The 72,089-nt window shown below is 45.3% G+C and overlaps 1 protein-coding gene and 1 long non-coding RNA gene across 2 annotated transcripts; one reads left to right on the top strand and one right to left on the bottom strand.

Annotated features, from left to right (window-relative positions):
• The first annotated feature begins 49,759 nt into the window (after window positions 1-49,759).
• On the top strand, window positions 49,760-52,825 carry LOC119185168 (endothelin-converting enzyme 1). The gene is made up of 2 exons (XM_075888131.1): window positions 49,760-51,441; window positions 52,432-52,825. Exons 1-2 carry the CDS (start codon window positions 49,760-49,762, stop codon window positions 52,823-52,825), a joined length of 2,076 nt encoding a protein of 691 aa, XP_075744246.1.
• Window positions 52,826-60,864: 8,039 nt separating this feature from the next.
• LOC119159907 (uncharacterized) lies at window positions 60,865-71,211 on the bottom strand. Its single transcript, XR_012894100.1, has 3 exons — window positions 71,059-71,211; window positions 68,332-68,396; window positions 60,865-61,181 (listed from the first exon to the last, which is right to left on the bottom strand). It is a non-coding gene; the product is annotated as an uncharacterized LOC119159907 (long non-coding RNA).
• Window positions 71,212-72,089: the final 878 nt, after the last annotated feature.

Below are 72,089 nucleotides of genomic sequence, written 5' to 3'. Positions count from 1 at the left end.
GTGTTGGGCCCATCTTTTTCGCATGTCGATATTATACACCCTCAGACAAGCATTTTTATTTCCGAAGCTTTCCCAGTACTGGCAGCAGCAGAACACAATAAAGAATCAGAAATAAGGAATGCAGTCATATACACGGATTCATTAGGCGTCGTAAAAACTTAAAAACCATCAGAAAGTACAAAAATCCTGTCATTGTTTCGGAGAATCTATCCTCTTTGCCATTTACACATCGAAACAGTATGTAGTAGTATGCTAGGTGCCAGGCAAGACACCGTGAAATTGAGCGAAACGTACTAGCGGATAAGCTTGCAACATCATTCCATGCGAACACTCTGCAGTCATCTGTAGTTGTCCCCGTAATGTACTTGAAACCATTTTTGAGAAAAAAAGCCGAGAGATTAATGGCAGCGTACGTGGGACGGACAAGTACACAATAAACTACATTTATTCAAGCCTTATCTTGGTGACTGGTCACCAGCATCACAAAGACGCCGTACAGAAGTAACACTCTATCGGTTACGTATCGGACACACATATAGTACGCACTCACACATTCTCTACGGTGGTGATCCCCAATGTGTGAGAAATGTGGCGAACCCCTTAGTGTCCTAATATTTTTATACACTGCAGCGAATTAGATTCTATTCGGAAAAAGCACTTTCCAACAACATACCGAGAACGAATGCCTCTTCACCCAGCGATGTTTCTCGGTAGAGGTCCACTTTTCAAACATCATTCATTATTCGCAATTTGAAAACATGTTCGCAACTAGTCCACCAGATCTACCCTGGTAATTTGTAGAATATACGATCACAAGAGGTTGTTGCGGCCGCACGTACATTACAAAGCACATGTTTTGTGGCCTTTGGAGACAAGGACACCGAAGAGACATTCGTGCTCTATAGTCTCTCCATAGCTTTATCATCAGAAGCATTTACCACTAGTTCTCACTCTACACACTTCATGTCACTCTCATAATTTTATTCCCGATATGTTTACGCGCCTTTAGAGTGAGAAATATTAGGCCCCTTTACAGCCCCTCATCAAACCCATAGCCCAAATAATTTGTCGTGTGTACTGGCACTCTTCGGCCATCACGTGGCCCTTGTGCCAAGAAACACAATTTATCATCATCATGCTCTCCGGAGTTCACGCCAGATGCTGTTGTACGGACGGGCACGAATTGAAGCTGCGGTTTAAATGGGCGAAAATAGGATAGCTGTGGTGGAAACACAGAAGACAAGTGATGTTAGTGGTCATGCTAACACCACGGACTGCTCGCGCCGCTTCCTGCTCCTTTCTTCAGGAGGGTGAGGAGTAATGTTTGTTGCACTCTTGGAGTGAAGGTCTGTTCAACCGTAAGTGCTGATGCAAATCACTCAAGGCCGCTTGCCAGGACGCTTCTTCTTCTTCTTTTTTTCTAGTCCTAGCTCGTAGCTTCAAGAGATTGTGGTTAGCATAACGTCAGTGTACTGCGCAAAAGGTTTAGCACAGTATTTCTGCGTGCGTAACACGAATAAAACACCGCAAAGTTTTGAAAAAATAAACTCAGTTATCGCAAAAACAGAGGTCCTAAAAGTAGACTTTGTCTTCCTGTAGATTTACTTCTTATCATCCTTCTCTCTCCTTCCTTCACCACAAAACATGAGACCAGATCTTCAATCACAAAGTTTGCATGCGAATTAGTTGCATTTCCGATCGGTAAACTACGTAGTCAATTGAAGATTGCTAATCGAAAACTTGAAAATCAACAAAATAATGAATAAAGTTCATTTAAAGTAAAGCAGTTTTGTAGGGCAAGACGGGAAAAAAGTTATCCCTGCCCTCCCCACCCTCCGAAAAATTTTCTTTCTTTGGTTTAATAATTCAGGCAATAAATGTTTAACATCCAAATTTTGAAGCCGAGATGTTTGTGGCACGTGATCCAGCTGTATCTGTTGCAAGAAGGCTGTTTAAAAGTTCACAGGCCACGTTTCCATGTAATCATACAGCATCATGGCCTTGGAACTTTGGTTCACCGCTGTACTTCTTACCGAGGTGAAGCTGTGATCATTTCCATGAATTTATTAAGGCGAGAGCCTGAGATGCCCAATGAAACAGTAAGAGTGACCGCTGTCAGTGAAAACAAGAATGGTACGAAAGATCGAATGTCGTTACATGAGTATCCGAGACTGATGAATTGTATGAGATGCGAAAATCAGACGTCGCCGTTAAGTCACATGTCACCAGAATCGGCGACATCATCGTGATACTTGCCCCGCCGCGGTGGTCTAGTGGCTATAAGGTACTCGGCTGCTTACCCGCAGGTCACGGGTTCGAATCCCAGCTGCGGCGGCTGCATTTACGATGAAGGCGGAAATGTTGTAGGCCCGTGAGCTTAGATTTGGGTGCACCTTAAAGAACCCCAAGTGGTCAAAATTTCCGGAGCCCTCTACTACGGCGTCTCTAATATACATATGGTGGTTTTGGGACGTTAACCCCAACATATCAATCAATCAATCAATCAAACAATCAATCAATCATCGTGATGTTTGACGACGTATTCTCATAACGCCGTCGCTAACTCAGAGCTAGGCTAACCCCGGAGTAGAGCTGTGCTCCGCCGCGCCGCGCCGCCACCGCCTCCAAATCGCACACGCCGTTCGCGCCGCCGCCGCCGTCACACTATATTTGGCGGCGCGCCGCCGTTTGGGTTACTTTTATTCGAGCATGGAATCTGGGCATAAAATACATCAATTCACCTGCTTTTCTGCTGCTTTAAAATTTCTGAGAGTAGCATTAGAAAAGTAATGACTGCTATTTTGTTTCCTTGTTTGAATGTGCTGGCTATCTAGAGTCCTTAAACAGCTTGTGAACATACACAGCCAAGCATGTTATTCTATCTTGGCGTTTTTTGTTCTTTTAGTGCCATTTGTAACGCCAGAACAGTTATTCACGTAGCATAATTAGGGCACCTATTTTAGGATGATCCACACACGATAATTGTGAGTTGTAAATTGTTGTTTACCCTGCTTCGCCTTGCATTTGTCACCCGCTACCCCCGTTTTTTCTCGCGTCTCGCAGGGTTTTCATGTGCGATGAAGTTGTGAGTTCGCTGTATTTTGCGAGTTTTCGATGGCGCAAGTAGAAATAAAAGGAGTGTAGCTGACAAGTTCTAAATCCTGACAGGCTGAGCGCTAAGCGCTCAAAACGCACACATTCTTTATGAAGACACAAATGTCGAATAGCCTGTAAGGATTGTATAGTAAAGAGAGGGTCGTCCAGGGTAATCGAGAACGAAACGAACGAAAAAGGTTCCCAACTTTTTCATTCTCACAGCGGATGAATGCTTCAGAGCGAAAACAACGCAGCTCTCTATAACAAGGGAAGTCCGCTTCGATGGTTTTTGCATATTTTTTATTGCGAGAAGAACTATATGAACACTGTCTACAGGCTTTTATTATCTCCTTGATGTTCCGTATGAAGTCCAAATAAATTACTTGTGTACGCACACCGCATGCTGTTCCCGCGGATCAAATCTCACGAGCGCTTTAGTGAGGAACACTGCTGAAGCCTAGATATTACAAGCTGCTCATCTCCATCACACGGAGGGCGCGTGCGATAACACCACACCACGTTGGATGCCTACCGTCGATTGCTCTGCGGCTGCAAAGGAAGCCCTGTCTGTCTTTTGCTGGACGAAGGAGTATGAAGGGATACTCATGCAGGCAGGAAGCTGTCTGGCTCGATGCGCATCTGTGAACTTCGAAAATAAGGGCGTGGTGGCCAGTGCTAGTCCACGCTAGCACGTTTGCTATTTCAACAGGCATCATTTAAACAGCTGGTTTTCTCTTCTGCAAGCGATGATATCACTGCGCGAATTCTGCTTATTTTCTCGGGAGCAGTTGTCTTTTCATACACTAGCGTTTTACAGTATCGCGATATCCGATGAAAAAAAGTTAGCTGCAGCCTAAATTTATTATGGGAGGTCGAGGTTCTTTCGCAAGGTGTAAAATCTGAATTCGTAGATGGGTGTTTTGGCCATAATACTGTTTGTGTTGTCTCCAGCTTAGCGTGTTCTCCTAAAAAACCTGAGACGAAAACCTGTTTTCAACTTTCTTAAACTTGATGACACTTACGTACTGGACACTCTAGCCTTATGTTGTGAAGGATTTGAATGTGCCAGCAAATTTCGCATTGTATATGCACTCCTTCTTGAGTTTTGTTATAATGTCTTTCGAAGCCACGGGAATATATTTAATAAAAACCAATTCACCTATGCTATCTGAAACATATAATCCATCTTGCTAGTCGCACAAAGCTCTTACGTTAGAATCGCAGGGCGCGGGTTCAAATCCCGGCTGCGGTGGCTGCATTTCCGATGGAGGCAGAAATGTTGTAGGCCCGTGTGCTCAGATTTGGGTGCACGTTAAAGAACCCCAGGTGGTCTAAATTTCCGGAGCCCTCCACTACGGCGTCTCTCATAATCATATAGTGGTTTTGGGACGTTAAACCCCACATATCAATCAATCTTACGTTAGAATCGTCATCCTAAGTTTAATGATGATGCTTCATGAGGTAATGCATTGAAAAGAAAATAGAACCTAACATCAAGAGGCTAAAAACTACTACTTTAGCAATGTCTTCGCTACACTTGCGAAAAAAAAATCACTCAGGTGCTAGAGCTCGATTAGTCCTGCATAATCTATGCCCTCAATGTTCATTCTTGATCGTCAATTCTCATAAAATTCGGAAGCTATAGCAAATGCTTTCAACAAATGCTTCAAATCCGTTTCTTTTTCTACCGATAACGGCATCACTCCTTGAAATTCCGCGTGCAGCAAATTACGTGCTCTTTCTAATCTTTAATTGAGCTCCACTGAAGGGCATAACCTATTAATAATAATTTTGAAGTTACGATACACTCTGGTCCAGACAATATGCCAAATATATTTATAAAGTGGTAATCAGTATGGCATGCTTTTCACTGTAATATTTAAAAAAGGTCAATCTCTGCAACAGTTCTCCAGCTGCGGAAGTTAGCAAACGTTGTTTCTTTAAGTCTAGAAACAAAACAATAGCAAATTATTGACCAATATCTTTGCTTTTCACACCAGCTTCACGTGTTTGGAGCATATAATCAACAAATACTATGCAGAGTACCTAAACACAGACAACCTAATCTCCCGATGGCTGCAGAGTTGCTTGAATTTACGCACGACATTGTTGTTTTCTTTAACAACCGAAGACAGATATGTGCCATATTTGGTGACTATTCTGAGGATTTTCACATTGTTTGCTATACCAAACTTTAGGCTAGCTCTTCTATCTGCACTTACCGCAGCTTCGAAGAAACCATCGCTCACCTTCCATGTGAGTGTACACATTTCAACGAGCTAAGACAAGAACTTACTGAAGCTTTGGATAGACTAGATGATCGGCCTTTGTCGGAACAAGAATTCATGGTCATTGGCTGAGTCCATACTCAGCCCAGAAGGCTCTGAAAGCTTTGTTACGCTTTTTGCGGACAACTGGCCTCAAAGACAGACTTTAGAGTCTTATTCTTTTTCATTTTGGGGTTCCTCTAACGCATTTTTTCGTTTTCTCTCTTTCTCTCTCTCTCTTTGAAACAATTTTCTTCTATCATATTTTATTCCCCTCACCCCTTTCCCAGCACCGGGTAGACAACCGGTCTAAAAACTGGCTAACCACACTGTCTTTCCGCTTAGTCTTTCCTACTCCTCCTAGCTTTTTCACAAACTTGGAGACAACAAGCCGGTTGATTGGATAGCAAATCACTTTTCGATCGCGCTCAAAATACGTCACGTTTCAGTTTCAGTTTATTTACTTTCATGCGAAACATACATGCTTGCATAAGTATACAGATGGAGGTCCCAGAGCTTTTGGCTGAAAGGGGACTTCCTGTCAGAAATTATGTTGAATTGAACAAGTAAAATGCAATTCTGTCAACGACGTCGAATAAGTTAAATGAATAAATGTAATACAGACTAAAAATAGTCCAAATTTAACGATAATCGGTACAACAAAAGCACTGTTTAAACATTTATAAAAAAGATAAAAACACAAAAATATTGACTAAATGTACAAAGGAATGAAAAAAGCAAGAAAAAATTGAGTAGCTGCGGCACAATTAGGAGTACATAAATATTAACAGGTGCAGATAAATTACACATCGTAGAATTTTAAGGTATTCAGGATAAATGTGAATAATATGTTTATACAAAGAGCTAATGATGAACACTGCTTAACGTTAAGAGGAAGACTGTTTCAGGTCGATAATGTCGTGAAACAACCAGAGTGTTTTTTATCATTAGTACGGACTTATGGCAATAATACATAGTTGTTAGCTGCGAATCTTGTTCGGTTGGTATTGACTAGAGCAGCTTCTGGAAACATGTTAACTGCAAGAGGGTTCATCATTATTTAAATAAAACTAAGCGTAAATTGTATTTCACAAGGCTCTCTAGTGAGATGATTCTGTTATTACGAAGTATGCGAACACATAGCAGCTGAATGAGCTGAACGTTTGTATACGGATGGCCTGATTTAGTAAATGTTGTAGCGGCACTACATGTGTTGGATATGTGGTAGCTAACGACGGGATGCAGTAGTTCAGGCGCTTGTAGATGAAACAATATTGCAAAGCTAGTAGTGTAGGTTTGCTGAAATGGCGCCTGGCTTTTATTAAAATTCTAATACCAGGAGCAATATTGTGCTTCAGATGGACATGATGTAACTTTTCAATAATTACCAGGCCACTGCGGTATCATCGATAACGAGCAGGCCGACGACGCGGCAAAGAATGCTCACAAAATGGCATCATGGATCCCATTTCACTATCAAGAAGCGACGCAGCAGGAAGGATTAATACGCTCACGCAGGATGTCGTCAGGTCTCTGTGGAACACGTCCGAAGTTCTAAACATCCGTATTAACCGTCTGGATCAATACCTTTGACTTTCGATTTCATTTGGGTTATCCACATCTGAGACAACCGTTCCCTGCCGTATGTGGCTTGGGCTGTCTTTCACGAATGATTTTGCTTTCCGCATCGGATGGGCAGACAGTGCTGCGTGTGACCATTGCGGCGTTGACGAAACCATTGAACATATTTTGTGTCAGTGCCCTTAGTGCAACGGTCAGAGGCAGTTCATGTGAGCAGTGCTTGCACGCATCGACGACCAGCCGCTTTCCGGAAAGTAATTTTGGAATGCCAGAAAGATTGACCTTCACGCCTAAAAGCGACGAAGACCCTACTGTGACATTCTAGTGTGTGTGTGTTTTTTCGCTGTTCTTCCACTCTATTTCTCTCATTCTCTTTTCCTTATTTTTCTGTCTCCCACTCCCCCTTCCCCAGTGCAGGGTAGAAAACTGCTTCCTTTCCGTTTAACTATCGTGTCTTTTTTCATACCATATATCTTTCTAAACAAACACCAATAAACGAACAATAATCAATTGCACTAATGGCATGAGAATCAAAATTGACAGAGGGAAGGATCCACGCAAAGTCATCTGACGTTTATACACGCCACAAAGAGGCCACAAGGCTCGTTGCTTTATCCTCTTTTGTTTGTTATTCATATAAATTACGTAGCCGAGATTATAAGTAACACCAAAATGAAACCTAAAATATATGCAGACGACTTCGTTATCTGTAAAACCATGTTTAATACTGAAGATGTGGATGCACTGATTACTGTTTTTTTTCGTCGTTTTGGAACAGGAGTGAATTTTGGCAATTGTCTAATAACTGCGAAAATACTGTATTCACGACCTTTTGATATAGAAATGGCCTCTTCGTTTTAATTATACTAATGATGGTGTAAGTATATTGTGTGTCACTGAGCTTAAATTGTTTTGTGTAACTCTCCAATCAAATTTATTCTGGCCCGATATTTTGCAACAGTACATCTTCAAAAACACTGCTATTTTTGATACACCCTAAAGAACTAGAAAAAAGAATGTGAACTGAAAGCGCATAACTTTTTAACCGGACTCAAATAAGCGTTGGTTGTTACATGACCTGACCGCAAACAAGATGTAGCTATAGCAAAATATTTCACAGCGCAACAGGTTAGAGACGGACAGTGCTGTGTCCCTTCTCTGTCCGTCTCTAACCCGTTAGGCTGTAAACTATTGTTCGATGAACATTCACTAACTTGCCCAACTCGTGATTCTGCTTCAGCATGATGTAGCTATGAGAAAGTTTAAAAAAGCAGTAAGGTTTATATTTTGTGGCTATGACCAGCGTTTTATAGTATACACTTCGAATGTACTTGTTTTATCGCTGCAGCCCCTCACGAACATCGGTGCACTTGCAATCCTGTTATCCTCCTGCGTAAATAGGTTGGTTTGCATTGGTTCCACTGTTTTAGCATGCCTATCATTCGTTTCAATTTCTGCACACCGTATCTGGTGATTTGATTCTACTGATATCATGCCCGTTACATCAGTTAGGAATTGTTTGTTTGATCACCTGCGGAACGTGGATTTTAGGATTCAGCTTGATGGTTACCTGCACAGAGTCTGTTTAGAAGTATAAAAAAATACTTGCGTGAATATGTATTTTCTTAACTTGTATTTTTGAAGGCGCTGAACATTTTTGTTTTCACGTGCTATATCTCGATAACTGAAAGACCCGTATTTGTAAATAAATAGCATTAAGACATGCTGATGTTACTTCAACTGCATGGCCCTTTTGAGAAAACAGGTTTCTTTTTAAGGTTCAAGGAACAAGTTGCTATCCCCACCAACTCTTTAATCCTTTCTTGAATCGTAATCCTTCCTTGAAGCCTGTAGGGTAAGGAAGAATGCCCAAACGGTGAAAAAAATAACACTAGATGTTCTATAAATAAACAGATTTGCTGTGAATATGCTTCTTAGCCACAATACTGCACCTTGCAAAGTAAGTGGCAGTTCTACTGAGCGCTATATCATAGAGGGCTGGACTTCTAAAAGCGTACCTGATAGATATAGCACGCATTTTTTCCATACATTTAAGCCAGAGACCAGCATCAGTTAAGTATGCTTCTGCTATCTTATGCATTTTGAGCAGAAGAAATAATCGAGCCATTCAAGTCGTTGCAGAATATGCTCATTTGAAAGGGGTTGCCACGAAAAGACTAATAGTGAATGGAAAGATATTGCTTCCCTACCTACTGTATACTCTACCGAAAGCTGGCTCCCGAACAAACCACGCCTGCACAACTTTATCCCAAATAATATCTGCGATTTTATGTGCCAAAACCAAGATCCGATTATGAAGCACGCAATCGTGGAGGGCTGCGGAAGTTTTCTCAATCTGGTGTTTCTTCACGTGCAGTAAGATCGCACAGCACAAGGTCCCTAGTACGTCCACTCCGCAGAAACGTGGATGTCGCGGCCGGCATTGAAACTGTTGCCTTTGCGAGAGGAGCGCCCCGCCACGGTGGTCAAGTGGCTAAGGTACTCGGCTGCTGACCCGCAGGGCGCGGGTTCGAATCCCGGCTGCGGCGGCTGCATTTCGGATGGAGGCGGAAATGTTGTAGGCCCGTGTGCTCAGATTAGGGTGCACGTTAAAGAACCCCAGGTGGTCTAAATTTCCGGAGCCCTCCACTACGGCGTCTCTCATATTCATATAGTGGTTTTGGGACGTTAAACCCCACATATCAATCAATTGGGAGAGGAGCCGAGCAGCGTAATATATATACCAACGAGGCAGCCTCGTATCAAATTACATGGTGGAGCAGCCAGCCAACCAGCCAACAAACAAAGAAGCGTCATCTGTGCGTACCGACCAGGAGGTGTATAAACTGGACACAAAGAAAAGATGTTTATTCTCATGAGTCGTGGTCTACATCAGTCCGGCAGCGGTGAGGACGTGAGGGAGGTTGGCGGTGCACTCTGGGAAGGCCTGCGCACACCCGGCGAGGCCGCGCGATCGGCCAGTCTTTGCGGCAGCGACGAACACGGAGACAGCTTTGGTTCCCACGCCCGCGTTGGTGTCGAAGAAGTACTTTGTCGCGGTACCGACTTTACCCAGGCGTAAGGCATCGGCGGCACTCTCACAAACCATGCGGGAGACACATCCTCGGTCGTCGATTTCCTCTAGGAAGGCAAAGAGCAAGTCTATCTGGAGCTTCTGCTCCTCATTCACGCTGCAAGTGTAGAAATGAAAGTAAATATGGCTTCCCGTAGCTTGAAAGCGACACAGCGGCAGGCTACGAAAACGGAACGGTCGGAAACACTGCTGGGGTTTTACGGGGCAAAATGATGATACCGTTGTGGCGCTCCATAGTGGGGACACAAGATTAAGTATGGCCTCCTTGTTTTATTGATGTGAGCGGTTATCGGAGCTAGTTTCCAGGTCCAGAAACCACGCGCCGGAGCTGGGAAGATACCACATCGTGCGGAAAGTGCAGCGTGTTGTTTAAAGAAAGCAAATAATTCAATTTCTATAGCTCTAAACGTTTTGTTAGTGTCTAGCAACTATAGGTTTAGATATTGCAAAGTGATCACAGAATGCTTCACACTCACCCGTAGTTCCAGAAATTGTGGTACGGGATGCGAGAAAGTTAAGTACCAAGTATACCATGATCTTATACGCACCAAGAAATTAGCATCCTCTCCGCAGTCGTAAGCTTCGGGTCGTATGGGTGGTACAATTTTAGCACACTCGAATATCTGTATATTTTATGCATGCCAGGTGATCGAATGCGCTGTACTATCGAATATGAAGCGCCCGAACAGACTCATGTGGCGCGCAGTGTCAGCCTCACATTAGGCGCTCCCACACCAGGACGTAACCCACGTCGTGAACTCGAGAATGAAAAGCAAAAAGCCTAATGCCTTAAGTGCATGCGCGCACGCTTGCCGTCTAATGTTCGCGTCCCCCCATCAGCATCACGGATTTTTGAGCATGAGCGATCAAGTAATCCAAGTGGTAGACAGCTTTAGTTTATTTGAAAAGTGGATTGCCTTTGCCATTACCGGAGGCACAAATGTGACTACTGAGCAGAACGGTGTGAAACAAAGATTCATTGCAAAAACAATGCAGTAGTGTGCTTCTGGCGTGAATTATGTGCAAGCATCGGCTTGTTTATGGACACAAGGCCTTTAATTGTATATATGTCTGAGTAAATAAAGCTCTTACTAAACGCACCCACACACACATATACCATACTAGTGTTGTCAGAAGAAACCGTGAAAAATGTGGCTATTCAGGTGAACAAACTTCCACCGGCGCCTTTTCTGATACAGATACGATAGATATTCCAAAAATATCTTCACGGTATTGCCGTTTCCACAGCAAGACTGAGCTCTTACTTGAGTACGTTTTGCAGCGCCGATATAGGAACCTTAATTTCCGTCTTCTCGGTGGTTGTTGTCGTCGTCACGTCATGGCCAGGAAGACCACGACGTCCTTCGAGCTTTTCGAATGGAGATTCCGAGAAGTCAGTGCCGGCCCTGAGGTTGAACGTACCAGTGAATCTTTGGCTCAGCATGGACAACAAGGAACCAGCCATAGAGATCTTGTAACCCAGAATGCCGCTCGCCGTGGATGCGATTCCACCGAATGGCAGAAACAGACCGCCCACACACACGCTGTTCACAACCAGAAGTGCTGCGATAAACAAGAAAGAGGCAGTGGAAAGCCCCATGACTGCAAGATTAGAGGGACAGCTTGCAGTAACAGGACGCTTGTGCGCGGCGCTTTCTTATATATTGCCACACTCCTTTCTCAAATTTTGTTATCAGCACGTGTAAGTGCTGCCTTGCTCAAATACTGCAGAATGACTAAGACATATTGAGGAAATATTAGAAGCTTTTTAAGCAATAACGCACACAACGCAAACATTAAAGTTACATTCGGAATTTACGCGGTCGCTATCGGTAACGCTGCGATATTCGAAGACACATGTATAAATGCCGGCGCGCATCACCGCATCTAACTTCTTCGACCGATAACGCTTTCTTCGATGATATCATCGTAGAGCTTTTTGTGATTTCAGTTTCACTTTTCCAGTCACAAGTAAGGGCAAATAAAGAGTTCAATCTTTGACACGCTGACTGCTACTTTCGTTAACGTCACGACAACATGGCAATTTATTCTGAACAGACACATGACGACTGCATTCAGCAGTGATTGCGCTCACGCTGTCATTGTCTGGGCATCACTGATGCAATTCAAATTGCGTAATCACCACCTGACGAATGATCTGAAGTCAGGAGGATAGGAAGAAAGAAAGGGCCTTTTAGATGCGGAGCATCTAATACTCGAGGCTTGTAGTGCGGCGCCGTCCGCAAGCTTCCTCCTCCTTCTTCCACCATCTGTGCATCCCTTCCTCCTCTACACACCGCGCGCGCTTCACTCCTCCACCATCTGTGCACCCTTCCTCCTCTACACACCGCGTGCGCTTCTCCTCTTCACGAACATTCGCTAGCTGTATATTGTAGCGCGCATGCGCCGTCACGCTTCGAGAACATCGGCAGCTGACGCGCACGCATGCGCCGTTGCGCTTCTCCCCCTTCTTGAAAATTCGACAGCTGACGCGCGCATGCACCGTCACCCACCATCTGTGCCGCGCGCGCTTCTCCCCTTCGAGAACATTCTACAATTCTCCTGATTCTCCAGTGGACGCGCATGCGCCGTCACGCTTCGAGAACATTCAACAGCTGACAGTGCATGCGCCGTCGCGCTGTATATATACTCAAGGTCGGCGCTCGCTCGCTCAGTTGCCGCTCGTCGGTTGGTTTGTACGGCGCGTCGACGTCCAAGGTCGCGGTGAAATGAATTCCAACGAATCCACAAACACAATGATCGACGTCCCTTCGACCAGCGCCGCCCTTTCGCATACGTGTGTACGTGTTCACTCATTTAACACCCCCTCCTACAACCACGTTAACCAATTTAGCCATCGACCCAAGTAAGTCGCAATGGAACACCCCATTTCACAACCACGTTAACCAATTTAGCCATCGACCCAAGTAAGTCGCACTTTAACACCCCGTTAACCAATTATATGCTCCGCATCCTCCTCAGTGTTCCCCCGAGGGAAGCTGCGGGCAATTTTTTTCTCTTTGTGACAGCTGCTTGAACAAGAGAAAACAGCACATCGTCCAAGTCACTTGAGAGCATGAGCGGGTCAACATGCTAGTGCTTACCCTCTCTGCTCTGAGTGCCAGAGGAATAGTTAACAAGGCGTGTGTAGAGGTAGTTGGTTCTCCATGCTATTGCGAATATATATATGTAACACTTATGAAATTATAGGGGAAGTTATTAGAACGAATTGTAATAAGACTGTCAACAAAGAAAAAGTGGTTGAAAAGAGAAACCGGACTTGTGACCTTCAAACAACGCATTCGATGGTCTACCACTGAGCTACCACAGTGGCTATCCCCCCATCTATTTTATTGGGTATATATGTAAATGAAACACGGCACTGACAGTCAGCTCCACCAGTAGCCAAGGCGGCGAGTCTGGCAAACATTTTATAAGCCTGTTTGGCGTCACGTAGTATATATATATATATATATATATATATATATATATATATAAACAATGAAGTGCTAACATAGGACCCGGAAGTAAAAGTTCAAAAAAATCAAGCACGTAGGAAAAATTGTTTAGTAAAGGACTGACGTTTCGGCCGCGGGACCGGCCTTCGTCGGAGTGATGTGAACATGCGACGGTAACACAATGTAAAAAGGCCAGTAACGTATCATAGCGCTGTTAATGGCTGACAAGCGGTTGTTAAAAGCACGTGGGAAACAGTGCGCGTGATAAGGCAAGAAAAAAAATCAGATTACAAGCGTGCGAAGACGAAACGAATAAAAAATCATTAACAATGAGAAAAAATTATGAAGCCACATAACGTGTGTATCACTGGCACAAACATCAATACACGTCATAGGTACAGCTGCGAGCAAGTTATCGATAAACATAAACGCGGGTATAACATCTTGTTATGATCCGACAACAAAGCTGAAAAAGGGAACTAATCTATCTGCGTGAAAGCATCGCGGCAATAATGGCGGTGGCAGTCAAGGGTGTTTAGGAAGCTAAATGGCTAAAAATGAAAGTTTGCCAGCGCTTTCATTCATACCACAAGTGACGGCTTTAAACTTATAAATTAAATACAATTCTCGAAGCTCTCTTCGTAATGGGAACGGAAACCCGATTCAAGGATTGTAGCTGTAATACTATCACATGAGTTGCCCGGAATGTGCACGTGTTTTGATAGCGGAAGGTTAGGAATGGTGGCAGCATGACACTTGTGGTTTAAAGCGATATCTGAAGGGCGTTTCGGTTTGTCCAATATACTGTAATTTGCAGACGGAACATTCGAGCAAATAAATGCAATTGTAAGTGTCACACGTAAAATTTCCTTTAATTTTATAGAAGATATCAGAAGCAGAGCTTTTACCAATGTGTGACGTCGTCTTATGCACGCAAACCTTGCATCGTGTTTTTTTGCAAGGTCGACAACCAACATTATCGGGAACCCTTGTTTTAGATGAAGTTAGGATGTCATGCAGATTGCAAGATCGTCTGAAGACTACCCGAGGTGGCAATGGAAAGATTACTTTAAGATGAGCACTCTGGGCTAGTATGTTGAAATGTTTTTTGAGAATTGAGGAAACGTTTGGCACCGATGCTGAGTGTGTTAGAACTAGATTACTTTGTGCCTGAACGGATGGTTGCTTTTTAGCGCTGAACAAATCCTTGCGATTCAGCGCATCGGCTCTTTTGACGGCATCCTCAACAATGCGGGGTGGGTATTCCTGCTGGATCAAAGAATCGCGGAGGAGTTCTACGCAGTTTGCATAAAAGTCTGACTGCTCAGAGCAAATTCTCTTAAAGCGGAGCGCCTGACTGTACGGTATACTGGTTTTCCAATGTTTTACATGTGAACTTTTCAAGTGAAGATAACGGTGCCTGTCTGTAGGTTTCCTGTAAAGCCTAGTGGTTAGTTTGTTGTCAGAGATGCAAACTGTGACGTCCAGAAAGTTAACGGTAGAACGAGAGTATTCATGTGAAAACGAAATAGATTGGTGAACAGTGTTGAAATCAGCTATAAAAGATAAAAGTTCATTTTCACTATGGGCCAAATAAAAAAAAATGTCATCTATAAATCGCTTATAATAAAGAGGCTTCAACGCGCCGTTTCTCATAAAATCATTTTCCAGAACAGACATGAAAAGGCTAGCGTAATTAGGTCCAATGCGAGTGCCCATTGATGTTCCACTTACTTGAAGGTAGTGGGAGCCATCAAATTCAATATTAATAAGCTGTAAGATTAATTTCAGTAAGGTAGCTAATTAATCACTTCCAATGGGCTTTTCATCAAATAATTCTTCGTACGCTTGAATTGCTGCCTGGATGCCATCGCTATGGGGTATATTGGTATACAGTGAAACCACATCTAATGTCACGAGCACGGAATTATCTGGTATCACGAGTTCATCAATGTCCAACAAAAAATGATTTGGGTCTTTGAGATAGGACGAGAATTTACATGAAAGGCTACTGATTATTACGTCAACGTAGCGGGAAAGTTGCTCCATAACAGTGCCAATGCCCGAAACAATGGGGCGTCCAGGACAGTTTTCTTTATGTATTTTGGGCATCAAGTAAAACCTGCCAGGGACGTGACTGAGCGGGACGAGGGAGCGTACTGCCTTGTCGCCTAATTGATTAGGCGGTCCCGACAAACTCGTTTCCTGAGCTGGATATTAGCACGCCGTCGTCCACCAACGTTGTGAACCTTTCGCATGTAAGTCTAAATAGGGACGAACTCCGCATTTTGTCACGGGGCCTCACCTTTTGTCCTGCAACTGGTGGATATGACGATTTTCAATTGGCTAAGGATTTAGACAACTTTTCACGTAACATGCGCCTACGAGAATATTTCCATGACCATCCGTCCACTAGCGACAGGCAGCCAGTTGTGTTTAACAACATCCGTTGGACCCCTCCGGCCCAACGTGACAAATATCTAGCTATGTATATTGAAGCCGTCCAACGCGACGTGCTTAAATCCTACGAAAAGCAAAAGCCGTTTAAATCAAACATTTCATTTGAGGAAAGGAAAGCTATTTCATCACTGGCTAAACGCAGTGATATCGTGATGAAGCCAGCTGACAAAGGTGGTGCCGTTGTTTTAATGAATAAAACGGATTATATAAGCAAAGCCCATAGACAGCTTAACAATCCGGTTTTTTATAAGCACCTAGAATATGATCCCACTGAAGAGTTTAAAGCAGTTGTCCAAGATATCGTCAACGATCTCGTAAAAGCTAATCAATTAGGCGACAAGGCAGTACGCTCCCTCGTCCCGCTCAGTCCCGTCCCTGGCAGGTTCTACTTGCTGCCCAAAATACATAAAGAAAACTGTCCTGGACGCCTCATTGTTTCGGGCATTGGCACTGTTACGGAGCAACTTTCCCGCTACGTTGACGTAATAATCAGTAGCCTTCCATGTAAATTCTCGTCCTATCTTAAAGACACAAATAATTTTTTGTTGGACATTGATGAACTCGTGATACCAGATAATTCCGTGCTCGTGACTTTAGATGTGGTTTCACTGTATACCAATATACCCCATAGCGATGGCATCCAGGCAGCAATTCAAGCGTACGAAGAATTATTTGATGAAAAGCCCATTGGAAGTGATTAATTAGCTACCTTACTGAAATTAATTTTACAGCTTAATAATTTTGAATTTGATGGCTCCCACTACCTTCAAGTGAGTGGAACATCAATGGGCACTCACATTGGACCTAATTACGCTAGCCTTTTCATGTCTGTTCTGGAAAATTATTTTATGAGAAACCACGCGTTAAAGCCTCTTTATTGTAAGCAATTTATAGATGACATTTTTTTTATTTGGCCCCATAGTAAAAATGAACTTTTATCTTTTATAGCTGATTTCAACACTGTTCACCAATCTATTTCGTTTTCGCATGAATACTCTCGTTCTACCGTTAACTTTCTGGACGTCACAGTTTGCATCTCTGACAACAAACTAACCACTAGGCTTTACAGAAAACCTACAGACAGGCACCGTTATCTTCACTTCAAAGGTTCACATGTAACACATTGGAAAACCAGTATACCGTACAGTCAGGCGCTCCGCTTTAAGAGAATTCGCTCTGAGCAGTCAGACTTTTATGGAAACTGCGTAGAACTCCGCGATTCTTTGATCCAGCAGGAATACCCACCCCGCATTGTTGAGGATGCCGTCAAAAGAGCCGATGCGCTGAATCGCAAGGATTTGTTCAGCGCTAAAAAGCAACCATTCGTTCAGGCACAAAGTAATCTAGTTCTAACACAGTCAGCATCGGTGCCAAACGTTTCCTCAATTCTCAAAAAACATTTCAACCTACTAGCGCAGAGTGCTCATCTTAAAGTAATCTTTCCATTGCCACCTCGGGTAGTCTTCAGACGGTCTCGCAATCTGAATGACATCCTAACTTCATCTAAAATAAGGGTTCCCGATAATGTTGGTTGTCGACCTTGCAAAAAACCACAATGCAAGGTTTGCACGCATGTGACGACGTCACACATTGCTAAAAGCACTGCTGCTGTTTTCTTCTATAAAGTTAAAGGAAATTTTACGTGTGACACTTACAATTGCATCTATTTGCTCGAATGTTCTGTTTGCAAATTACAGTACATTGGACAAACCGAAACGCCCTTCAGATATCGCTTTAACAACCACAAGTGTCATGCTGCCACCATTCCTAACCTTCCGCTATCAAAACACGTGCACATTCCGGGCCACTCATTTGATAGTATTACAGCTACAATCCTTCAATTGGGTTTCCGTTCCCACCACGAAAGAGAGCTTCGAGAATCGTATTTAATCTATAAGTTTAAAGCCGTCACTTGTGGTATGAATGAAAGCGCTGGCAAACTTTCATTTTTACCCATTTAGCTTCCTAAACACCTTTGACTACCACCGCTATTATTGCCGCTATGCTTTCACGCAGGTAGATTAGTTCCCTTTTTCAGCTTTGTTGTCGGATCATGACAAGATGTTATACCCGCGTTTATGTTTATCGATAACTTGCTCGCAGTTGTACTTATGACGTGTATTGATGTTTGTGCCAGTGATACACACGTTATGTGGCTTCATAATTTTTTACTCATTCTTAATGATTTTTTATTTGTTTTGTCTTCTCACGCTTGTAATCTCATTTTTTTCTTGTCTTATCACGCGCACTGTTTTCCACGTGCTTTTAACAACCGCTTGTCAGCCATTAACAGCGCTATGATACGTTACTGGCCTTTTTATATTGCGTTACCGTCGCATGTTCACATCACTCCGACGAAGGCCGGTCCCGCGGCCGAAACGTCAGTCCTTTACTAGACAATTTTTCTTACGTGCTTGATTTTTTTTAACTATATATATATATATATATATATATATATATATCATCATCATCATCAGCCTGTCTACGTCCACTGCAGGACAAAAGCCTCTCCCATGTTCCGCCAGTTAACCCGGTCCTGTGCTTGCTGTTGCCAATTTATAGCCGCAAACTTCTTAATCTCATCTGCCCACCTAACCTTCTGTCTCCCCCTACCCCGCTTCCCTTCTCTGGGAATCCAGTTGGTGACCCCTAATGACCAGCGGTTATCCTGTCTATGTGCTACATGCCCGGCCCATGTCCATTTCCTCTTCTTTATTGCAGCTATGATATCCTTAACTCCCGTTTGTCCCCTAATCTACTCTGCTCTCTTCTTGTCTCTTAAGGTTACACCTACAATTTTTTCTTTCCATTGCTCGCTGCGTCGTCCTCAATTTAAGTTGAACCCTCTTTGTTAGTCTCCAGGTTTCTGCTCCGTAGCTAAGTACCGGCAAGATACAGCTGTTATATACCTTCCTCTTGAGGGACAGTGGCAATCTACTTGTCATAATTTGAGAGTGCCTGCCGAATGTGCTCCACCCCATTCTTATTCTTCTAGTTACTTCAATCTCGTGGTTAGGCTCTGCGGTTATTACCTGCCCTAAATAGACATAGTCTTTTACAACTTCAAGTGCACTATTACCTATCGCAAAGCGCTGCTCCTTTCCGAGGTTGTTGTACATTACTTTCGTTTTCTGCAGATTAATTTTAAGACCAACCTTTCTGCTCTCCTTGTCTAACTCCGTAATCATGAGTTGCAATTCGTCCCCTGAGATTCTCAGCAATGCAATGTCATCGGCGAAGCGCAGGTTACTGAGGTACTCTCCATTAACTCTTATCCCTAACTGTTCCCATTCTAGGCTTCTGAAAACGTCCTGTAAGCACGCAGTGAATAGCATTGGGGAGATTGTGTCCTTCTGCCTTACACCCTTCTTTATTGGTATTCTGTTGCTTTTTTTATGAAGCACTATGGTAGCAGTTGATCCCCTGCAGATTTCTTCCAGAATGTTTATATATATTTCATCTACGCCCTGATTCCGCAGTGTCTGCATGACGGCTGATATTTCTACTGAATCAAACGCATTCTCGTAATCTACGAAGGCTATGTATAGTGGTTGGTTGTACTCTGAGCATTTATCTATTACCTGATTGATAGTATGAATGTGGTTAATTGTTGAGTAGCCTGTTCTAAATCCTGCTTGTTCCTTTGGTTGATTGAATTCTAATGTTTTCTTCACTCTGCTAGCAATTACCTTTGTAAATAGCTTGTATACTACAGAGAGCAAGCTGATCGGCCTGTAATTCTTCGAGTCCTTGTCATCTCCTTTCTTATGTATTAAGATGATGTTAGCGTTCTTCCAAGACTCTGGTACTTTTCCCGTCAGGAGACACCTCGTAAATAGAGTGGCTAGTTTTTCTAACACAATCTGTCCTCCATCTTTCAGCAGATCTGATGTTACTTGATCCTCACCAGCAGCTTTGCCTTTGTGCATGCTCTCCAAAGCTTTTCTGACTTCTTCTATCAATACCGGTGGGGTGTCGTCTGGGTTACTGCTAGTTCTTATAGTATTAAGGTCGTGGTTGTCTCGGCTACTGTACAGATCTCTGTAAAACTCCTCCGCTATTTTAACTATCCTATCCATACTGGTAGTTAATTTGCCTTCTTTGTCCCTTAGTGCATACATCCGCCTTTTGCCTATCCCAAGTTTCCTCTTCACTGCTTTGACGCTTCCTCCGTTTTTCAGAGCGTGCTCAATTCTCTCCATGTTATACCTTCTTACATCGCATACTTTACGTCTATTAATCAGCTTCGAAAGCTCCGCCAGTTCTATTTTGTCTGTTGTAGTTGACACTTTCATGATTTGGCGCTTCTTAATTAGGTTCTTCGTTTCCTGGGAAAGCTTGCCGGTGTCCTGTCTAGCTACCCTGCCTCCAACTTCCACTGCACACTTCGTGATGATACTCGTCAGATTATCATTCATTGTATCTACGCTAAGGTTGGTTTCCTCGCTAAGAGCAGAGTACCTGTTCTGCAGTGACACTCTGAATTCCTGTACTTTCCCTCTCAGTGCTAGCTCATTGATTTGCTTCTTGCGTATCAGTTTCTGTCGTTCCTTCTTCAAGTCTAGGCGGATTCGAGCCCGTACCATTCTATGGTCACTGCATCTTGCCTTGCCAACCACTTCCACATCCTGCACGACTCCTGGGTGTGCAGTCATTATAAAGTCTATTTCGTTCTTATTTAAGCCATTAGGGCTCCTCCATGTCCACTTGCGGTTTTCTCGTTTTCGGTAGAAGGTATTCAAAATACGCAGATTATTGCGTTCTGCGAATTCTACTAGTAGCTCTCCTCTAGCGTTTCTAGTGCCGATGCCATAATCTCCTACTGCCTGGTCTCCAGCCTGCTTCTTCCCTACCTTTGCATTAAAGTCGCCCATTACTATAGTATACTGTGTTTTCACCTTACTCATTGCCGATTCCACGTCTTCATAGAAGCTTTCAACTGAAGCGTCATCATGGCTGCATGTAGGCGCGTAAGCCTGTACTACCTTCATTTTGTATCTTTTATTCAGTTTGATTACAATTCCTACCACCCTTTCATTAATGCTATAGTAATCCTCTATGTTGCCAGCTATGTTTCTGTGAATTAGGAACCCTACTCCCAGTTCTCTTCTGTCTGCCAAGCCCCGATAGCAAATGACGTGCCCATTCTGTAGCACAGTATAGGCCTCATCTGTCCTCCTAACCTCACTCAGCCCTATTATATCCCATTTAATGCCTTCTAGCTCCTCGAATAATACAGCTAGACTTCCTTCACTAGATAACGTTCTAACGTTAAACGTTGCTAAGTTCAAGTTCCAATGGTGGCCTGTCCGTATCCAGAGATTCCTAGCACCCTCTGCTGCTTTGCAGATCTGACCGCCGCCGTGGTCAGTTGCTCCGCAGCTGGTGGGGACTGAGGGCCGTGAGTTAATTGACGAATGCCTACGGGAGGGGGTGGCCAGATACTGCACCAGGGTGGCCAATCCTTCTCTGGTGAGATCATCGGTGCGTACCGGCTTTAAGCCGGTACGATCAGACAGTAGTGGGAATGCTCCATGCATGTCTTCCTTATTGTTGTTCAGCAGCGTTGGCGGCCACCCACCACGGAGCCCAACGAGGGGACGCTACAAGGTTACAAATGCTGAAACTTGCAGACGCCAGCCGTACAACGCCACTATAACCCAATGCGCCTAGACCAAGGTAGGCTATTTGCACAGGGTTAACCCTAGCCGCCAGGAAGTTTGGAAGTAAACGGAAGAGAGTAGAAGACATGACAGATAAATAGTAAGAGATAAAGACGAAGATGTAGGGAGAGAGAGATAGGAAAAGGCGACTGCCGATTCCCCTGGGTGGGTCAGCTCAGGGGTGCCGTCTACGTGAAGCCGGGGCCAAAGGGGTGTGTTGCCTCTGCCGGGGGGCCTTAACGGTCCAATCACCCAGCGTCGGCTCAACCCCCAGGATCCCCTTTTCCTCGGACACGGCAAAGCCACGCACGGCTAGGCGTGGGAGGGAGTCGAAACTCCCCCGTTAGCTCGGGTTCATGGTGTCGCTACACACCAAACGCCTACTTGCGCAGGCGCCCCTGCGGTTATATATATATATATATATATATATATATATATATATATATATATATATATATATATATATATATATATATATATATATATATATATATATATATATATTGAAATACCACGGGTTCAGCTGACGTTTTATTCAAGCAACAGTGAAAATGGCGCCGATGATGAAGAGAAACGGGCGAAGACTGATGATGGTTATTGACAGATGAGAATGACGTCCAATGAATTCTTACACTAATTTTCCCCGTTGACGGAAGCGGCCAGCCTGGCCGCGAATTACGCTGGCGAACGCATACGATAGGGCTTGAGACGCGAAACGTGAACAATCTTTATCCCGCGGCAGCGTTGGTCAGTGGGGACATGAACAGGTGTGACAAGGTAGTTCACCGGTGAGGTCTGTTCGATAACTTTGTAGGGGCCAAGGTAGCGTGACTCAAGCTTCTCGCATAAGCCAGGCGTTCGCGCAGGAGTCCACAGAAGCACATCGTCACCAGGGCGGTAAGGAACGACACGGTGAGTGACATCGTAACGATGTTTGCGATTTTCTTGGCTAGCTTCGGTGTTTATACGAGCAAGACGACGGCATCGAGCAACACGGTAAAGAAACTGGTCGCAAACGAATGGTGAAGACTTGACGGGGCCAGGAAAGAATTAAACGTCGAGTGGTGATGTCGGTTGGCGTCCGTATACTAGGAAAAATGGAGAATAGCCTGTGGTTTGTTGAACTCACGTATTGTACGCATACGTGACAAAGGGAAGTATGGCATCCCAATTGCGATGGTCCGGTCGGATATACATGGACAGCATGTCACACAGCGTGCGATGAAACTTTCCGATAAGCCATTGGTTTGCGGGTGATAGCTAGATGTTGTTTTATGAACTGTTTTCGATGCTCGAAGAACTTCACTGAGCGTGCTCGAAAGAAATGTCTTGCACCGGTCACTCAAAAAAAACATGAGGGGCTCCGTAACGTAGGTAAATGGAATGCAAGAAGAAAGTTGCTACTTCCGAAGCAGTTCCTGAAGTGATCGAGGCCGTCTCAGCGTACCGGGTCAAGTGATCAACAGTGGTGACGATCCCTCTTTTGCCGTGCGATGTAGTTGGGAGGGGCCCAAAGAGGTCAATACCGACGACAGAGAACGGCTCTGATGGACAAGGAAGAGGTTGTAGGGTCCCGACTGGAGCAGTAGTGGGCCGCTTGCGGTGTTGGCAAAGTGCGCACGAGGCGATATAATTAGCTACCGTCGTGGAACGACCGGGCCAGAAGAATCAACTGCAGATGCGCTCGTATGTTTTGTAGTAACCCAAGTGTCCTTACGTTGGGTCGTCGTGGAAAGCGCGCAGAACTTCAGTGCGTAGTGCGCGTGGTACGACGGGAACCCATCGGTAGCCTTCCGGGTGGAAAATGTATCGATGTAGCACATCGTCCTCCAACTTGAATAGTCGAAGTTGTTTCCAGAGTCTGGCATTTGGGGAAGATGAAGCGCCGGTAAGCCAACCGATGATGTCAGTGCAATAAGAATCGGCTCGCTGGTGAGTGGTAAGTACTGACGGACGGGTGGATGGAGGTAGAGAAGAAATCGATGATATCGACGAGGCGTCCTCCGTATAGTCGATTTGACAAGGGGATGTGACGTGCGCCAAAGACTGCGGCAAAGGGCATCGTGACAAAGCGTCGGCAACTTGGTGTTGTCTTCAAGTCTTGTAGATGACGTCGAAGTCATACGATTGTAACCGGAGAATCCAGCGGCCATGTCGTCCCGACAAGTTTTTGATTGTGGACAACCAGCAAAGAGCATGGTGGTCTGTCACAACAGTAAAATGTCGACCATGTAGATACGGACGAAATATTTGGATGGACCAGACAACAGCCAAGCACTCTTGTTCGGTTATCGAGTACCTCTTCTCTGCAGAGGTAAGAGTGCGGCTTGCATACGCGACAACTTTCTCGCGAAAGGCATGGTCGCGCTGGAGGAGTACGGCGCCGATTTCTTGTCCACAAGCATCAGTGTGTAATATTGTAGGTGCCTTGTCATCGAAATAACAAAGCACTGGTGGGGATGTGAGTGCCTGCTTGAGCTCTTGAACCGAGGCTTCGCATTGATCATTCCAATCGAAGGAACCGGCACTAGCAAGGAGCTTGGGGAGAGGCGCGGCAATAGTGGCAAAGTTGCGAATGAAGCGGCGAAAGTACGATGCGAGTCCAAGGAAACTGCGTAGTTCTTTGGAACGAAAGGGTCACGGAAAGTTGAGGACTGCGGAAATTTTGTCCGGATCGGGCTGGATGCCATCTTTTCTAACGAGATGTCCCAGAACTCTTATAGCTGTGTTGCCGAAATGTCACTTCTTTGTGTTTAATTGAAGTCTAGCAATGAAGAGACATGTGAGCACTTGATCTAGGCGTTGCAGATGATCAGCAAAAGTGGAAGAAAACACGACAATATCATCGAGGTAGCATAGACAAGTTTTCTACTTGAGGCCACGAAGAACAGTGTCGATCATCCTTTCAAATGTGGCGGGAGCACTACATAGGCCGAATGGAATTACGTTAAACTCGTAAAGACCGTCCGGCGTAGAAAAGGCGGTCTTTTCTTTGTCTGCTTCGTTCATTGGTATTTGCCAATACCCAGACCGAAGGTCAAGGGTGGAGAAGTATTGGGCGCCTTAAAATGAGTCAAGTGCATCATCTACACGAGGCATCGGATATACATCCTTTCGGGTAATCTTGTTGAGCGCGCGGTAATCAACACAAAAACGTACCGATCCATCGTTCTTTTGTACCAAGACAACGGATGATGACAAAGAACTGGTGGAGGGTCGTATGATGTTTCTTTTTAGCATATCGGTCACGTTCTCGTCGATGATTTTGCGCTTGGCCAAGGAGACTCGGTAGGGACGACGGCGTACAACAGTCTGACCTCCAGTGTCGATGCGATGATGCGCTACTGTGGTCTGTCCTAGCGCCTAAGTCTTTGCGTCAAAGGACGCCTGCTGTTTCGTTAGCAAATTTCGCAACGCCTGATATTGAGAAGCCGAAACGTCAGGATTTATACCGGGAGCAAAGGAGAAGGAAGTAACAGACCGGGCCTGTTGTGGCTGAGCTGTCAAGGCGTCAAGAGAGACCAAAGATACTGGTTTGGTATCAACATAACACGACAATGCAGAACCTTGAGGTAGGAGGACAGGCTTTGGGGTAGGGTTCAGGCCAAGAATCATCGCAGCACTGTCTTTGAACCGCACCAGGCTGGAAGGGACTACAACGCCGCGAGCTAGACAGTGGCTGGAAGGGGTGATAAGGACATCACCATTGGCAATATTCGGAGAAGTGATGGCGATGAGTTGCTCCTGACCCGGGAGCAGTATGGTATCGGAAGCTGTGAAAAAACGCAATGGTTTCTCATCGACACGTTCGCTGCAGTGATCGGTCTCGGTCGTCTTGATTACACGTTGACGGCGAGAAATTAATGCAGATGCTGATGAGAGAAAGCCCCAACCTAAAATTAGTTCATGAGCACATGAAATTAAGACAGCGAAGGTGATGTGGTGACGAATACCAGCAATGAAGACACGCGCTGTGCATTGGGCCGATCGTCTAATTATTTCTCCATTGGCCCCAATCAAAGATGATCAGAGGTAGGGTGTCTTCACTTTCCGCAATCGAGAAGACAAGTCGGCACGCATAACTGTAATGGTTGCTCTTTTGTCCACCAAAGCCAACACCCGTACACCTTGCACAGTTACCAATAACATGTTTTATGGTCGTTCAGGAGGACTTGTGACATTTCGCCGCGATGCAGTTTTCCCTCCAAAAACTGCACTATTTAGTTTTCCGATCGCTGGGCAGCCAGTTGAGAGACAGGTCGAAGGGGTGAAACAGAGCATCGGCGTGGCGAAGGGGAGCGTGGTCGGCAGGCACGTGTGTATTGTTGGGTGTGTTGGAAATGCGCATAGGAAACGGGGGTCGGTGGTTGGCAGGACTGTCGCCATAACGGTAGTAACCTCGTACACATGTGTCCTCTCGTTCAAAAGCGACATAACCACGCCGTTCATCTTGCTGCCGACGTCGACAGACCCAGGAAATGTGTCCTCGAATTCCGCAGTAGTAGCAAATAGGCCGTGGGGCCCGCCAGGAATAATGGTAGCTAGGGTTCGGTGGACGGGCGGCTAGAGGTGCGAGATGTTCGTGATTAGGCACAGGTGGTGGTACTTGAGACGGCGAGGGTTGCATTGAAGCGATCTGTGCATACGAAGCGGGTTGGGTGCATGGCGGAGCACGGTGGGTGCTTTGAAACGCTGACATTTCTTCCCTAATAATGCCACGCCGATCGTTAGAAGCGGGTTGAGCGGGAACGTTGTGAGAAAGAGGTAAACTGTAGGCTTGCAGTTCCTCACGAATTATGGTTCGAATGATGGATCGGAGCTCCATACTGTTTGCCAGGGGATTCTCAGAGAAGTCGGGTCGCAGGCGGATTGACTGCAAGGTATCAAGCCGCTGGCATACAGAGACGACGTCGGAAACCGTCGAAGTGGTGTGCACGACGAGGGCGTTGAAAGCGGTTGGTCCGATACCCTTCAAAAGGTGCCGGACACGATCACCTTCTGGCATGGTGTCGTCGACACGGCGACAAAGTGCAAGCGCATCCTCAATATAGGAAGTGTAGGACTCACCGCAATGTTGAACACATTCTGCCAATTTCTTCCGAGCATCTTCTGAACGGACGGTCGGTGTGCCGAAAATGCGTCGGAGCTGGTCTTTGAAGGAAGACCAATCGCGGAAGTCGCTTTCATGGTTTAGGAACCACGTCTTGGCAACCTGCGAGACGTAAAACTGGACGCGTGCTAGTTTCGATGCCTCGTTCCATTTGTAGACAGCTACGCGGTCATAGTTTTCGAGCCAATCTTCGACATCTTCGCCAGGCAGACCGGAGAAATTGGAGGCTCCCGAGGGGGGTTGTTGACCGGGATAGGGTTGGCGGTGGGTGGTTGAGCCGGCAGTTAGCCGAGTTATGGTTCTTCTAGCCACCATGGCCGAGTCGGCGAGTCAGTTGCGTGTTAGGCCTATTCGTGCGGCTAAGTGGGGTGTATCGATGTGTTATTTCAGCCTAATTGAAATGAAGCGGCCACACCATGCACTCTCGCTTTCAAAAAAAAAAGCTGAAAATTTTCAGGAGCGCCTGCTCAACATGGAAGTGGCGAAAAAATACACCCCGAAATCGGCGCTGTCGTAGATCTGCAAAGGCAGAGAAAATATTGAAGGCGCTGTAAAAAACGGGATCTTTGTATCTAAATGGATGCGGAAATGCCTTTTGAACAACTAGAAAAAGTTCTTTTTCTGTGGTTCAAGCGTGCACGGAGTTCTGATTTGCCCATACGTGGACCGATTCCCGAGCAAAAAGCTCGAGAGATCACCATGCAAATGGGTGTCAAGAACTTTGTCTTAAATGACAGATGGCTCAGCCGATTCATAACACGCCAAGGCTTAGTCTTCAAAGGAATCTCAGGTGAGAGTGGTGGAGTCAACAGGGACATTTGCACCGATTGGCAACAGGGGCGGCTTAAGGAAATCTTGATCAGCTTTGAGCCACAAGACGTTTTCGCCGTCGACGAGGTGGGTCTTCTTTTATTAGGCGTTTCTATCAAAAACTCTCACATTCAAAGGCGACGCCTGTAGGAAAACGCAGTAAAGATAGCATCGCTGTGCTGGTGGCTGCAATCATGGCAGGAGATGAGCAATTGAAGCTGTTGATAATAGGAAAATCAAGGCACCCACTTTGTTTCAAAGGCGTTTGACACCTTCCCGTTACGTGCCATGGGAATCGAAGAGCGTGGATGACCAAGGCCATTTTCGCAAACTGGCTTCGGGAGGAAGGCGCAAGATTTACAAGGCAAGGCAGAAAGGTTGTCTTCATACTGGATAATTGCCCAGCCCATGGTCAGATTTAAGGACTCCAAGCCATTACTCTGGAGTTCTTGCCAGCCAATGCAACGACGGTGATCCAACCGATGGATGAAGGGGTATTCAGAACAATAAAGTTCATTACCGCAGACAATTGCTCCATCAAATTCTGCTTAGAGCAGGCAGCGGGAAATTCTACAGCATACATTTATTGGCAGCCATCCACATTTTGGCTTGTGCCTGGGAGATAGTGAAGGCACCAACAATACACAGATGATTTCACCATGCTGGCTTTCAAACGCAAGAAAGCAGCACCTAATGAAGAAAAAATAGCTGCTGATGCCGACATTGAGACAGTATTCAATCAGGTCGTGCTCTCTGCCCCTTCAACGCTGCAGGACCACGGATCAATTCATAAAAACGTTCGTACCGGTCATCAAGAAACTGTCGAGGAAATGGGTGCCGAAGTGCAAGATGAGGATCAACCTTTTAGCGATGAATGTGATGATACTGCCAGTACAGTGGTGCCAACAGACCGATCAGCTAAAGAGGCTGTTGAATTATGCAGCGCTATTTTGAGCATAAGGCTTGTCCAGAATTCTAGCTAGTTTATCAGGCATTGGTGCGTACCTTGTGAAAAAAACTACTCAAGCTTGCCAAACAAAGCATTCTTCACTCCTGCTATGTTCGTTAACTATTCACTGCTACGTTCCTTAACGTCACGACAATATGGCAATTTATTCTGAACAGGCACATGACGACTGCATTCAGCAGTGATTGCGCTCACGCTGTCATTGTCTTGGCTTCACTGATGCATTTCAAATTACGTAATCACCACCTGACCAATGATCTGAAGTCAGGAGGATGGGAAGAAAGAAACGGCATTTTTTCTCTTTGTGACAGCTGCTTTATTAAGAGACAACAGATTATCGTCCAAGTCACTTGAGAGCTTGAGAGGGTCAACATGCTAGTGCTTACCCTCTCTGCTCTGAGTGCCAGAGGAATAGTTAAAAAGGCGTGTGTTCGAGGTAAATGGTGCTCCATGCTATTGCGAATATATATATATATATATATATATATATATATATATATATATATATATATCTTACATCCTCTGAAGAAGGCTGGTCCACCAGCCGAAACTGTTAGGATTAAATAAATATTTTATTGTTTTGTTTCCTATACTGCACTATTCTAGAAGTTTATAACTATATATGTATATATATATATACATATAAAGCCAAGAAAAGTATAGGGGAAGGTATTAGGCCACATTGTTATGAGACTGTCCACAAAAACAAAAGAGAAATTAGACCTGTGACCTTCACACAACGCATTCGATGCTCTACCACTGAGCTACCACGGCGTGTATCCCGGCATGTATTTTATTGGGTATATATGTAAATTAAACACCGCACTGACAGTCAGCTCCACCAGTAGCCATGCCGGCGTGTGTGGCAAACTCTGTATAAGCCTGTTTGGCGTCACGTAGCATGTATATATATATATATATATATATATATATATATATATATATATATATATATATATATATATATATATATATATATATATATATATATATATATAGAACGCGTTATTCGAAGGTCGTAGGTTCGATTTCTGCTCACGGCTGGTTATTTTCTTATCCACTTTTCTTTCTTCTTTCTTCTTATTTACATTATATTGGTTCTAATAACTTCCCCTGTACATTCCTTGTCATTACAGTCTGCTAGATCTCATTAATATTGTGTTAAAACACGGAAAACGAGCCCTTAGGTATACGCTTCTTTTTATATATAAATATATATATATATATAAACACTGATTGACTGTTCATACTACATTTCAGTGACCTATTATAAGCATATTTTTTCTTGGCTAAATAAACAGTATGTTTGCCGTCACACACAGACGTCACGAAATCCATAATTCATTGGAAAACGGATGTGCTGATTAAAAAATGGAAAAGGAAAGAACGCATTTTCGCTAGGTGAACAATAACTCTATTTTGCCTACAACTTCCATCACCTGTTTCCGCCTCCGAACAACTCAAGCAATACATATTTCAGCAAGAATAACGAGAAAGGCATCAGTTAACCTAAGTACTATATTTCAGGTGTGGCAGCTGCAGGCATGCGCTTTTGTTCTGTAGCTTGCAAAGTGTGTTAAGGAAAAGTTGTCGGCGAGTGTAGAGCTGCGGCCAGGTCTGTGTAGAGCGCTCGAGCAGTCGGTTTTTGCTCTGCGAGCCGAAACCTTGAAACAGTTTTATGCTCTGAAGTGGTGTATCAGGAGAATAAGCGGCTTAGTTGTCAGACTGACCACGTCAGAGCCTGATACTGTCCCAAGGTTTTGCCCCACAAAATGAAAAAAGGCTGTTCGCGTGCTTTACACAGCCGAGGCCGTGGCTTTACATGTGTGAGCCAAGGTGGAGTGGATGGATGGATGGAAACACGATTATCAAAGCAAAAAAAAGAAGAACGCTTATAAGCTGTTCCGTTGGGCCTGAAGTCTTGAGCTGCACTGGCCTCAGCAGCCCGCCGCGCCTGGTCCGGGATAGCCACTTGGGCCTCCATTTTCTCTTCGGTGAGCAAGGTCTCTAGCTTCGTCCTGAATTTTCGTGATGGAATCTCAGGCGTGTTAATTTTTGGTGCCCTTAAATCACATTCTCAAGTAATGTGAGTAAGTGCTGGCTGTCTTCCACACCACAGGCTACAACTGGCGTATGCGGTTGGGTAGATAGCTTGTGGATCAATGCAGCAGGGGTGCAGGAATGTCAGCACTTGGCTAATCTGTTAGCTTTTTTGTATTTTTTCTTCATTGCATGTGTTCAGCAACGCATAGTAAGAGTTGCTATCAGGAGTTTAACGTCCCAACACCACCATTGATTATGAGAGACGCCGTAGAGGAGGGCTCCGGAGATTCCGAGCACCTGGGGTTCTTTAACGTCCCCCCACATTTGAGCACACGGGCCTACAGCATTTGCGCCTCCATTGAAAATGCAGCCGCCGCAGCCGGTATCGGATCCCACGACCTGTGGCTCAGCAGCCGAGTACCATAGCGAATACACCACCATGGCGGAGCTACATAAATAGCAACATAAACAACGTATGTACACATGCAGATGGAGTGCTCACTCATTACAAATGAATAATAACAAAATGCCTCCTGTGAAGTCCTAACAGGCATTGTGTGCAATAGTGTTGACACAGCTAGGTTGAGGGTGTGTACGTGATAAATTTTGGGTCGCTATCACAAAGAACTAAAAGAAAAACCACATAGGATGGAGGTGCCGCGGTTTGAACCCGGGACTTCTCGCATGCGAAGAGCGCGCTCTACCACTGAGCTACACCCCCTACAGGCAAATATCTATATATTGCTTTCTATAAATAGACAGCAATTGTGCATTGCATTATTCGGGGCTTATTTCACAAAACAATAATTTCAGAGAAGTGCTTTTTGAATGGTCACAAGGCTTCAGTAATTATGTGCTTATTTCGTAATTGCGCGAAATATTATTTTCCCAATGTCTTTAGCATAATAGGTCTTTGGGAATATGAGCCTTTTTCTTCCAACATTTACTTTAGTACTTCGTTCATTTTTTTCAACACATTTCAGGTGACATGCACACAAGGTGAGGAACGGGAAATTCCCCCATATATATTCCGAAACTGCCAAGGCATGGCTACAGAATCTTTGAGGCCACCGGAACAGAGGTCATTATTACTAGTCCTTGGCAAGAGACAATACCTCAAAAATTCAATGTTACTCAAGTAAAAGTAACATTGCGTTCTAAGGAAATTATCATTATCGGTATGCTTCAGGTGCTTCTTGGACTCTCCGTATTCAGTTATTTTACGGGGCTTTAGAGTTAAGGCTACCTCGATGCTGATGGACAGCAAGTCACACCACTCTCCTTACCATAAACGAATGATAATTTTACGTCTGAACTTGGCACCTACGAAATCGCGTTGTAATGCTAATTTAAGGAGTTGAATAGAAGTGCCGACACCGGCATCTGTCGTTGGAGAGCTTTAAAACTCTTGTCACGGCTTGTTCGTGGTGCGGTGGTGCATCTACGCATTAACTCTATAACAGGGTTAGCACACACTTTGCAGAACGTATTTTAAATTATTCATAATAGTGCGGTATGAGTTATTGTCATTTCGTGCAATAAGTCTTGTTTGTACTAAGTGGTGCGATGACAGCGCCCTCCTGAAAAAAATTGTGTGCCTTAATACCAATGTTTTCATAATTCTATCATGGTGGAGGCGTGTACAGGTGACTGTGGGTACCCTGGAATGAACCAGAGATGGCGAGTGACGGCCGCTATTCATGAGACATCGTTTTTTTTTATCGCAATCCCTCACTAACCCCGGGGCACGGCTATAAAATGAGTAGTTGGTATGTGCTATGATATTCAAGACTAGCACTCAATTTTAGTCCATCAATACTTATGTCACTGTATTTTTCTAATTCAATCCGTCAATACTTATGTCACTGTATTTTTCTTTTGTTCATTCGCACATTTCTTAATGTATTACTTCATGGGGTAACACATACAGCACTCATCTTACTTCAGTTCAGACAATTCAAAACCAAGCGATAAGCATTCTCACGTCAGGCCCATATCTCTCTAACGCTAAGTCACTACTACACGAAAACAATATATTAACTGTATCTGAGCTAGTTAAATATAACCTTGGTATTCACATGTATAGAACTTTAAATAACCAACTACCTCACTTTACTACCATTCTCTCAAATAACACTGTCACAAGGTTTGCCCTTAACAATAACTTTCTACTGCCAAAAGTTCACACCAATTTTGGTAAACAAACCATTCATTTTTCCGGAACTTCTTTTTGGAATAGTTTACCTTACGACATTAAAATATGCCGTTCCCTGAAGTTAATTAAATCGAAGTTAAAAAATCATAACATGTTAACTAACAAGCCTGTTTTGCTGTTTTTTAATTGATTCCTGTTCATTGTGAGTTGCGTTCTGTAATCACTTGTCATTGAAGTTAGTGCATTATTCTTGCTTTTAAATTGTTTCTGTCAGATTACAAGGGTATATTCTTACTTTATTTGTTTCAACTGCATTTTACTGTAGCTCTGTCTCCCTGCTATGTACATCTCAATCATTCTCAGTTCTACATTGTACAAGAGGTCCCCTTGCAGTTTCTGACTATGGGACCTCTTTCTGTGTATCATACACATGTATTCTCCTTCATTTAACACAATAAAACCTTCTGTTCTGTTCTGTTCTGTTCGACTTCACAAGTTAAATAAATAACATGCACAGTATATATGAATCCTCATAAATGCAAAAAGACTGCAAACACAACAACACGAACCTCAGTAAATAGTTGGTGCCACGTTATTTTTGGAATGTACTAATTGAAGTGATCTTATACTATTGAATGAGTCTTCATAATCATCACCACGAGATAGGAACAGCAGCACGCTGCTCGTTGCGCTTGTGCCAAAGTGAAGCCTTTATATAATGGTGGAGCTAACCACTTCTGGCTTAGACCGGCGCTCTTGATTTGGCACCTATCTTCCTCAACTACCACGAAAGCACCACATGCCACGGAGGGGTGCAGAGCGGCCACCGCAGCGGGCGTTCGACAACGCCACGTACGTGATATCGGGAGAGCAGCTGGCCGCCGAACTGCGAAACTGCAGTTACTCCGTGTATGGACGAAGCTACGGCGGCGACTTGCCTAGACCCTTTGACGAACGAAATCGGCCGCTGGGTTACTGTCACCCCAATGCAGATCTTTGCACTGGTAAGCCTGTGTGGATTGCAGGGCAACAGGGTATTCCACTTGGCGGCGAAGTATGGTCCGGAGTGCGTCGTCCAGTCCCAGCCCCTGGCAAGCACCTTAGTCATCAGGCACGAGTTGGACCACATAAGGCCGTCCGGCCTGGTGCGAGGGCTGGCATCAGCGCGAACCGAGGCGGCAGCTACGACCCATCGACGAGAAGCGTGACGACGAGCACCGAAACAACCGGCAACGGTAATTACAACAGCACCGGTCACAGCAAGCCGTGTTACACTCGCATCCTGACCACTGGCGGTGTATCGGTGACCACTCGGTGGCCCAATCACCGCACTTTCCACACCCGCAAAACTGTGCGCTCTCCGCCGTACAAGAGCCACGAACGACGGGTGTCCTGGGCTCCGTGTGCACTCGTCGTAATATTGACGCTGATGATGGCTTTCCTACTGCTCGTCTCCCTCACCGCTATGGTTCGCTCGAATGTTACGATCGACGCTGTTTCTTGATCTGGTCAGTCTAATGCGAAAAGCCAGAAGCTGCAAATTGTGATGTCGTTTTTTGCTTCCAGGGCAATCACACATGCTTCGGTATTGCCCGTTAGGTCATCACTAGCATCATTGGCAAGCGGTAGCACCGCAAAATTGCTCAGCGTGACAACGAGTTCTCGAAACATCGAAAGAAGAATCGAGCAAACGACAGATAAGATGTCTGACGTGACCTCGGGAAAAACACACGCTCATGCCATATTTACGAAACGCACTGAGCATGAGTTAGCTGCGGTTGATAACGAGAACGTAGAAGCCAGGGAGGATGCCACGGTCATCAAGTCCTTTCCAATCCGGCGTCCCGTGAGTTCGATGGGACCTACTTGCGCTGTGCATGGTTGAAGTGGCCGTTTTGTAGTGATAATTCATCACTCATTTTAACAGCAAGAGATTTTCGCACACTGATTTACGTGTTATCACGACAACTTTGAGAGGCTTTAGCGAGGGCTCCGTGGTTTCAGAGTTTATTTTAATTTTAATCGGATAATGTTTCTTGAAGTTTACTTTTCGGGGGGAATTCGGTGAATATTTATCGTAGTTTGTTTTCTATAAATACCGATTGCTCTAAAATTCGGCGCCGGACTTTGCATAGAAATTTGGTCAATTTGATCGAATTAATTTTACTTCAAGTCAATGCACGTTGGATTGTGGCTGATGATGCTATTTTTGGATCCGATCACTTTTTTTACATTCGCCAGGCTATTTACCTGTTATGAAGGCTTCACTGTGCTGATGTAGCCCTGCACTTACGTAACCCCACACTGCATTGCAGTAAACTCTCGAAAGTGTACTTTTGGGGAAACTAGCTGGCAAGCTGCTTGTCCTCTTTCATGTGCTTGATGAAAAGTAAAGGATCTAATGATGTTATTACTCTCAGTACGGCGAAAAACTTGGATGGAAGTATGTGTTAATACGAGGACATAGAGACACACTAAGTAAATTTTAGAAAACTGCCCCACTGCACCACCTATAGCCTATAAATGGCATGCCATTGAGGTTATCGGCCATGTACTCCACAATTAGATGCACTGACGTACCGCTGCCGGAACTGAAAGTAGAGGCCATGGTTCGATAGCCTGAACACCATGGTGCGTGACGGTAGCTGGTTCAGCAATTCAGTTTGTCGTCACTCCTCCAGGCACTGCAGATACCGCAAACGTTTGCATGCGACATTTTGGTAAAATTGCAGCATCGCACTACCAACAGCGTGGCTTAACAAACCAAATTGAACACCGCCCGTAGAAGCACATGGGATTCCAAGCACTCGGGGAAGCCATGGTGTTGCAGTGCGACACTGTGTCTTCGCCAGCCTGTTCATATAAATCCCTCGTGAATAGAACTGGGAGTCGTTTTGGACAACCATCTTATTTCGTCAAATATGATTTTTCCGATTATTTGCCATTTAGTTACAGCAAGCTGCGGCTTTTGCTGACGAGAGATGGCGCTACGTACAGATGTTCCCAAATCATGGTCATGTGCCATAGCACTTTTGAACAACCAATCGCAGACATTTGATGCAGGTAATGAAAGGAACTTGCGTAGAATACATGCGTGACTGCGTCAGCACTATCACCATTTATATCTCCCTAACATTTGCAGGTACGTCCCATGTGCGGCGACGTATACTACAGCGTCTGCCGCCCGAGCACCAAATGCTAGTTCCACTACAGGCGTTCGGTGAATGTCTGCGTCGAGACGGCCGCTGACACTATGCTCTCATGCAACCGAGGAACCAACAAGTTCGCCTCGCTCGCCCACTGCCGTCGAAGCTGTACTCGTGTGGGGCGTGGTGCTGCAAAAAAATGCTTCAGCAAGCCATTGCTGACAAGCTGTGCCAGGTACCTTATACGAGAGCGTGTTCTCGCTCTAAGCACATGCTGTGTTGGGGGCTGGCTGGTCCCGACGAAGCAGAAGAAGAAGAGGACGGCCGACGGAGACGTACGCGGCCGGCGAGGACGCCGACCAGCCCGAACACGCGGGTTGGCGCGAAACGCCGAAGGAAAGAACAACCGCACTCTACGATTACCCAACACACACTGTCTTTATTTTACAGTCGCCTTGAAATCTTAGGACCAGAGCGGCGCCCCCTGGCATCCTCACATGTCAATCCGAAACCGAAACCGAAAACCCAGAACACAACAATCATCCCCTTCTCGAAAAAAGTTCACCTATACACTATTTATATTTATACATGATCGATACAAAAGTATATACAAGGTATGTACGTTAGAACATATCAAAATTCGGAGCAGGGCACACCGAACTCACACACTACGAGTCCTGAAAATGTACTGACAGAAAAATGTACACAACTGTTCAGAACAAGAGTTCTACATCACATAGTCTTCGAACCAACGGGGCTTCTGCCGCTTCCGTTTAGGGCGGGCCCTTTTGGGTGTAGAATCAGGTGTCTTTGCACCTTGGTCACTTCTGCTCTGATGTGACGCATCAAGAGCAGTGGAAGATTGTGAAGGCTCTGAACGAGCGTTAAAATTTGCGGTCTCATCAGAGCTCGCAGCATGAGCTTCGGAAGAATTGTGCGGACTGGAGTCCGGTTCGACGGTCTCAGCCGTATTTCAAGGTTCGAAGTGAACCGTATGACTTGGTGTACTTAAACAAGAGACACCAACTGGTAACTCCTCCCCTCTTGAAGAAATGCCTGCACATGGAGGCCACATGTAATAATCTGATGGATAGTTGAAAGGCGTGGACGGAACGTGATGGGGAAGACTTTTAGGTGTTGAAGGCTAATCCGTATGAAAAATAACAAGGCGCGAAGCATTCGAGATGGTACCATCACTTAGGCGAAACGAAGTGGGGCTAAACTGGCCCAAGACTTTGTAAGGACCCCGATACTTGGGGCGCTTACCTGGCACACGAACCTTGACTAGATCGGCAGTGCGAACTTTGGACTGTTTGCACCTCGACGGGTGTCGACATACCTTTTCATTACTTGTTGATGAGAAAAAACCTTGGTACGGATTTGATCAGGAGAAGACACTGCTATTTTACGAAGCAAAGAGACTATGTCGAGAGCAACTCGCGGTGGCCTACCGTGGAGAAGATGAGCAGGAGACACACCCATGGTGCCTTGTGGTGTAAACCTGTACGAAGCTAAACATTCAGTCAAGACTTGCTTGAGGGGACGGTGCTATAATTGGGCGATCTGGATAGGTTCCTTCAGAACGCGATTAAAGCGCTCGATTTGCCCATTTGATTGGGGATAGAAAACTGATGACCTCAAGTGCTGAATTCTTCGTTGTGAAAGAAAAGCCTCGAAATGTTGGGATTGAAACTGTGGACCATTGTCCGTATTTAGGGCATCAGGAAAACCTTCCCGGCTGAAAATTGAAGACAGAAACTCAATGATGACCTCAGAAGTAACCGTATGTGTGAAACAAATTTCTGGCCATATGGAATGGTAGTCGATGAGAGAAACAATGAACCGGGCATTTTGCGGAACATTATGCAAAGGACCAATGATGTCCATGCCGGGTTTCTGCCAAGGCCGATCAGACCACTGGACTGGCTGCAACGGAGAAAATGCAGGTTTGGCAGGCTTGTACGCTGCCTGACATATGTGGCAGTTGTAAACTGCATGCTCGACCTGCTTGTCTAAGGCTGGCCACCAGTACCTGTCTCGGAGATTCTGTTTGGTGCGGACAATGCCTGGATGGGCCTCATGGGCAAGCTGTATTAGCTTGTTACGGAAAGAAGCAGGAGAAAACACGCGTTCATCGCGGAAAAGCAAGTCCTCGATACAAGACAGTTCCTGTCAGACTGCGAAGTAAGGCAAGAATTCAGAAGCAAGAGCACATTTGGAAGGCCATCCTTCACGTCAATATTTGAGAACTTGAGACAAAGTGGAATCTGCAGCTGTAGCTACCTGAAGCTCAGTTTTAGTAATGCAGGAAGTATATAACGAAACAACTTCCTCATCTCGCTGTTCAGTAACCGGTATCTGAAGAGGAAGGTGCGACAGTGCATCAGCAACCACGTTATTAGAACCTTTACAATATTGAACATTGAAATTTTAATACATGAGTTTGGCACACCAACGGGAAATGCGAATGGGGCGGTGGCCTTCGGATCCTGCAGAAAGAAGAGCAACTAGTGCTTGGTGATCTGTACGTAACGTGAAGTGCCGGCCCCACAAGTGAACATGCCATTTCTCACAGGCAAAAAGGCATGCGAGAGCTTCGCGCTCTCCTACTGAATATCTACGTTCAGCAGGGGTCAATGTACGAGATGCAGAAGCAATAGGGATCAGCTGATCATCTCTAAGTTGTTGAAACACTGCTCCCAGTCCAACATCGGTCGCCTCCGTCGTGATGACGATGGGAAGCTTCTCATTGAAAATACTAACAGCTGGCTTTGAGGCCAGTATTGATTTACCTCGAATGAAGCTCTGCTCAGCTTCAGCTGACCAGTTAAAAGGCTGTGCTTGACGAAGTAGAGTACGCAGTTGTTCAACAACATCAGCATAATGAGGAACAAACTTGGCATATTAACCAACAAGACCTAAAAAAGATTGCAAGGTTTTGGCATCAGTAGGCCGTGGGGCATTGACGATGGCCTGAACTTTAGATTCAACAGGTGTTAAGCCGCGGGAACTGGCATTATGTCCTAGAAATTGTAACTCATTCACAGAAAAAATGCACTTGTTATTAAGTTTCATACCACGTTCACTGATGCGGTTGAGAACAGTATGCAAGTTAGCATCGTGCTCTTCGCGAGTACGTCCCCACACCAAAATCTCATCCAAGTAACAAAGGGTGCCAATACAACCCTTAAGAATAATTGACATCATTTTCTGAAACACTGCAGGGGCAGATGCAAGCCCGAAACACACGCGGTGAAACTGAAACAAGCCTTCATGCGATACAAATGTGGTTAAGTCTCTACTGCACTCAGAAAGTTCAACTTGGTGATAAGCGGACGCGAGGTCCAGCTTGGAGAAACATACCGCTCCGGAGAGCTGATGAAGCAGTTCTTCAATGGGAGGAAGTGGAAACGCGTCTACGACGATCGCCTTGTTCGGTTCTCGTAAGTCGACGCATAGTCGAAGGGATCCATCTTTTTTTTTTGACGACGACCAGTGGAGAAACCCAGTCGGAAGCAGAGACAGGCTCGATGACTCCGCCGGCTTGAAGTCGAGACAGTTCCGCAGAAACTTGCTCACGGAGAAGAAGAGGAATGCGGCGCAGCTTGGCTCGCACAGGGCACACACTTGGTCGACGCATCACTTTATGCACAAAACCGCGCACACAACCCAGTTCACGGGTGAACAGGTGGTGGAATTCAGAAGGCGCGTTGGCCGGAAGATCATCTTGGACGTCGACTTGAGCACACGTCATAGACGCACCAACGATGTTGATGGACAAAGCCCTGATGGCATCACGTCCCAAAAGCGACCTGCCATTGGCAGTTACATAAAAACTAATGGAAGCAGTGTGACTGCGACAGGAGACCTGAGCAGTAAAATGACCTAACATATCAATCGTTTCCTTGGAATATGTTTGCAAAACGACGTGTGAAGGCAAAAACTGAATGTTGAAAAAATGACTATGAAAGTCAGAGGCACTGATTAAAGAGACTGAGGCACCAGTGTCCACGAGAAATGACAAGGGCACATGGCCCACTGAAGCTACGATGCTGGGCTCGGACGTAGTGTGGAGGCCATCCACATTTAAAACAGTGACCGTATTGGTCTGTGCAGTGCTCGAAGGAGCAGACGAAGAAACTGGTTCAGGAAGATTTGCTGGACGGGAATTGCATACGGACTAAAAATGTCCGATTTTTCCGCACGCAAGACAAGTGCGGTTTCTCGCGGGACACTGCGCAAAATTGGCTAAATGCCGAGCCGATCCGCAACGAAAGCAATGCGCGCTTGTGCTTGAAGAAGAAAATTGCGAACACGAGTTAGGAGCACGGTGCTGTTCCTGAAAACCAGAATCCAGCGAAATGGGGTCGCCATATTGTCGGCTTCTTCGCCCCCGTAACGCAGAGGGGCCGCCATGTTGGCCGCCATGGAAGGACTGTGCAGGCGGGTGTCCATGTTGGCCGCCACGCCGAGACGAAGGGCCGCCATGTTGACGCGTCCCGTGAAACAAAGAGCCGCCGCCTTGGCCCCCCGCAGCAGAAAGTTGCTGCACTGAATGCGGAGCGAATTGCTCCAACTGGGAGCGAATAAGCTCGTCCTCTCGCGCAATTGAGAGGGCTTCGGATAATGAAATTGAGGAGCCTTTTTGAAGCATGCGGCAGCGAACGTTTTAGCGAGGCTACCCCGGTGAAAAGCTGATGGCGGATCATATCGTCCTCAGCGCGCCGAAGCCGCACGACGCGGCGAGCATTCGAAGAGAAGTAATTAATGAACTAGGCGACTGGCTTGCCAGTCAATTGTCGCCTTTCTTGGAATTTTACGCGTGCGAGATAATCGCACGAGACATTTTTAAAATGCTCATCGAAAAGAGCAACAGCATTCTTGAAGGCATCGCCCGACGCTGGCGTCGGCGACACGTTGGTGGCTTCCAAAGTATAGAAGAGCTTCAACCCGGCAAAGCCCAACGCGTTGAGCAGCAGGGCCTTGCGACGCTCGGGCTTGCTGGCGTCCTCCCCGACCGCGTATGCGTAGGCCTGAAACACCAATTTCCAGTCCGCCCACGGAAGTGGCGGATCTCTGGGCGAATGAAGAAATAGGGGAGGTGGAATAGGAGACGCAATTTCAAGCAAGAAGAATGGAGAGGTGCAGACGAGAAGAAAAGTGGGCCTGTATACTGTTTGAAGACGAAGGCAGAGGTGGCGTAGCTGAATGAAGAAGGAATGAAGCGACGCAGCACGCAGGAGCCACCTTGCTGGGAACAAAGAGCGTGTAGGGTTATCAGGGTAGGTCCGTTAGAAGCACGAAAAAGACGAACACGGAGAACGAAATGGGTTCTTACAGGTCCTCGTCGCCATTGCAGAGGGCTGGCTGGTCCTGACGAAGCAGCAGAAGAAGAAGACGGCCGACGGAGACGTACGCGACTGGCGGGGACGCCGACCAGCCCGAACACGCGGGTTGGCGCGAAACGCCGAAGGAAAGAACAACCGCACTCCACGGTTACCCAACACACACTGTCTTTATTTTTCAGTCGCCTTGAAGTCCTAGATGCCAGAGCGACGCCCCCTGGCATCCTCACATGTCAATTCGAAACCGAAACCGAAAACCCAGAACACAACAGTACACTCTGTGTAGAAACCTTTATTGGAAAGCAACCTCCCGACACTTCCTGGATGTTACTGAGGGTCGCAATGCCGGAGTACACTGGTCGTTATCTCGGATAAAGCAAGCTGTAAACCGCCATAATGAAATACACGGCACTATTCGCTAACGGTGCAATTTGGCATAAAGGCGTGGCTAATATACAATGCGTAGTTGACCTGAAGTACGAACAATGTGCGCATTACGTTTTTGGTGCAGGCAGGACGTTTTGTTCAGCTGGTGGTTCTTTGAGGGCCGGGAATGCGTCTCTTGGAACTTCCCGTCGAGCGGATGTCCCGCCAACGACAGCGCCCTCTTCCGCACGACACGTGAGTGCAGGTCCCGCTGTTTAAACGGAAGACAGCGGGACCCGCAATGCCTTCCTCCCCGAGTGGTATCTTGTGATAGCAGCCGCATCAGGTATCCCTTCTTTTCCGACCGATCCGTGGGCGATGGTCGCATGCGGTGCCTCCGCTCATCGTCCGACGTGCTGCAACACCGGCGGTGCCTGGTTGAAGTGAACAGATTTCACACGCGCGAAGCGTGCATGGCCACGTGCAAAGAGAGGCGGTTTAAATAAGTAGCGCTTCGCCTTCTTTAGAATATGATGCTTGCAGATCTAACACTGTCTCAAGCGTGTGCACTGCCAGTTTTGCAAGACTGCCTTAGCTAAAGTGATATTTTCTCCTTGTGTGAAAATTGCTGAAATTCTTGTATTGTATAAAAGAGTCCCCTGCAATCATCTAAATAACCACACGCCGATAGCAGTACTTCATTTTTTTACAGCGAAAGCTGTAATGAGATCAGAACTCTGGTCTCGTGCAGCGCCGTAGTTGTCCGCCGCCGCCGCCGGTGTCCATAACCACATCGCGCGAAAGTTGAAAAAAAGAACTAGTACCCATGACACAGTGGGGCTCGTACCCGGGTCCACTGGTTGCCAGCCTAGTATCCTACCACTGAGCCAGGCCAGGGCTCTGTACTTGTTGGCAAACTTTCCTTAGGCAGTCTGGATGTCGGGAAGGCAATCGCGTCAATACGACTTATAAAGCGTTTTAAAACAGCGAAAGAACAGGCAGTCGTCGCAAAATGTGATAGCGTAACGAGTAGGTCATCCAATGCTCGAACCCATTACAAAAGCTTGTTTTTGTTCAGCTAATAACTGTGGCGCATACCCACTTCAGGCATAATTCCTCATCGTCGCCAGCCACTGCATGAACGATTCACACGAAATTCCTCACAATAGTTCAGCGGATACAACACTTCTCAGAAGAATGACGTAAAATAGCATAGCGAATGCCAGCCTACTACCCTTAAACATTTATTTTCAGGGCCGTAGTGGGCATCAAACAAGTGTGCTTGCAGCAGTTACCCAATGATTGTTTAGAAAAGGCTCTGAAAGGCCGCTCTTGTAGCTTTCGCTGTGATGTGCTGCGCCTTCCGCGCAGGCTTGGCGTTTTTTTTTTGCAAGTGTGCTGGTGCCCATGAAATAATTTCTAGACGACAATCATGCCGTTGAAAATCAGCAGCTTGTCTTGCACCCGCTGAAGTGGTCTATGTTGATGAAGAAAAAGATTCTGAGTAATTTTAAAAACAAGTTCTTCATGGTCCTTTATTCAGCATTGCTTTGAAAGATACCAAAATTATCATGAATAGTTTTGTCCCTATTTAGATTATCTTTTTTCGCATACTCTCCCCCTCACTTTTTTCTCATTTCCTCCTGTTTATTATTCAACCATGTTTTACTTAAATTTGCTTCACAAATTCTACTGCCGCACGCTTCGTGGCTGATGCCCAGTGGTGGGTAGTGTCATAATTCCCAGAATTATCATTATCAGAAATGCTCTTGACTCGATCAATCATATTATCTTCCTCATTCAAGTAGCATACTACTTCGAACGGTTGCTGTCAACATGAATCAAGTTTCCTTCATCTCGAGGTTACAATGCACATATTGAAACGCGTTTCATTCGCAAGTGAAAGTAAGATTGGGTCCTTGAAAGAGCAATTCTAAGCCCATTTTATATGCAAAAGATATTGTTAACATACCACTTACCCCCCACAGTGACGAAACAAGTTTTTTTCATGCAACCACTATGCGTGCCCGACAGTGCAGCTAGCAATTTATTACATCAGCTCCGTGTTTGGCTCTGGGCGACTGAGCTACAGTTGAATGTCAGCACATTTAAAGCCCCGAATAATCAAATCACTGGTGAGCAGATGTTTGCTTGTTCTTGTGAGAATTTTGTTGTTTCAAAAATAGAAAAATACGTGCCCCAATCGCCTCACATAACCATTGCTCATTCAAAGAAGTAGGTCATCTTGCTCTCTTTTACGTTGCTTCGAAGCAGTTAGACGGCTTGAGCTTAGTATATAAATACATTGGGCTTTCTACAATGGTGGACTTGTAGACAGCGAGCCGCGTGGTTTTCGGCAGCTTCGTCGATAATTATACGCTTGTCCCGAAGCACCGAAAATTTGCTCTTTTCAGTAGGAGCTGGGACCTTCCTGAATGGCCCATTAACACTGCATATAAGAAAAGCTTGGGAGATGGCAGAAAAAAAGAACATTATAGTTATGTGAAGACAGCCATCATGCAGCCAAGCTTGCTTGCTGTATGTGCTCAAAGCTGGAAACGATAACAGAGCCACGGCTCGGACTCCCGAGAACACTGCCTTCGAAAGCAGCGTCCCTGCGTCGCTTAAACGACATGGGTTTCACGGGAACGTATAACGTGGCTAGTGTTCGGTAACAGTTAAAGCTGAAATTCAGGCCAGTTGGTTTTGACTTACATAACGCATTATGTAGCGCCAGCAAAACAAGGAGAGAGAAAGAAGCGCGCTGGACGACCTGTGGACTTTAACCAAAAATCTCAATCTGAGCAGGTGATATTCAAGATGAGCAACAATAAAAAAATCTAAACTTATAAGAGCCCCACTTTTCTGCCTTCAATGCAAGCTGAAAGTGCCGAGATATGCATAACGCATGCATTCTTAGGAGAAGCCAACTTCTTTTTCTTTTTGTTAGCAAAATTGAGGGCACACTTACACATCTATCTGCCTCCCTTTGTACATACATGGCCTCAAAAATATCGAGCCAGATCTGGTCATGACCCTTTCCCAACACCCGAGTTGCACCAAATGCCGGGGCACACCTAGACAGCTTACAATGATCGGCCAAGTGGTCCCTCGCGGAAAGCGATGATACTACTATTCGCTGCTTTCTTAGGCGGTCATTCGAACAGAGCCCCGTTTGTCTGACGTACCATTTTTCGCAGTACAGAATAATGCTGTAGACGATGCCTTCAACGCAGAAAGCCAACCTGCTGATGTGTCTATTAGAGCATCCGTGCCTTCTTGTCTCTTGAACAGCAGGACACAGCCGCATCATTTCACCCTGTGCAGTGCAGAGCACATCAATACCGCATTTCTTGCCCACTTCCTGGAATCGACACCTAAGCTGATGTATGTAGGATACTCCTACTGTTACTAGATTACTAGATTACTACTGATTACTAGATTTCGATGCCGTGTGCACCAACTGAATTTATATTTACGCAGATTTGGACGGGCGATATCACACATCTGTGTATTCTGCGAAGAAACAGGAACTATCAAACAATATTTTTTATCATGCCATCGATACTTTTTACTTAAAAAGAGGCTTTCAGTTATTCCATTTTTGAAAATGGGCATACATTTAACGGCATACACTGTGCTGAAATCGCTGCGTCTGTTTTTAGAGATTGGATCGTCACGGGGACTGATTCGAGGAAGTTTACGATTGTGTTCTGTTATAGCACTTTAAATATCAACTCTAATATAATAAATGCTGTTGATGTAGCATTATTTGTTGTTTTGATACACGAATTCTAAGCAAACGCACCTGTCTGGTCAGCTAAAATTTTCAGAATTTCACTTTGGGCTGATCTTTTCCTTTTCTCTCTTTCTTTGGGTTTTTAGCATTTTTTGTGTGTTATGATTTGTTAGTTTTCAATAAAGAGTATTGTAGTGTTGATTGAAAGGTTACGCTACGATTTCTAGGCCGAACGCTCTGAGTGGGGATGTGCCATAATATAGAGAAAACAAACAACATAACGACCTTTGTCTTCCCGTCACGACAACTCAAATTGATAACGTACTATATCAGAGCTTCCAACAAAATTACAGAGCATACAATAATTTTTTTCTGACGCTTTGATAAAAAAGAGTAATACAGCTACTGGGCGGTAAATACCCAACTCATTCCTACTCCGTCATTTAAAAAGCAATGCTATCTTGGCTGTGTGAATTTTCAACAAAAATATTGATGCATAGATAAGCAGATATCAAATATATTAGCAACAACTGGTACGATTACGTATGCACCCAATTTCACGCGTTTTATTAGCATTTCGTCTATATCTCTACTGCTGCTTTTCTTCATACATGCGATCGTTCGAATTGCTACCTGCATTGGGACTGGCTGCAGAAATAAAGTTTTACCGTTGCTCATGTTCACATTGCTGCGATTGTATTTACATGATATTTACTGGGTAAAATAGCCCAGCAGTCAGTATAGCGGTTGCGTATCCACAGCTCACGTTGTCCTCCTCTTCTTCCCTCACTACAACCCAGTGGTAGCAGTGGCAAAGTGCTCGGGCTATTTTGCTCAATAAGTATCTTATAAATACAATCGCAACAATATATTGACATGCATCTAAGCGACTACCTGAACTACTGATGTTCAGAGAAAAACTAAATAAAAAAAAACATGGAGTGCATCAACCAATTCTACCCACTCAAGTCTTTTCCTTTGATTGAAACTTCGTTAATATGCGACGGCGTCTCGTTCAGCGAAAACATGAAACCGGAGCCAAATCCACGACACAACAGCGACAACATCCAAAGTGACAATAAATAATTTAGAAAGGAAAAGAAAAAGCAGTTAGCATAGCACCAGAATTCTGCAAGAATTCCATCAATTTATGTGCACACTATACAGCTGTTAACCTTGCCTGTGAGCATCGGGACGTTAAACATGTGACTTTTTATTAATTACATAAAAATTTTGCGTTCAGTTTTCTTGTTTATCTTGCTTATTTCGGCAAAAATCATGGACCTTTTCTTACAGATGGACGAGCCAGAGTGTCGAAACGCCACCAACAGGCCACCTTGAATGGACATTCGCTCAAGCGCGCGACTGATTGCACGCGAGCTAGAAGAAGAAGAAAGCCTTCAAGAGCGCACCTTCTGTTAAGACTGCTCAAAGACCAGCAACAACGAGGACTGCTGCCCCAGCAAGAAACGAAGAAATATGGATCCTCTAAAAGGCGCGTCGAAGACCAAGAAGCGAGAGCGACCGCGAAGGAAGTCCGCGGGATCCGCCACCGGTGAGCTGCCTCGGATCACCTCGGGAATACAGAAGCGTAGGCGCAGCAGGGGTACGATCGATAATGCTCAAGAAATGACTTTGACTGTTACTCAAGGGTCACTGCTCACAAGGGAGCGAAAAACCGACGACGAAGACAGTGGTACGAGCGCCGGCATCAGCATAAATGCCAAAGGAAAGAGGAGGCGGTATTTTCGTGACGATTCTAGCGCCTTCGCTGGTCCTTCAAAGGAAGTAGATGCCCCGACAACTCACGATTCGCATAAGCCGGCTGCGCACACTTCGGCACCGCCATCATCAAACGAGAAGGACGGCGCGGTGACAAACGGTTATTCGTCTCGTATGCTCGTCCCGCGAAGCGATCACGAAGAATTGCCCCAGCTGACGCCGATCAAGGGAAAAACGGAGGCCATCCCGCAGCCCTCCTCTGCACAGGCGATGACGGGGAGCGACGCAACGAAGATCCAAGGTTCGCAGTCAGGTGTGAAATCATCTGAGGTTGGAAACGCGAGAAGCAGCGCTACACCTTCGAAGAAAAGCTCAACCGCGAGGACCTCAGTTCCCGAATCGACTGACCAGTAACCGAAACGCAGCGCCTCGCGGAGGTCATCCGTGCGCGAAGACTCAAGGAGTTGTGAGCGTCGGCCTAATATGTCATCCTTCCTCCAAGGACTGAACGTCATAAGCAACGAGCGCAGTGATCATCGAACAAAGAAGTCCTCGCCCGTCGTCTTCAACACTTCGGCAAGTAGCCGAGTTTAATTCTTTGACACTTAGACGCTAAGTTAAAGCTTAGTTGCGAGTTTTAGTGCTCACTTGTGTATCTGTGTTCTTTACTGTTCTCGTGAATTTTGAGTTTCCAAGCTTTCAGCTTATACGAGGTATCCGCCGACCCAGAGCTTGCGTCCACCTGGGTACACTTACCGTGAATATTTTTTTTTGACGAGAAGTCAGAGAGCAAAAAAGTGTCAAATAGGCGATTCGCCGAGAAGCGCCCAACTGTATCAGCCGCGTAAAGAAAGTACCAGATGCTAACAAAAGAAAGCTTCTGCCCCGAAGCAGCAAAGAGTCAATCTGTGGCGCGTTATTACGAAAACCTGGGACAAGTAAATCAATTAACCAGTTTTTCCTACAAGCTCTTTAGAAATGTGTGGTTCACATTAAATTATTCCTTGTTTTTATGCATTGCTTTCAAAACTAGCCACTAAGACAGCTTTCAGGTCTTCGTCTTTTTTAATACAACAATTTGATTTAGTGGACCATTTGTTTAAGTATACCAATAAATCATTCTTGTGCTTAGTAAGCATCAGGACAGTAATATGAAAGTGGGCATTTAGATTAGGTTTCATCCCAGTAAAATATTTTCGTATGCTTGCAAGAGGACGACCCTTGTGAGTTCTCTTTCCAATGGAGATGAAAAGGTGAAGGTGCTGCTTTCGTACGTATTGCGGTGCAACATATGGGTAAAAATCAAGAATATCATGGCACATTTACAAAGATGCTGCGGCTGTACAAGACATTTTGCAAGTGCTAGTGCCCTCGGAACTCATTGATTTGTTTCCATTATGGGTACAGATGTGCCTTGGCCTGGTGATCTTCTAGAATCCTGGTACGTTAAAAGGAACCTTAGAGGGACCGACAATTGACAAGAACATGAAATGAGATGATTCTACAGAATTAAAGATTATGCCTCAGAGTGACTCAAACCCACCCTGCTTTTCTCGTGAGAAGTGGAGTTATATTTACATTTATTCGTTGAAAATAAATTGCAATAAACAACTGTGGCGACATCTGGTGGCAGAAAATTTATAATTCGATGTACCCTGTCACATGGCCGTAAACTAGTGTGCGCTGGCGAGATTTTTCTTGTTAGTATTGAAATAGTGTTTGCTTCTTTACGGTAAACAATATTACTATATAAAAATGTACATACAGGCCTAAGTTAGTAGCATGCATAAAAGTGGCACTGCCTTAGCATGACTTGATGATTCCATGCACGTAGTTCTGAGGTGTCTAAGATTGTGAAACGAGGTGGCTTTTTACCTAAATAGGCATGGTTGCGCATATGTGCACTATTTTTTCCGGCAACATGGCTTGGCTGGTGTTTCAAAACAGTAACGATGACGGGACAAGCCAACCACGACACATGCGCGTCAACCTTAGACGCAGGCGCTCGCACCGTGGTACCAATAGAAGGAAGCTGTATAAAGCCACATCATCTCATTGTAATGGCTTATTTTCAGAAAATATTGTAAAGCTCAAAATAAACGTGGTTAAGTATAGCCACAGGAAATCCTGCACAAGCAGAGCGACAGCATGCACAACTCGCTAGAAGAACTACTGGCATCTATATCTATTCTCAGGGTTGCTGGATTAATAACAACAACCTTGCTTGGAGCCCTTTAGATCAAAAAATACTGCTTAAAGATAAAGACATGCTTTTGCGATCAACTACTGCATATACAAACGCTACGAAGGCTAAGACTCATGTCATGCCACAAAAAACTGGGTAGAAAAATATTAGTTTTCGGTCTCTTTATTAAATTGAACGTCTCTGAACACGGCTTATTTGGCATAAATAAATAGTGATTTCACCTTACAGCGGAAGCACTTCAGCGTACCCACAGACACACTGTTGTGAGCTGAATTTTCGAGAATCTGCATATACGCACAAATCATGCTACGCGTACAAAATCAACAAACAGTCCGTATACAGACCACAGATGAGACAGGTGGCAAAGCTAGAACGCTAAAGTCGAAAATACAAGTCGTTACCTGTCTCACATTATGTGGGAGACGAAGTTATAGCACATCAAAATATTCAATAGATAATGAAGTACCATTTCTATTTCATTTCTATTTTCAGGGGCGACGCAGTTCTGAGGTCGTATACAACGTTGCCGGAATGCGGCTCACGCAATTCCGCGCCATCCTGACTGTGAGTGTCACGGCGGTGATAGTAATGGCAGTTGTCATCGTGGTACTTATGCCGCAACGGAAAGAAACAGTGCCGACAGAGCCATATTGCGAGACTGAAGACTGTTTCCAGCACAGCTATCGTCTTCTCGCCAAACTGAACCACAGCCTCGACCCGTGCGAGGACTTCAGCGCCTACGTGTGCTCCGCCTGGTCGCCGCCGCAGGGTTACCTGGAACACTCCAACTCGGCTATGGACGACGTGCGAAAATTGTGGTTTCCTGGGTTCAGCGACATGTTGTCACTTGGCTCGAAAACAATCAGGGTTGGCCTGAAACCCCTAGCCATGTACTCATCTTGCATGGCTGACCACTCAGTGTACGGCTCCAACGTGAAGATATTTTGGGAAATGCTCAAGGAATGCAGGCTCACTTGGCCAGAGGAACCAGAGTCACTCAACAACACTGCATTAGGCGTACTAATGACGCTGGCATTCAAGTGGCAGTTTCCACTCTTCTTTCATGTGAGAGCTCTGCGCTTGAAGTCGGCGTCAAACTGGCGCTTCAACATGAATCCTGGCTCCCTTATACCTCTGATGTATCAACACCACGTAACAGTCAAGAATTCGGGAGGATACGAGAAGTACTGGGCAACGTTCTACTACATCTTGAGCGGCAAGTACAACGAGTCAGCAGTGAACAAAACAATCATCGCCAAAACAAAAGCGATAGAAGGCGACGTCTTCAAACGGCTCCTGACGGCCATGCGTTCCCCGGTAATCAACCCGGTGCTTATGCCCATCTCAGAGACTGGACTCTTCACTACGTCGCTGAGCTCCGAGCAGTGGTTACGTGCATTCAAAGAGACAAAGCTCGGTCCTGAGGTAGAACTGAAAGATGAGGTCTTCTTTGGCGACGCGGGATTCTTCCTTGAGTTGGCGGTTGTGATGAATTCGTACCAGGACGCCGAGCTACTCTCCTTGATCGCCTGGTCATTCGTGCAGCTCATGTCACCGGCGGTGGACTACCGGCTCCTAGAGAATCGGTACGAACAAGGCATCACAATCTACCGGCCCTATTTCTGCGAACGGCTCGTTGAAACCGCCTACCAGTTTCTAGTGGTCGCGCTCCACTCGGCATCACGGTTTTCGCCGCAAGAGCGCGCATTGGTAATCAACGGGTTTGACAGCCTCGTCTCAGCCGCCGTCGACAGGTTGAACGCGTCGGAATGGCTCGATGTCGAGAGCAGAAAACTCGCCTCCGCGAAGTTGTCTTCGGCGCGCCTTCAATTGTGGCCTCCGGAGAAGTACCTTGATAGCTTTATACTCGGAAATATGTACGCAGCCTTCCCTAGCTTTGAAGATTCATTTGCTGGTTACTGGGCCAAGTCGATGCGCAGCGCCGCGGAAGCATATCAGCCGCGTTCCAACATGGAACTTGAAAGCTACATGCTTAATTATGCACTGCCGTACTTCTTATACGACGCCTCGAGCAACACCGTCAAGGTGGCTGTGGGTGCAGTAACTGCGCCTCTCTATTATCTCAGCGGCACCAAGGCCATGTTCTATGGTGGACTAGGATTCTCTATAGCGCTCCAACTGGTATCGTCGCTGGACAGCCAGGGACTGAGATGGCATCCCGATGGCACGTTCGGCGGTTCTTTTCTATCAAAGTGAGTGAGCGTAACCAGAATTTTCATCATTACCCTGCGATGTGCATTTTGCTGTGCAACGTTGTTAAGGTATCCTATATATTTGTGAGAAAGACATTTTGTGGGTGTTTTTGTACGTGTCGTAGCGCTTATTATATGAATGGCACAAACCGTGTTGTTGTACGCGATCAAAAAATAATCTGCATATTTTTAGTCAAGTATGAGATGTTGCTGTGGATCAAGCCCAACAGTTCGTTTACAATACTAAGAAAACAGCTATGGGACAGAAGCACTATAGCTTGCACTGATGTTGACTTAGTATTTATGGTAGCAGCAAGGGTACTTGAGAATGACTTGAGAAAAGAAAGGTCTTGCTATCCCATGTAGCAGTTTATAGTTGGTTAACTACAGATTTTTCAAAACTGCTCATTCCTCTTCTAAACAGCATAACACTAGTCATAATGGTCCTATTTTATTTGTAAGTATTCCGCTGTTTTCTACAATAATTCGAAGGGGCGAGTAGTGTGTTGAAACTATTGGAGTAACTACAATTACAAAGGTGCGTGAGATGGCAAAATGAAGACAAACTAGACAGGCGGGTACATTTCGAGGTGAATTACGAGAAGACGGACAAAAGCTTCACAGAAAGCGCACGCTCAGACGACACCTTTGTCGTCTGAGCTTCGTCCGTTTCAGCCTAAGGATACCAAAGTTACGGCTATGGTGCGGGCATGTTTCAAGTTGTACCGATGGGGCTGTCATGACACGACTGCTATAACATGCCTTCGTCGTCGGGCGATTTACGCTCGTCGTCCTTAAGTGCGTCCATAATTCGCTGCGTATAGTTCTAAAGAACGTTTAACCGGGTGGGCTAATCAGCTGAAACCTAATGCCTTTACTGTGGTGTAGGTTCATGTTTCCGTGCGTTACAATGTCAACTCACAATAACTTAAGTACAGCCGAGATTTTGTAGACACCGTAATGTGACATAACTACTCGCTCCTGTTGCAGCACTTCAGCACGGGCCTTTGAAATGAGAGACACATGCCGGAGCGCAGCTCAAAATGGCTCCAACGGAAGCGCACAGACCAACCTGACTGCATTGGGAAGACGTAACAGCGTCTTTCCCGAGATCCCCGCACTAGAGCTGGCCTACATAGCGTACCAGCGTGCGGTCAGCGACGGCAGCGACAATAGTCTGCAAGGCATTCCTGGAGCCTTCTCGGGCGACAAGGTGTTTTTCATGACACTGTGCTATATGATGTGCACACTCCCGGATTCAGTGGGTCCTTACACAGCAGACTGCAACAAGGCGATGCGCAATTTCGAGGCCTTCGCCCGGGCGTTCCACTGTCCCGTGGGGTCGCAGATGAACCCGAGACAGAAATGCGCATTCTTCGGTTGATGTGTCCAATACAGAAGTCGACAGAATATTATTTGTGTTTCTGCACTCTGTCTGACGTTCCAGAAATATGTAAATTAGTGTGGACAAAGTTATAAGACAGAGAAGCTTTATTCTAAAGACATGCCTAATGGTGTTTTCCATGGGACGGTAGTAGTTAAGCGTTCTCTCAGAGATCTACCCGCTTGTAGATAATTCTTACAGTTGACAACTTCTCTTGTTCTTTCTGTACGACATCGTTTTACCGCATGTTGTACATTGCGCAGTTCCTGGCATGTTGCTCTTAATCCTGTGTTGTCATGAGAGATCCTAACGCAAGCTACTTTATCCACAAACAGCGTAATTTTTTCCTTCAATTTTCCAGCGAAGCTTGATCAAACTTTTAGCTTCTGAACGTTATCTTATTGCCTTTCAAAGTATCTTCAGTCACGATACTGTCTACTCGTGTGCATCTGGGCATGACTGTCAGTGACCAGTGGCAAAAGTTATCATGAGAGGACAATTATTAGCAATCAACATAAGCTTTAGCTCTTTAAAAAAGCAGACAATTTTCTTATATTTCACATGTGTCACAGATACCGGGTTCCCCATCTATTTTTAACCAATAGTCAAAAATACAATGTTAGAAGTAGCCGAGTGAAATCAGTTCTATATTGCTGACAGCCGCCTTGCGCACTTTAATTTCTTGTTTTGTAAATATTTGTTAGTTATATTTATTTATTCGCTACATAACAACTTTACGCAACAAATGGGATTTCCAAAGCTCGAGAACATCCTCAGAGACCCCAATTTCAGTATTTGCCATGAATAAAGTCGCGCATATGCTGTTTCACAGTGAGAGCTGTGATTACAACAAGGGTCACATGCTGCGCCGTAGTTGTCCGCTGCCGCCGGTTTCTGCAACTATAGTGTCCCAAGAAATATTGAAAAAACTCGGCAAATAAAAAAAGGCAAGGCCTGCGCGGAAGGCGCAACACTGTCACAGCGAAAGCTAGAAAAGCTGCCTTTTCAGAGATTTTTATAAACATTCATTGCGTAACTGCTGCACGCACACTTGTTGTGTACCCACTGGGCATTAGTAGACCATCATTCGCAACACTATCCTTCGTCATTCTTCTGAGAACTGTGGCATCCGCTTAACATTTGCAAGGAATTTGGGGTCGATCAAGAACTAGCTTTTTAATGGGTTGGAGCATTGGACGACCCATCGTTACGCTAATCGCATTGTGTGACGACTGATTGTTAGTTCAGCGAACTGGGAGCGCAGGGTGAAACACAGACACAAAGCAAAGAAGAGGCACACAGCACGAGCGCTCAACTAACTAACAGTTGAGCACGATCGCTCAACTGTTATTTGAGCGCTCGTGCTGTGTGCTGTTATGCCTGCGAGTCCACAGCGAACGTCCATGCCTCTGAAAAGGACAATCTGTGTCAAGGCCAGCACGCGAGCCCGCCTCACGCGGACAACTCAACGGCGTCTTCACGCGGTGGTGCCTTTCTGCCGCGCACGCACAGTGTGTCACCTCAGCTAGCGAGCCCGTCGAAGCAATCGGCGCCTTCCTGTCTGGCGAGTCTGACCATAGCCTCCTATATACTTTCTGTGCCCGCTCGAAGGAGGCAGAGCCTCCGTCTGCGCTCTCCCACCGGCTCACGCCGTTCCCCAAGAGATGGCGCCACCAGCCCGGGGGAGCGTGAAGGCAGTTCGTTTTGGATCGCCGCAGGCCGCAGTCGATGTGCGCGTTGTGTTCCCACGATTGAAGAACTTGTGCGTGTTCTCGTGATGCCATGGCCTACTGCTGTGTTCCAAAGTGCAAATCTGATGCGAAACGTAAGGTACCGCGCATTTCGTTTCATGAAATTCCTAGTGACAGTGAAGCGAGGGCAGCCTGGTTGAAAGCCATCGTTAGGAAAGACTGGATGGCGAACACGACATCACGCTATTCCGTTGTGTGCCGACATTTTTTCCTGACGGACTACAAAGAAGGATGTAAACCTCGAAAACTCAAGAGGAGTGCAACTCCCAGCGTATTCGATGAGTACCCGGAGTACATGCAGCCGAAGCCGAAGAAACCGCGGTGTGATGCGGCTTCGAGGAAACGAGCGCTTGCTACTGACAACGCTGCTGCGCGGCCTCTCGAGACAAGGACTGCAACAGGCCTTTTTTGTTGGAGCCGATGAAGACACCGTGCCTGCGGATGGACTTACTTCAAGTTTTAGCTATCCGGGTCTCGCAGACGTTCCGTGCTTCACTGTACCACTACAAGTTTAGGTGGATGCTCCTTCTGAACCTACCTCAAAGCACGAAGCCACCCAGGCACTTGCTATGGTGGGAGGCTTCGTGGCCCGTATCATACAAGAAAAGATTGCTTGCAGCTCCTGCATTTCAGTTGTCACAAAGCCAGCGTCCTCAGCCCCCATTGACAGTCTGATTAGGCAACAAGACAGAGGTGGGCTACTGTACCCCTCAAGTGAGCTTGTTCATGTTTTGTACGCGCTAAAAAGTACACTGAACTCATTTTAAGCAAGCGGAGAGCAATACCAAGGCCTCTGCAGGAAAGTCAGCAATGCTGTTTCTGCTATGGCAAACAGTGAAGTTTTAAGCATGTTTGCATTGAGCACCGCTTGCAGTTTCTGGAGCTTGTTTGCATGAAATTTTGCAAGCCTGTGTTCATGAACTACGCCCTGGGCGTGACTGACAAACACGATGTGAGGAAGGCACTTCACCACAAGCCCTTGTCAAGAAAAGTTCTAAAACTGTGAATTGTGTTTTTGCAGCTGCTTGACTGACTGTACTATTTTTCTTTTAATGATGTTAGGAATTTCCTATGCAACATATGCATCTTCAGAATTCTAACAAAATAAATGTTGATGTCCAGTACAAAGTAACAATTGTTGTCACTTGAGTTTCGGGTTTTACTGCAAAACCGCAATGAAAATGCGAGGCATGCCGTAATATAGGACTATGGATTAATTTTGATCAGATGCGACTCTTCACCGTGGCCGTCAAGATTGCACGCTGACAGGAAACCTGCCGGCGAAAAAAAGGCCATGTTTTAACGCACACGTACGCAGCATATTTGCATTTCATATTCGTCAAAAGGCGACTTTGAGGCTGCGAAACCAACCCGCAGCTTTGTGCTTCGCAACGTAATCCCGCTAAATTAAGGAGCCGTCAAGTGGTGTTGTCATGTCGCTTTCTCTTATATTTTTTAAGCGGCGAGGCAGCTACAAGTATTGTGGATTCACCTATAAACCTTTTGGGAACCGGGGACTTAATATCCTTAGGGACAAGTATGAGTTTAGCGCATCAGTTTATTGTGAACACGACGCAGCGCGTGCACAGAGAACGCGATACGCAATCCGCATTCATACGCTTATGTTTACTTGTATGATGCATTTCTACTCCCGGTAATGCTTGCTGACGATGGTAAAGTTGTCCAGGATGAATATAATAGCGCGTTTTTACATTTTCGTCGAAGATATTTATGCTTTCTGGGATGCTCACTGAGTAAGCAGAGACACTACGCGTCGTCTGCACTCCCCAGGGCTGCCGGCGCCCCCTGTCGGCTAGGCTCGCACTAGACGCGACGGTGCAATAGAATGGGAGGCGCGGGGATCGAGCAGGCACAGAAAGTATATAGGAGGCTATGGTCTGACGCAATGCGTGGCGACATCACTCATCCTTGGGTGCAGCCACCTGCAGCACAGCGGCTCCAGATTCGATGAGAATGACGCGGCCCAGCGGCGACCCCATCGGAGGATTCTGACCTCACGACCAGCGGCGCTTCTGGTTAGACATTTGGTTACTCCAAAAATCTACCTGGTGCATATAAAAGAAGCCCTGCGGAGCGTCACGAGCAGTAGACCTATGTGTGAGAGGAGAGAGCTCGGCTGTCCGAGTCTCTAAGCTGTCGGCCCCAGTGCCGAATTGGTAATGCCGCTGTATATATGCTGTACATAAAGCTTGTTTAACTCACCGTCATCTCGTCCGCTCGTCTATCAGCTCTGCGCAGAAGCAGTCGCGAGCTGAGAAACCTACGCTACCGAACGGCTGCTGACCTTCCCGGCGGAATTCGAAGCAGTGGCGCCTTCGGGACCGGGTTGGCGTCGCCGTCTTTCGTAACAGTGCATCTTCTTTGCTTTGTGTCTGTGTTTACCCCCGCGCTCCCAGTTCGCTGAACCATCATGAAATACCAACTAGCCCACCTCTCCATTTTATTGCCTGGTTGTTACTTTGCTTTTCTAAAATGCTTTTCTACTAATAATAACGTGGTTTCTTTCCCGACATCAAGCCTGCCTAAGACAAGTTTGAGAACACGTCACAAGCACCGGTGTAGCTCAGTGGTAGAATACTGACCTGGTACGCAGCAAACCCGGGTTCAAGCCCCACTGTGGCCTTGGCACTCGGTTTTTTTCCTTATTTCGTGCGAAGTGGTTACGTACACCATCGGTGGAGGCGGATAAGTACGGTGTCTTTAGTGACCCGACTTTTGATCTCGTAACATCTTTAGCTGTAAAAAAAAACCACCAGGCCTGAGCTGAACGCGCAGCTCATTCGCAGCAAAATGTGGGGAAAACGTCATTTCAAAGCCTTTTATTAACACTCTTTGGGTAACTGCTAGAAAGACACTTGCTGGGTACCCACTCCATAAATAATCATAATTTTCGGGTACCCAGCTTTCTTGCTATCCTTCGCCATTCTTCGTAGAAGCGTGGTATCCGCTACTCAGTAAGCCAGAAATTTTGCGCAACTTTTCGCGCAGTGTATGACGACGATGAAGAATTAAGACTGAAATGGGCATGCGCCACAGTTAGTAGGGTTCGTTCGTATGCGAAATGTTAGGAAGCACTAAAATCATCGTACGCGCTGGCGCGCGAGCGGGCTTGTCACGTGGTATATTTGCATTTCGCGGGCATTTGCAGTTAGTAGGAAAACACTAAAACTTTGCAGATATAAAGCTCGCAATTGTCTAATCAGATTCGTTGCAAACCGATTAACAACTTCTTCATAGGAATGTCCTGCCCATTTCGCTGCTTAAAAGTTAGTTAATTAAAGTGAGCTTATCAGGCAGATAATAAAACACAAAATATGGTCTTACCCAGTCTGGGAAACAGTCATAACAGGCGTTTGATCTCGTCGTCACTGCGTGTGTCGGTACATTTATACGCTCTAGCTAAATATATCTGGGAACCCGGTATACATTGCCCTTGAGGGTTAGTGGCAGAATACCATTCATGATTAGGGAAATGCTTGCCGAATGTGATCCACCCTTATGTGAATGTGATCCATCCACTCTTATGTGAGTGTGATCCATCCACCCTCATGTGAATGTGATCCATCCTTATTATTCTAGTTTTCTACCTCTCGTGGTTTGGCTCCACGGCTACTACCCAGCCTGTAAAGACATACTTTTTTCCACTTCTAACAGCTCTCCACTTATAACAAACGCTGTATTCAGGCGAGGTGGTCGCACGTTACCTTTATTTTATACATATTAACTTTGAGGCCTACTTTTCTGCATTGCGTGTCTAGTTCTGTAATCATCAGCTGTGATTCGTCAACGAAGTAAAAAAAAACAGTGCGTAACACAGGACAGGAACAGAAACGGACGAAACGCTGACACACAATGGGGGAGCGAAGAACGGGGTAAGATATAACAGAGCCCGATGTATTGTCAATGAACTGTGCTTAGAAGTGCTTATTTGGGCCGGTTTTTACATGATCAATGAAGCGAAAAAATTGTCCTGTGTTACTCGCTGTTTTTTTTTTCGCTTCGTTGATCATGTAACAAGCTGCCCAAATAAGCACTTTAGTACTGTAATTCGCCCTATGAGTTACTCATCAAAACAGTGACATCCGCGAATCGCAGGTTAATAATATTCTCTCTATTAATTAACTCTTATCCCTAAGTCTTTCCAGTTTCCTATAAACAAGCGGTGAATAGCTTTGGAAAGATCATGTTTCCCTGCCTTACGCCCTTAATTATTGGGATTCTGTCGCCTTCATTATGAAGGATTATGGTGGCTGTCAATCCACTGTAGACTTCTCTCAGTATATTTATGTAAGGTTCGTCGATGTCCTGATTCCATAATGCCTGCATCACTACTCATGTCTTGACTAAGTCAAACGCTTTCTCGAAATCTATGAAGGACATGTATCAGGGTTGGTTGTATTCTGTGCATTTATCTACCACCTGATTGATTGTATGAATATTGTTCATTGTGAAGTAGCATGTACAAAATCATGCTTGGTGTTTTGGTTGATTGCATTCTAATGTCGTCCTAATACTGGGGTAGCATGAAAAGGACCCGGGTTGGATTTCAGTGTGGGCATTTAGTATACCAATCCTCTTCATCTGTACATTATCATCCTTATCACGTGTTGCTCATGCATCCTCATCGTTGTCACGTAGTATCATCATCAAGGTTCGTTCATCTCAGCTGTCGCCTGCCGGTGCTTCGGGCCTAATAAAGGTCTTCCAAACTAAGACTTCATAATATATAAAAATGACGCATAATCCTAAATGATAAGAGGGGCACGCATTCGGTTCTTGTTTTTTACCTGAGAGAAGCTTGGTGGCCCGTATGTGCAAGAAAATCGAGAAGCCGAGACAAAATGTAGTAAGAATCGATGAGATGTTTGTTCAGTGTTGTGTTGGCGTTGTGTTAAAGATTCCTTTTTTTGCGCGGCTTAATATAATGGCCAAAGAAGTGGTGTGATAATGACCACATTCGTGTGCGAACAAGCTCCACAAACAAGCTAAAGATAGTCAGCGTTCTCAACATTTCAATCATTGAAGTTCCCAGCCATCTCTTCAAGGTTTCAGTTGTCTGTCAAAACACCATAATACCATGAGATAACGTAAACAACGCTAGGCCTCTGCTAATATTCTAACATTTCGAATAATCTAACAAATACTACTCAATTGCAGATTGCTGCGATTCAAATTTAAATCATTCACTACTTCAGAGTATTCAAAACGAATGAATGGGTGTATATTAGTTCCAAACAACACCGTGGTCCAAATAAAACGGTAGCCAACTGTAAAGGTAGTTTCACTACAGTATAGGAGTCCTGAACCCTGAAAGCACTTATCGCAGAGAGAACCGCACTGCCACGAAGCCCATGTTTAAGCTTAAACGAACAACTCGGCTGCTCGAATGCCGACTGCGGTGGTTGCATTTCTCATGGTGGCGAAAATGCTGCAAGCCCATGTGCTCAGAATAGGGTGCAGGTCGAAAAACCCCAGGTGGTCAAAATTTTCGGAGCTTTCCACTACAGTGTCCTTCATAAGCATATGGTTGTTTTGGGACGTTAAACGCCACATATAGATCAAGGTTACATGAACGTATTATCCTCACACAGATTAACCATTTCTTAAGTTTAAAAGCTTGTCATACAGGCTCATACGCCCCCAGTGCAGTTCATTTTAAAACGCAACATATTTATTGGGCCATCTATGGCTTCTATCGAAATTCATATCCGGCTAATTTTCAAAGGTGTTTTATTTTGAACAACAACAAAAAAGGGCGTTTGCATAAGCCTTGTTTGAATTAAAAGTTATAGTGCAGCTTGATCGGGTCCTGACAAATGTGTCAATTTTCTTTACAGTATGCGATATATAATTTTTGGTTGAGATTCAGAGTTACTAAACCAAAAGTATTATTCGCTTCGAAAGTAAAATTTATTATTCGCACAACTCTAAACGTTCCTATTCTGTTGAGTATTTTTATTGCCTCTACGTAGGCTTATCGTTTTTTTTTTTCTGTTTCTTCGAGATTGTGGTTGAGCATATATACATGTACTGGAGAGTAAAACACATTTGATTGTTAGTCAGCACCGTGGTCTGTTTGTTTTCTTTGTGCTGCCTTTTCAGCGCAGTCTTTTTATATACTGGAAGCCATGAACGAACCAACCCAGATGCGTACTTTGCTGACGTCATATTGTGACGTGTATGCGGAATTTTTAATGTCACATGGTGCTGCACTGTCGGTCGTTTTCTCGTTTGGCGAGACATACAAAAATAGATATTTCCGTTCGGTTACTGCTTTTGAAAACCAATTTATTTCACCACCACCACCTGCAGAGTGCAGTCCACAATATCATTGCACACATGGTCGTTTGAAGCAGCGTTGCAGTAAAATCATCTTCTGCTTCAAAATCGAGCAGCAGTCACGCAAGGCTGCGTTGCAAATTTTTGTAAGGCTGGCACCTATTTCCTCAATTGCGACACGGAGCAAATGTTGTTCACACAAGCGACAGATACCCGAGCTACGGCGTCATCGTTGTAACGAACTGTGCGTTGAGCTTCCTCAGACGACTCTCCGGAGAGATGGCCTGCCGGTGCAGCTGAACTGTCTGCGAAGAAGCGTTAAGAGAAGTGTTTGGAGATGAGGATGTGGTCGCGGCTTGACAACTCTGTGAACTAGCTGTAGTAAACAATACTACGACATGAGGGTGACACAAAAACGCATATGTGGAAAGAATAATGAAGTAAATTATAGCATGAATGTAAAAGCAGTCGGCGTTAACATCACAATGAGGCAAATGAAGTGTTAACCATCAACTGCACAACAGCAGTTTTGTTAGTTAGATACGTATCAACGTAGTAGGTTACATAGAGGGGAAGTGGTTCGTTATAGTAAGTACGTCAATAGGGAGCTGATTGCATTATTCGCGTGTTTGAAAATGAATTATGTTTGGACGGGTAGGAGTTTAAAATTTTTACAACATACGTCATGTGCATCTTATAACGGAACTTGAAATAAATGTTCCAGGAAATACAAAGAGATAATTGTTTGAGTGTGGTAATATATCAGAGTCCTTCAATACTTTTGCTGGTGATGAAGCTTCGGCGATAGCTTTATATATAGACAGGAGCACCCGCTAGGGGCGCCCTCGCCCACGGCGTGTCATAAAGGTGGCCGTGGAACTGCAATTGTACGACACGCGCCGGAGCTGTCAAACGTTACTGAATGCAGCCGTGGAGTTTTAATGCGTCATCAGAGTGATGTTTATTTGAAATAATTTCGGGAAAGCTATATTACCGTGAAAATTAGCGTCGAATGAGGCCTTGAAGCTAGAAATTTGATGGCCTGCTGAATCCACTGTAAGTTATGTTTCCGCTAGAGAATCATGCTTATTTCTTTTTTCTGAAGCATCTAGTAAATATTTGTGTACAATACAGAGTTTTTCAACAGCTCTGGTGGTTCTTAACACGTCACGTAAATGTAGTGCTTGCAACTTTTGACCGCGCATATACAACCGTCCAGGCAATATGTATGAAGATATCTATCTTAAATTCCCTTTCGCTTATCAAAGCAACGTTCATTTTGAATGAATCAATGCTTTCGATTTAGCAAGTGACGAGGATAATGAAATACTTCATATGATGTTTGCATAATTTTTATGTTTTGTTTTGCGTTAATTAATCACAACGGTTCCGTAGCGCGTTTTAAGTTTGGTTGGCCATGCAATGTAGTTTCTCGGTTCTTCACTCGGCTGTGTAGCCTACTCATGCTGTGTCTTCCCTGTCCTTCTATATTGTTTCTACTGTAAATGCGAAAACCTTACATGCCTCCTCAAACGTTAAAACTGGCCGACTGCGTCCCGCACTGGAGACATCAACATGTGCAGCAAAAAGTTAATTTCTCGTGCTCACGACGCATTGATATCGAAAATTATCTTTGCACGCTTTTACATCTTGCGCAAGTTTTGTAAAGTATTGTGGTGCAATCACTCTTGCACCGTCACCCTAGCAAACATCTATGGGTAGCACTGAGGTCTCTGTTGTATGCAATGGATGTGTGCTTTACGTTTTTCAACCTGTGGTTCGAAAGCAATCACTGTGATCGACGCATTACAAAACGAATTTAGCCGCTCATAAAGCTGGTTCATGACCGTGCATATGCAAGGCACAATATGCGGCATGTAAAATAAACCCTAGTCAAACGTGTGTAAAACCTCATTACTAAGCAAGGACTAGTATTCAATAACTGTGAAAGGCTTCAGTGCAGCGTCGAGTTGAACCCACTGCTAAATTTTTGAGGCACACGTATCAGCTTTCGCTAGTTAACCATTTGCATGTAGTGCTTGGGTGGTAATTTTGTGTTTGGCATGGCATAAGCAAAAATGGCACTCGACCCCATTGGCCTACTCAGCCTCCACTTTAGACAAGGTGGTGCTTCCCCACCCCACCTTGGAAAACTTTCTGCCTATGCACCTGCCACATTGTTTAGGGTGCTCCGAGGAAAGAACTCGAATATTAGGATTGACAAAGCGAGACACACATACTTACGTATGCCGAATCATAGAGCGCCAGTTTTACTTATTGAAGAGTCTACTGATAAAGAGTGCTACTTCAATAGATAGCTGTGCAGTCGCTTCTGGTAAATAAATCTACTTTTACAGCAAAAGCTGTTATGAGATCACTTTTCGGGTCACGCGCAGTCATTGTTTTCGGCTACCGTCGATGTCCGTAACCACATCGCGCAAAAATAGAAAAAATCTTGCACTAATGACACTGTGGAGTTGGATCCCGGGTTCGCATGGTGCCAGCAGAGTATTCTACCACTGAACTACACAGGTCCTTGTGTCTTGTAGTCAAACTTGCCATAAATAGGCTTGACGTAGGGGTTAATGTGACTTTTAATGTATTTTGAAACAGCGAAAGAACAACCAGTCGTGGCACTATGCGATTATCGTAACGAGCAAGCCGTCCAATGCTCCAAACCATCACAAAAGCTTGTTGTTGTTCCCCTAATAACTGTTGCGCATACCCACTGCAGCCATAATTCCTCATCGTCATCAGCCACTGCATGGACAATTGGCACTAAATTCCTTGGAAGTGTTGAGTGGATGCCAGGCTTCTCAGAAGAACGAAAAAAATAGCATAGCAAATGCCGGCCTGTTGTGTCGGTGGGCGGCGTCCGCACGATGGCAAGGGGCCCGACGACTGGACGGGGAACTCGGCGCGCGCCGGCAAACTGGCCCACCGAAATGTAACTTAGAAGTGTGGCAGCTTGGGCTAGTTGGTATAGCATGACGATAGTTATAGCGCGAGAACAAAACGACTTTTGTTCTCGCGCTATAACTATCGTCATGGCCCACGGACACGAGTAAGTTAACCGAACTCTACGGAAGCCCAACAACGACTCGGCGGACCAGCAGCCGTTTATTAAAACCACACCATGAAGCGACACGTACACACGCAATTGGCTACTCAAAACCACGTGTGCCAGTCTGCATTGACAACTATATATAAAGACCACAACAACACTACAAAGAGTGCGCATTCTTCTCAAGGATGGCGCCACAACCTTACACGGCCTACTACCCAAAAGATTATTTTTAATGCCCTAGTGGGTACCAAGCAAGCGTGCTTGCAGTAGTTACCCAATGAGTGTTTTGGAGCTTCCAATTCTGGTTTCTCTAATGGCACAGTATGTGCGGCCGTCCGGGACTATATTGATGAAACTAATATGTTGACTAATTAACCAGTTTCATTATCTTAACATGTCCACATAATTATATACGTATAAAATCAGATTATTGGTCTATTCTAAGAATAAATTTGTTTATGTAAATATTTGTATGCATTACATTAAGCACCACACTTGCCTATAGGCTATCGGTAATCTTTCTGTTATACCTCCATCATTCTGAATCTGAACAGTAAATTTTAAAGCCACTCAATTCTTGGCCAATCCCCCACAGTGGGTATGCGCCACTAACAATAGGAGAACAACAACAACAACAACAACAACAACGACTCAGAAAGGCCGCTCTTCTAGCTTTCGCTGTGACTGTGCTGCACCTACCGCGCAGGCCTGGCGTTTATTTTTAAACGCGGAGCGGTCGAACTCGGCTGACAACCGTCCAACGCGAACGCTAATCTCCGCCCCGTGATCACGTCTCCATGCTTTGGGTAGCAAGCGGTTGCACATTCTTCGCCTGCATCACAAGCACATACACTGCTCTACCACAGCCCATTACAGCTCGGTCGAGTCAGACATGACTCGACGGCGAACTGCGCCTGCGCTTCTTCGTTCTGTAGAAAGCGGACATGGAGCGGTGGTGCCCTATGCAGACATGGTGAGAGGGATCAAGGATCGCACCGTTGGTGAGGAAGCCACCTACAGGGAATGGCTGCGCGCTTCCAAGCGAGACTGCTGGACTGGACTTGTTTATTGTAGCTCTAGATGTAGTACAGCTGAAGCGTCGAAAACATGCTGTACTGGAGTCGAGCGGCACTTGAAATCACTTGGCATTAGTTCGTACGACGTAGTATCGCTCACCATTGCTTCGGATGGCTTAGACCAGCTAGGCACCGATCAGCAATGCCGAGATTTTAGCGTTGCTCCACTAGCGCAAGATATACCGGGATTTTTTTTTACATATGAATCGATCCCACACTCGCGCTATAGTCGCGAGGTGGCTCTTTGCCCAAATGACAGATGCGCAAGTTTTACAGTGAATGCTATTATGAGAGCACAACACGGTCAAGTAAGCCATAGTTGTCAACCGCCGCCGGTGTCCGTAACCTCTATCACATAAAAGAAAAAGAAACTCAGTGAAAAAGAAACACCAAGAATAAATGCAATTTGAATCCGGAGCCCCTGCGTGCCAGCCCGGTATTCTACCACTGAGCCACGCCGGTGCTTCGAACTCCTTTACAAACTGGCATCAGTAAGGCTTGACGTCGGGAAAGGAATTGCGTTATATATTATGAGTATTAAAGCGTTTTGATACAGCGAAAGAACAACCACGTGTCACACAATAATAATGGCGCAATGAGTGGGCTGTAGAATGCTCCAGCCCTTTTGAGAAGCTTGGTCTTGTTCACCGATTCACTGTGGCGCGCATACCCCCTGGGGGGGGGGTGAGGGGAATTTTCAGGGATTACAAACTCTTCTGGCAAAATGGTTGATCGTCGTCAACCACAGCACAAAAAATTGCAAAAATCGATAGAATATTTATTGACAACAGCTTTTTTTTAAATTTGTGGGGTGTTCTTCAGGCGAAAAGCAGTTCCAAACAGCTTCAGAGTGCCTGAAAGCCCTTTGTGGTAGCGCTATACGCAGCGTACAAGAAAGAAACGTAAATAAGTGTACGTTAGTTGTAATAATAACAACATATTAATTAAAAAACGCGGCAGCTAGGTCCGACGTAGATGGGAATCGACGTTATGCGAAGCATGTGGAGGGAAGGTAATGGTGTTGCACTTTTTTATTGAGCACCACGTCATCAAATGAAGTTAAATATATTTATAAATGTTGCGCGCACAGACATATGTAGAACAGTTGCAGATGGTTATATAACCAGTTGTTTGCCCTTAGGCAAATATGCCAGCTGCAATACGCGTATTATAAACACCAGAAGCTGATATGAAGCACTGATGCTCGCGAGCATGCTGGCTCTGGACACTGCTACAAATATCAACTTCAGCGCATGGCAACTGACCACAATCGACGTGAACCCGACGTGACGGCTGTATCAATGGAGTACATATGTAATGTTTATGAAATTGGGTAGGCAGTAGAGCAACCACTATTGACATTTCACCAAGATAAGCGTCTATTTGAAAAGTAGTTCCGAAACCTGCCGTAGTTCTGTGGTCAAATGCTGCATTGCCACGCAGACTGCTTAGGTTCGACTCCAGCTGGGACCCTGACATTTATTATTTGCATTTGTCGAGTCGACACTACAGGTGTCGTGTATTTCTTAGCGCTCACACGTTGAAATTCCCTATGTGTGTTCTCGTCGTTTCTGGGTAGATAGTAAGTGAATATTACGGGTGGCACATACACACATACCAGTGGCACATACCCACGGGTGGCACATACACACATACCAGTGGCACATACCCACCCGTGGGTATGTGCCACTGTCTGGCGGGATGTTTTTGACGACGTACGCGACTGCATTTCGAAATTATTCATGTCTTGACCAGCACGTCATATTCGTCAAAACATCTTATCCTCCCATGCTAATTTTGGTTCTCGCCAAGGTATGGGGGTGGCCATGAGAGCACCCAAACGTAAGCGGGTAGAAAGATAGATACGCTCAAATTCGCCGAAGTTCGCTAAGAAATGCTTCGCATTTAAAACATATAAAAATTGAGTTTGTGTAGAACAGTGGTCACTTAAAGTTTTTGAAAAGCAAAAAGCAGCAAAACAATGCAACGTCATGCGTCCACATCGTAAAGTTCCTTGCAAGTGTGCAGCGCGCACCACGCTTCTCGGAAGAATGACGAAGGATGGCACAGTAGATGGCTGCCTACTACACAATGATTCAAAGCGCAGTGGGTACCCTGCAAGTGGGCTTCCAGCAGGCACCCAAAGGCTGTTAAACAAATTTAAAAAACTCCAGAACAGCGCAGAATGCGCAGGACTGTCACAGCGAAAGCTGGAAAAGCGGCCTTTCAGGGCTTTTTATAATAATTCATTCGGTAACTGCTACAAGTACACTTGCTGGGTACTCACTACGCCATATAATAGGAAGGAAGAAAAATAACCTTCTTTTGGTCCTGCGTAACACGAATCATAATTTCTGTGTAGTTGGCCAGCATTCACTATATGTGCTGTCCTTCGACATTCTTGGAATCGAGAAGCACAATATCCACTACGCACTTATTATGCCTGAAGTGGGTATGCACCACCGTTATCAAGTGATCAAGAATAAGCTTTTGTGATGGCTTGGAGTATTGGATGACCCACTGATTACGCAATCCGCAAGGTGTGACGCCTGGTTGTTTGTTCTTTTCATGTTATACAACGCTTTATTGCCCATAATAACGCGATTACTTTCCCGACATCAAGTCTGCCTAACGCCTGTTTGGCAACGAGTTGCAAGCTCTGGTGTTGCTCAGGGGTAGAACACTGGGCTGGCGTAAGATACCATAGTTTAGGTTTCATTAACTGATTGGTGTTTTTTATTTACTGAGTTGTTTTTCTTATTTCGTGCGATAGTGGTGACGGACCCCAGTGGCAAGCACGGCGGCAGCGGTGGACAACTATGGCGCCGCACGTAAACCGTGTTGTGATCTCGTAACAGTTTTTGCTGTAAAAAGTCTAAGAAAGGCCATTCTCTCAGCTTTCGCTGTTACAGTGCTGCGCATATTGCGCGCAGTCCTGGTGTTTTTTTTTCAAGAACATTAGTTTTTAAATAGTGCGACCGGTATTGAAATGAATTTAATATACAAACAGGTGATTGTCATGGGAAAGGGGCGTACATTTCGTCATCACCGAAAGTGCTGCTTCATCTGAATCACCCGCCTTCAAATGTGTACTGAGGACGTGTAACAGCGCGCGCTGAAGGGCAATAAAGTATTTCCCCCAGTTCAATTAGCAATACGGGAGGTGACAACCTCTGAGTGTATTACTCCATAGTCTATCATCCTCTTCGCGCCTCTCAACTCTTACCATAAGTGCATAGCAGATGGCTGAAAATGATAATAACACCAATGGTGATAATGATGCCATTGATATACTTCTTAAGGGACACCTACCATGAAGAATTATGCCAACAATGGCGAAAGCAATCAGGGTCACCGTCAGCTTCATTGTCCGGCTGCTGCAAAAGAAATACAATGCTGCGATTATAGCGAACAGTGGAAACTTGAACGGTAGCAGCCAGTTTCGTTTGCTCTTTCCTTGTAGCGAACTCATAAATAATGGAGTGTAAGGTGGAGGAAGAACTACATGGCTGTGTGGGAGACGCATAAAAGGCATATCCTCAGCTTTTAAACTGAAAAAAGCCGGCTTCTCAAAGGCGACAGCAGACTCTTGTGGGGCGTCTATCACAAATATTTAGCTTCAAATTTCACTGGCGGTGACGATGCTTCCTAATGGGAGTTTTTCAATCAAGGTTGGTGTTTGGGCAGCGCCAACTGTGTTTGAAGTTATGTGTTTGAAGTTATGGTTATCCGGAGTTACAGAAACGCAACATTGCTTACATTTTGCCATATAACCACCCGCGCTCAAATGTTATAGTTGTAACAATTAGTTTTTAAGGGCGAAGCACCTTGTGGCGTGGGTGTGTCGCTCTTCCATAAGTATGTATGTATGTATGTATGCATGCATGTATGTATGTATGTATGTATGTATGTATGTATGTATGTATGTATGTATGTATGTATGTATGTATGTATGTATGTATGTATGTATGTATGTATGTATGTATGCATGCATGTATGTATTGCATACATAAATACATACATACATACATACATACATACATACATACATACATACATACATACATACATACATACATACATACATACATACATACCTCTGTGGCACATACCCGCTCCAGAGCGGGTATGTGCCACAAGGGTTGCAAGATGGGAGATGGTGGTACTTGGAGTTTTCACTAGATGGACGCACGAAGGGACGGACGCATGGATGCACGGACTCACGAGCGGACGCACGGACAGACGGACGGATGCATGGATTGACGCATGGATGGTCACGCGGACGGACCGGAGTAAGAACGAACAGACGGACGCTTCGCCCCACTCATCATCATTTACTCCGTGGATATGCAGCGATGTTTGCAAAAAAGAAAAGTCTGTGGCAGTTCTCATGCCACAAAATTTCGAAATGTGGCCACTGAGCAGAGCATCAAACCCACATCCTCGTGCGTAGTAGCGCCATACTAGACCTGCTCAGCTACCACAGCGGGTAAGCTAGTTGTAAAGGACGCGTAGCGCATTCTTTGCACAGGTACCAAATCCAGATAGGACAAATGCACGACAGTGACAATCAAGGTTCAAGGCCCCATTCACTGTTTAGAGGCTGAGAGAGGGCCGACGCTAGCCAGGCTATAGAAAACGTTTATAAATTGTGGCACTGCCCTTTTGAGCTGGTAAGCCAGCGTTGAAGCGTCCACATATTAAGCCCTTCCTATGACATCGTACGGGGAGTTATACCACGCAAATGTAAGTCAACGGTGTTGCGGCGCTCGGATTCTGATATGGCTTGATCCCGACTGCGCCGATTGTGTTTTGAAGAAGACCAAGTGCGAAGGGCCCGAAAACGTACACCTATAGGTGCACGTTGAACACATTCATGTGTTCGAAATTGCCGGAGCACTTCAATAAGACGAGCCTCACCATCACGACGTAAGTTTGGCGCGTGAAGCCCCAGAAATTACTTGTTGCATTGTGTAATTGCCACGGGGCAAGACATAATACAATGCTGTGCCCGTTGGAAGTCAGGTTAGCAGCTACGCAGCTGTACACGCGTCCCACGCGGCAATGAAAAATTGATTTTGAGGCTGCTGTTTTTGATAATTATAATGTTGTAGCTGTTTGAAATTGATAGGTAGCGTGAATGCGCCTGCCTGTGTTGATCTGCTGTGTGTCACGCCTGGTTGAAATCCATGCATCTGCCATGCGTACGGATTCTTTGCGGCTCGAATGAAAGACTCCTACCCGCATGACTATTCATGATGCTGTTGATGGTGTGATGTTTCGGAAGATGAGAGAGTCTGACAACTGGTCCACTGTAATTGGAAACGTTTAGAGTTTGTGCCGTTGTTAGGCTCTTTTAAAGCTCCAACCCGGCCCAAGCAAAACCACTGGTGTGACTGGCCGCAGTGTGGCCATGTGTGCCCTTGCGTAGCTGCACACCTACGTGCGGTGGCTATTGATTATGGAGATGACTTATTGGTGAGCCGTTTTTAACGGCCGGTCGACTGTAAAGTACCTCTTAGTTACGCAATTCACGTGGCCTTACGCCTGAGGTAATAAAACGTGTCTTGCCCGTAAATTTTGTCAGCTAACGTGACCCGACATGTGACAGTTTTTTTCTAAAGTTCTCTAAATGATATCTGCAGCTGCGTTGGGATTTGATTTATATGTGGGGTTTAACGTCCCAAAACCACCATATGATTATGAGAGACGCCGTAGTCGAGAGCTGCGGAAATTTCGACCACCTGGGGTTCTTTAACGTGCACCCAAATCTGAGCGCACGGCCTACATTTCCGCCTCCATCGGAAATGCAGCTGCCGCAGGAGGGATTCAACCCCGCGACCTGCGGGTCAGCAGCCGAGTACCTTAGCCACTAGACCACCGTGGCGGGGCGTGGATGCGTTGTAGATTGTACGAGTACGTGCCACTCATAATACCTCGTTTTTTATGCTAATCCTGCATTCAACAGTATGTACTACACTGGCCATCTGTTCCCACTTCGGTAATGATACGTATAGGAAGTACTAACAGAATACGCACCACAACGGAGATTCCGTGCAAATAGCTAGATCGTCCGGAGTCGAGCGCTTTTCACGGGCAGCAGGTGTTTACGTCGGCAAGTCACCCCGCGTGCAGACGTCGACGTGGTGGCGCTTCGCATTTCCCTCTCCCTCGTACTCCTACATATTCCGTGAGCAGTCAGAAAACGTAGCGCAGTACGTTGCCCGTCCTCATTTAATAGCTTTGCATGGGTCTCGACCAATGAGTGACACGTAGTGACATGTCTACGAAACATGGAGGTGAATTCTGACTACTCGCCCCTGTCACAACACCATAATTAGAGAGGATGTACGTTGTTCGAGCTGAAGAGCGGCATTGTCTGGAGCGTTTCCGGCAGATGTGTAATGTCGCTACGGGCAGCCTAGCAGAAAGTTCAATATTAAAGTTCCATATGCACGCACGCTATAAATAAATTAATATATATATATATATATATAGCCGCACCTGGTTGAATTGTAGTAATTGACCTATTTAATATTTATTGGTAGGAACCGGCAGCAAGGCGAATTGACAAAGGTAAAATTCTTCCTGCGAAAAACACTGCGGCGTTATATTTCGAAAAAGTGGCCCCTTGGAGATATAGGAGTAAATAAATTCGACCTCGTTCACCAGCGAAAGCGAAACACAAATCAGTGCAGTTAGCAGAGGACCAAAATGTCATTCTTCATTAAAGCGATTTCAGCAGTGTTAGTTTTACACTGCTAATTGTAAGTGTGCTATGCCTTCTTTAATGCCAAGCGCCGCCCGCACACGAAAGAAGAAATGTCGTGTTATGTCAAGACGATTGCTTGGTATTGAGTATATAAAACAGGAAAAAGGGTGAAAAGTTTATTTTCACGCCCGCTTCATTGAAAATTCGTCTATACGCAAAACAAAGGCAACCCTCTACTGTGCCTTAGCTTGCACATGTAGTGATGAACCAGTACGGGCAGGTTAAATATTATGCGGGTCCTGAAGATCAACCTTCAGGTTGACGCAGGTGGCTCTGATCACTTGGTTACGCAATTCGC

The sequence above is a fragment of the Rhipicephalus microplus genome, chromosome 3 (genome assembly GCF_043290135.1).
Source record: "Rhipicephalus microplus isolate Deutch F79 chromosome 3, USDA_Rmic, whole genome shotgun sequence".
Classification (NCBI taxonomy): domain Eukaryota; kingdom Metazoa; phylum Arthropoda; class Arachnida; order Ixodida; family Ixodidae; genus Rhipicephalus; species Rhipicephalus microplus.
Note: the sequence above shows the minus strand (reverse complement) of the source record. Positions and strands in the feature narration are given on the sequence as shown.

What these genes read in the sequence shown, in the direction of transcription:
- LOC119185168 (XM_075888131.1), top strand. Translation starts at nt 49,760, where the DNA reads ATGCGGCTCACGCAATTCCGCGCCATCCTGACTGTGAGTGTCACGGCG. An exon ending in GGCGGTTCTTTTCTATCAAA is followed by an intron (nt 51,442 to 52,431) that starts GTGAGTGAGCGT and finishes CTCCTGTTGCAG; the next exon opens with CACTTCAGCACGGGCCTTTG.